Below are 72,089 nucleotides of genomic sequence, written 5' to 3' on the forward strand. Positions count from 1 at the left end.
CGTTGTAACTATACTGAGACCTTAGAACTTATATCTCAAGGTGGGTGGCGCATTTACGTCGTAGATGTCTATGGGCTCCAGTAACCACTTAACACCAGGTGGGCTGTGAGATCATCCACCCATCTAAGCAATAAATAAAAAAAAACTACATACAAATTTGAGTTAACTTTTACGCTATCGAGAACGTTAAAAAACTCGCACTAAGGACAATCGTCACCTTTTCATATTCAGTCGATTGTCACAGCGACTCATGGCTGGGATTTACTGCCCATGTAAACCAGGCTTAAAAAAAATTTACTCACTAACCACCTATTGTATCGTCTGTTTCCCACGACATGTCATGAATACGCCGTGTGATACGAAAGTGTCTCATAAATTCACCTTGAGTACAATACTAGAGATATGGCGTTCGGATTGTAAGTACAAAACATTTTAATTGTATCGAAAAATTATGGTTCAAATTATGGTATTCAAACGATTTGATGCTCCGTAACATGAGAGAGGAATAGCTGGCAATGAGTCGTTCCATTGTCACGTTGTGTATTAATCACATTGTTTAGCTTAACGTTTGTATGAAGCCTAATCCCAAAGTCGTCCGGGGAACTCGTTTCGAGTAATATAAATCTTCATCATCATCATCAGCCTTTATCTGCTCACTGCTGGACATAGGCCTTTCCCAATGCCTTCCACGTAATGCAGTCCTCCGCCTTCCGCATCCTACGACTTCCCGCCGTGCGCACTAAGTCGTCAGTCCACCTGGTTGGAGGACGCCCCACGCTCCTTGTACCCATCCGTGGCCTCCATTCGAGGACTTTCCTCCCCCACCTGGCGTCGCAGGCTCGACAGATGTGACCGGCCCATTACCACTTCAGCCTGCTAGCTTTAAATTATTAAATTTATAAATCTTCATAATTATATTCAAATCCTTTAGCAGCTAAATTTTTTTCCTAGTAAATAAGTACCTAGCTCGAACGAAGTTATGTATTGTTGAGTCATTGCTTATAAGAATTTGGTTAATTATTAGCGATAGGTTGTATTCTGAACTTGCATGTTGGTATTTACCAATATTCTGTCTATTTCTTAAGCAAAGCCTAAGCTTCTCTTCAGCGAGCATGATTGGCTCGTCAATCTACTAGATAATGACTCTAGACTTTTGTACCACGTGGCCCGTTTGATCAACGTCTTTGTTATAATAGTCTAAGGTTGGATGTGCTTACTACAAGCTTAAAAAAATGTTTCCCGCCTCGTTTAGTTTGTGGCAACACTCTAACTGTAGTTCAATGAACTCCGACAACCCATAGACACTAGTGTGAGCTAATGTCTACACATTTACGTTCGACAATCGTCTGTGAGTTACTTGCTCATCTGTAGCTACTAGCTATAATAAGGGATTTATTTATACCAGTTAATCCAAAATTGCAGTAGGCAGCGGCTTGGCTCTGCCCCTGGCATTGCTGAAGTCCATGGGCGACGGTAACCACTCACCATCAGGTGGGCCGTATGCTCGTCTGCCTACAAGTAAAAAAAAAACAAAAAAAAAATTGTGTCAAGTACCTTAATTGCCTTTATAAAAGAGTACACATTAAACTAATTCTCTTAGTAACAAATATACGGCCTAGCTACAGTAGTTTAACGTTTCATTGCTATATAACTTAAAGTCGTCGTGGCCTAAAGGATAAGACGTCCGATGCATTCGTATGAAGCGATGCACCGGTGTTCGAATCCCGCAGGCAGGTACCAATTTTTCTAATGAAATACGTACTCAGCAAAAGTTCACGATTGACTTCCACGGTGAAGGAATAACATCGTGTAATAAAAATGAAACCCGCAAAATTATAATTTGCGTAAACACTGGTGGTAGGACCTCTTGGGAGTCCGCACGGGTAGGTACCACCACCCCGCCTATTTCCGCCGTGAAGCAGTAATGCGTTTCGGTTCGAAGGGCGGGGTAGCCGTTGTAACTATACTGAGAGACCTTAGAACTTATATCTCGAGGTGGTTGGCGCATTTACGTTCTAGATGTCTATAGGCTCCAGTAACCACTTAACATCAGGTGGGCTGTGAGCTCGTCCATCCATCTAAGCAATAAAAAAAAATAAAAAAAATCATTGAACAGGCATCCTCTTAATTCTTAATAACTGGGTAAATGTTTCTAAATTTTTTTTCAGTTTACTAGTAACAGCTATAATAGCTTTCGGAACATATTTTGCGACAAAATATTTTATGAATCGTCCAGAAATTGATATGGAAATCGAAACAGAAGCTGCTACCGAAACGCATACGAATAAATATTATTTTTAACTTCACACTCTCTTCAGGATAATAGGTTTGTTTTTTATGTCTCAAAAATACCTCTATGATGAATTTTAATACAGTACACACAATGTGTGTGTTTTTTACACTGCACACAATGTGTTCAATCGATGTATAGGCAAATATACATAGGCAAAAACCGAAAAAGTCCTTTTCCCCTGTGTTCTACAGATTTTTTGTATTACAGCTATTAACGAGCTATAAGTGTTATCAATAAATATTTGCAACGAATTTTTCCCTATTATAACAAAAATTGAATACCAAAATTTTCACACTGTTCCAAAAAAAGATACCCACTAAAACAAATGAAAAAATAGCACATACAAAAAAAATTCAAAATGTTGAGGTAATTAATGTCAATAATAATTTCGAGCGTTGGCTGAACGTGAAATTCGGTAAATTTTAATAATTCTTCTTACGTCAATGTTACACTATCACGCTGTCATTTCGAGAATATGAAATGAAGCCCTATATTGGAAAACCTATGTACAAGTATGAACCCACAAGGTAAATGGGCTGTTATAAACAGAACTGGTATCGTATGAATTATTATTTTATTGTATCATTTATCTGAAATATTCCGAATTTGTTTAATTACTACATAACTGCAAACAAAAATATTGTGGTTTTTTTTTGTAAACACGTTTCGCTGAATCTCAAATTTAAGAGTAATGCGAGAAAAAATATTGTATTTGCTAAGAGTATCTCGCCGTGTTCGAATGTGGTTGATAAATAGCCTGTTAAATTAATTATTATTGAAAACAATGGCAGTAGCCGGTCTGTAAGTAATTTAAATAAAAATATTTCATTTTGTATGTAAATTCCCTTTACGCGAGGCAGCTCGATTTTCAGCAGTATATCACTGCTAATCGGCATAATTTTTATACTTTTTATTTCGCAATTTTTATTCTGCTTTCTTTGTTAATAATTCAATTAAATAAAATTTTCAAGAATACGTAATGAATTAAAGTTTGTTTAATTTTTATTGTTATTAATAGTCTATGTGATTAAATCTAATAGATTCAATTTCTTTTACTAAACTTTAACAAAATCAAAAGGTTTCTTTTTTAAATATTAGAAATATTTTTCACCTGTATGAGCAGCTGGGTGGTATTATAATAATAGCCCCTCATGTGAAGTTACTCGCGTCTATCAATATTAAGTTTTACTTTTGCAAAAAGTAAGGAGACGAACTCACAGCCTGTCTTTAAATGTACTATTATTAGCTCATAGATATCACAACGTGAAGATTTCTCTTGAGACACAGGTTGAATTATCAATGAATTATCAATGCGACGTGACGAACAAGAATTTCGTTTGTCTTTTGTTCGTTTGCAACGTAATTAGTCTCTTGAATATGCTACCATATATTTTTTAATTTTCAGAGCACTTTTGGTAGGAGCCATCATGGTGTCCATATATCTTGGAGGCAAATATCTATTAGAAATGGACCGTATGAACAATGACGTGCCTATGGCGAATTTAACTGGTCTAGGTTGAGAAACACGTTGTTTTAATGTTACGTTAATTTAAATCTGTTAAATTAGTTAATTTTAATTTATTATTAATTTTAGGCGAAGAAAGGATAGAACGATTGTTGTCTGGAAAATTGTATTGATATGATTTATAAATAAAATGTTTCAGTGAATATGTCATTAATTTCATTTTAATCGCTAAAACGTCCGTATATTGACAGCCATCTTACATGATTAAATTTGTGTATTTTATCTTCATTAATTTTCATATTATCTAAATATAAAATTATGTCATACCATTTATCTTTCTTCGAAAATAATGTGGTAGAGTTCTTGAAGTTTGATATTCCTAACGTATGTATTAAAGCGGTGGTAATCAATAATTATTGAATTGTTTTAGCATTCGTGTAGAAATATTATTATAATAAAAACATTATGAGCTATGAATAACGAAAAATAGACATTAAAATGTCAGTATAAATAACACCAAGACCAAATAGTATCGTGATTCATTTGTTTTTGTTCATATTACAATGAGCCAAACAAGAGTGTTATTTTTTAAACATAGCGATGTTTTCACAATGAAATATCAGCGGCTATGATTTTATTGTTTATATTATACTAAATGATCACTCGTTTGTTCATCAGTCCAGTATAATCTCGGCTGTGATTCAAAGGTGTTATAAATTAATGTTAAACTTAAAAAAACGCTTTGACACATTGTCTTCGTAAAGGTTATGGAAGCTGGATTGTGAGTAACGTTTAGTATTTTTTTATTTGATAATAAGAATTGATTTTATAGCGCGCCTTTGGTTCAGTTGGATCGTGCCTAACCTACAAGGCTCGTACAACTGTTTTGAATTTGGATATTAGTTGGTATTAAAATTGCTAATTACAAATTAAATGATAACAGTAGTAGTGTCTCAAATTATATTTATTCATACATTTTTTTTATTGTCTAGATAGGTGGACGAACTCACAGCCTACCTGGTGTTAAGTGGTTACCGAAGTCCTAGACATCTATAAGGTAAATACCGCCACCCACCTTGAGATATGAGTTCTAAAGTTTCAGTATAGTTGTAACGGCTGCTCCGCCTTTAAAACCGAAACGCATTACTGTTTCACGACAGAAATTGATAGGGTGGTGGCACCTGGGAGGCGCCGGAGTGCGACATAGCCCGGTTCGTTACCCCCCTTGACCGGGAATCCGTAAATGGATTCCACAGTGCTAAAAAAAAGGTGGTGGCATCTACCCGTGCGGACTTATCAGAGGTCTTACCACCAGTAAGATACATACCTAGTCAGGTCATAAATTCTGTCACATGTTTAATGTAAAATAATTGAAACAAGTTTATTCATTATGTAACCATTCATATACCAAAATGAACATAACAAAACATAGATTCTTATGACACTAAAGTTTAGTCAAAATGACCTCAGTGATTTTGAATACAGGCCTTCAATCTGCGCGGCCAGTCGTCTATCGCAGCACGAACGAGGTCCATGTCAATATCGGCGGCTGCCTTAATCAAGGATGTCTTGAGTGACTCCAAATTGGGATGAGGCTTTGAGCACGCCTTTTCCTCCAAGTGTTGCCATATCTTGTAATCTAACGGATTCAAATCTGGACTGGAGGAGGGCCAGTCTTCGTGCCGGATGAAGTCGATTTCACGCGCCGCCAGCCATTCTTGTGTGCTCTTCGCTCTATGAGCTGGCGCCGAATCTTGTTGGAATACCCAGTGCCTGTTATTGAACATGGTATGAGAAACAGGTTCCACATGGTTCGTCAGGACTGTATTTTGATACACAACTGCATTCGTTTTTACACCTTTCTCACAAAAATGTACCTCTGTTAAGCCCCAATAAGAAACTCCCAACCATACCATGAGCGAGGATGGAAAATGACCTCGTTGGACACGCGGAATACGGTTGCTCTCTTCTTCACTACTGTGTGCGTACACCTTATCATTTTGTTTGTTGTAGCTCTCTTCTACGGTAAAAATTTTTTCATCCGAAAAAAGAATTTCCCGATATTTTTTTCCCGCGTACCGCTTCAACAAAGCGCGGCATCTCTTCAGTCTCAGGTCCATTAGACGAGCATTCAAACGATGTCCTGTTTTTCTTCGATATGCCCGAAGCCCTAAGTCTTCATTTAACACCCTTTTCACCGTGGTTCTGCTTAACCCCATCTGAAGGGCCAACAGTTTCTGCTTACGTTTGGGGTTTCTTTGAATTCGCGCCTTCACAGCTTTTATCACTGCTGGAGTCCTAACAGACCGAGGGCGACCACTTCTTGACCTGTCATCTACACTAGAGTCTTCATTGTATCGTTTGATGGACGATAAACGAATCTTTTGGTTATATTCAAATTTTTCAGTATGTTAAAAATTTGAATTGGCGCGTAACCGCAACGATGCAACGCAATAACTGCAACACGGTCTTCTTTAAGCGTCCGCTCCATATTGAAAAATGAGTAAAATTCTAAAAGTATACATTTTTATTTTCATGAACAATTCGAAATTCGAATTCAATAAACTTTTTTGTGGCCAGCATTCTAAAAGAAAAGTTTTTACTGTGTGACAATACTTATGACCTGACTAGTTATATTCTTCCACCCCTGGTTTTTAAATTGAGTACAATTAGTGAGTGTTACAAGTTACGGGTTGATGCTACAGTTCCGCCTACCTTTGGCGGGCAATCATTGTAATTGTTGAGCTACAACGATGAACATCGATCGCAAGCTTTCAACACTAAAAATGTTTGTTTTTTAAGAAAACACAGAAACTTGCTTGGTAAAAAGATATGGCAAGATATTTTGTATAAGTTATGGTATTATTATGTAAAATTACGTAATATTTTGGTTTTTTTTTAGGTTTTTATTGACCGGAGTGCTAATGTTTGGTTTGTTCTTGGTCGGTGAAGATGTACGTAAAATGGTAGATAAATTAATTAAATTAGATGGAAAAACAGGTGACGGATATTCACAGTACGCTGATTTCGCTAACGACTCACAATTTTAAGGACCGAGATTATACTTATACTGCGATTTTTGTAACCAAATACAATGTAAGTATTTTCTAGGGTTCCATGAGCAGTAGGGTTACTTTAAAGCAGGGGCTCCCAAACTTATTTTGTCTACTACCCACTTTGAGAATAAATTATTATTTAGCGCCCCCCTTTTATTAACCTACATAAAAACCACTATAGCGAGAACTCAGCCGGTGTCTAAGAGTCCTCCTAAATGAAATTACAAATCGCTTACCAAGTCTCTACACAACACCCCCATTTTTTTTCTGGGTCTCTTACTGCCCCCCTTTAGGCTTGCAGCGCCCACAAGGGGGCGTTATCGCCCACTTTGAGAAAGGCTGCTTTAAAGGTTTAATTCCGCGTTTATTCTTTGCATTTTAACATATTCATCCTTTCCAATAGTTTGTAATTTAAGTACTTACGTATTTTGTGCTTTAAAAAATTGTTTATTTTATTTATAAAAAAATCATATTATAACGATATATTGTACGATTAATTGCGCTGAAATAGAATAATAAACTGAATAATATTTTACTTCATTGCTACTGAAATACCCCTTATCCGGACTATCTAGTATCACACACATTATACAAATGTCTTTTTAATATATAATCCTTTTTTTTTTGTTAATGTCGATTGCACATGTGTGCTTAACGACTATAACTTAATATGTAATGTTTATGTGCGGTGAAAAGTATTTTAGTAAAATGTTTTATTTCTTTCATATTTGTTTTCAGAGCTGAGTCATTTAGGAGAAAACTATAAATTATTTTGATGCTACAAGCTGGTGATTATTTACTATGGCAGTGGGAATGTAAGTTTAAATTGATATGTACATATTTATTTAATATTATTTGATTGAGACATTCATCTTGTCAGGCCGGTGGACAGGAATTTTGCTGTCTCCTTGAAATTATTCTTTATAAGCGTTACAGTATGATTATAAATTAACAGCACGAACCTATCTCCTCCATTGGGCGTCCATAAGCTGCGGCTGAAGGATTCATCAGAGTAGGACCAGCAGCGTTTTTTTTAGTATTAAGCCAGTAGTACACTGCAACCACAAAACGGAATATACTGGTGGCAAGACGTATTCTGAAGCTACATGGGTGTGTGGTTACCACTATGTTTCCTATTTTAATCGCAAAGCATAAGTTCCGGTTTAAACGACATAGCGGTCATTATATAACAGCCTTTACCAAAGTGGGTGATAGCGCCCCCTTGTGGGCGCTGCAGGCCTAAAGGGGCGGTAACAGACCCAGAAAAAAAATTGGGGCGTTGTGTAGAGGCTTGGGAGGCGATTTGTAATTTCATCTAGAAGGACTCTTAAGCCTGGTTCGGACTAGGCGAGTATTTTAGTCGAGTACCGAGTAATTTAGTAGCTAAATGTGTCTGAACACCAAAAATTTAGTCGAGTAGGTTAGTAAATAATTTAGTCAAGTCAATCCATTTTGTTCTATTTTTATCGGGCGAGTAGCGCCTCCCACCACGCGTCCGTGCTCACTGGCTCACTGACTAAGGTCAGGACTAAGGTGGTTTTAAGTAGGTGAAAAAATGAGGGCGCTAGAAAATAATTTATTCTCGAAGTGGGCAGTAGACACAATAAGTTTTGGAACCTCTATTATAAAATGTAATGGAGACTTCAACCTTATCTCTATGAGAAATCCCTTCAAGGCGAAGTTGGCAAAAAAGGGTGGGCAAAATTCATATCGTGATGTCTAGAAAGTTAAGATTACTTATACAATTACATATTTTCACTTTTCAGTGTCCTCTTGCTCGGTGCCTTTGCTTTTTCAATATTTTGGACGACAAAATTCGTCACAGAAGTTTATGGTACATCTAGTAATGCTACTACGCCCTTCCCGGATGTGACTCCGAATTCACATGCGGCAGAACTTATTGAATATGTTGAATAATTAGTGATTAATTTGACTTGATTTTATATGGTATTTAGCAGCAATTGAAGTTATTGTATTTACTCATAATGCACTATATCTAATTTAACAAATATATATTAAGATTACCATAATAATATGTATATGTCTGGCCGCCATCTTTTATTTGTGAACAGTTTCTATCTCTAAATATTTTATTAACGCTTTAACTGTCTATTTTAAAACATTAAAAAAAGTGAGCATTTTACTTTATAATAATGTATTCCGAAATGTTTCAGATATATTGTTCACTATTCGTTGGATATAACATTAAAATTCAATAAAATTACGTTTCCTTAACGTGACGGTAATAAACGATCTAACGGTAATGGATATCTGGAAAGCGTTCTTGGTGCAGAGGTATTATATATCCCACACTGCAACCTAGGAAATTATTTAAGGCTTTTTATTCAAATTCAATTTCGAATTATTCTCATGTTCCCAGTTTGAATAAAAAAAATACGTTGTACATTTTCTATATATCCATATTTTAAGTTGCACAGTACTACAATTAATAAACGTCGTCCAACCATCAATATAAAAAGGTAAGCCCGTAGTGGTACTAAAAGGATTTTAATCGCTATAGATGTGCAGGTGAGTTCTGCTATTAGAATTGGTATTAAATGTATATTTGAGATCATAGGCGTCTCATAGGAGTGTATGCCGCGGTCCAGTTTGACACATGAGACCGAAGCCTCAACAATATTGCGTAACAGCTGCACCACACCATGACAATGAGTGCATAATGGTAGACTTGAACAGGATTGTGGTAATTGCATATTAAGCGATTGATAGCACGTGTTTCACTTTTATTTAAATATGTTTTTTATTTTCAATCAATAATAAGACATTCAGTGTTTTTATCAATTTTATTAACGATAACAGTATTAACAAAACATGTTTCAAGTCTTTTTAAATTATATTAAAGATTTAAACATTAAAACAATTGCTTATTTATGTACTTGTGGAACACTTACAGTTAGTCATTAGTCATGTATTAAAAATAAAATAAAAGTAACCGAAACATTTTTCGAGTATCTTTAGATGAATCGTGCAATCCAGTACCATTTTCATACATTTAAACTTTAAAATAAAATATTAAAATTAATATATAATATAATAATATCAATAAATATAATGTTTGTTTCTCAAGCAGCCTTAAAACAATGTGAGAATTTGTCATTCTTGTCCATTTTAAAAAGCTTCGAAAAGCTTTAAAAATCTATCAGATTCATTTCTTCCAAATAATTCAATTATAATAATTTATAATATCGAAACAAAATAAATATCATCATAATATCATTCAATTTTGAATTTTTTATGAGGCTAAGTTAACTTAAAGTTATGAGAATAGTTATGATATATGTAATTTTAAATAGCACTTTTTTGCTTAATTAGAAATATTAATAGATAATGTTAATCGCGAATCAAAGCCTTCCATCAATTTTTTTATTTAATTGTACTAAATTGGAGTGATATAATTGAATAATTAACATTGACAAAAAATATTATATTTATTGAAGGTAATAAATAAGTATTTTGTGATGCTAAATATTGTTACTTCCTTAAGCTATTTAGATATTTATAATCAGAATCTACACACAATGAAGATACATACCATAAATATTAGTTATTGTTGCTTAATAACAGTTCACAAAAAATGCCTTGAATGTTACTTAAGTAAGTAAAATATAAGTCCGTTTTGACACAAATCTATAATATCTTATAAGTTTTCAAATATATTTGGTAACTACAATTTTTTTACTCCTAATTTATATAATCCGTACATCGCTCGATCAAAAAAACTCCTTCACCTTTCAAATTAGGTACAAATAACCCATAACATTTTTTTGTGAAAATCATATAAGGTAATTTTATTTGGATCAATAAAAAGCCACGGACGTTCATTAGAGTGTGTGGTGAGGTGGAACAACATTTGTCTTTGATTGAATTGAAAAAAAAAAATAAACTTAGTCACAAAAACAAACACGAAATTCTATAGTCTGTGATGATGTCATGTATTTTTTTATACTGAATAAGTCTTGTTACAATCAAATGTATAAATAAAAAAATGTATATTTGTGTGTTTGTTTAAGCTTTGCGCGTTCTTGTGATGTTCGTATTTTTTGAGCTTCTGTAGAGTGATCAAATGGCCTACTAAAAATATAGACCATATTATATAAAAATCTGTTTACAATAATTATTAAGTTTACAAATGAAACAATCACAATTTCATATTATATTATTGTTATTTTGAAATGCTATTTAAAACTTGCTAGAAGATCATAAGCTTACTATTTAACGACACATCTTTACAATAAAACGCTACATTTAGTTTTTTATTTCCTATTCTAGATGTACACAGTCACTTATGCTTTCTTTGTAGATTCTTTCTTTCTTTTCGGATACAATCCGTCGATTCCTTTCCCGAACGGAGTCTTTCCATTTGTTGTTAAGTAGTAAGATCCTTTCGCACTAAAAAAAATAAAGAAATAAATAATTTATTTCGCTATCAAAGCTTTTACTACCATTTATTGTATTTACTATTTTTTATTATGGTATTAAGTAGATAATCCGAACTATACTTTGTAAAGCGATGGTTTATTTACGTAGATTTTATTAGAGTAGATATTCTTTTAAAAATATAAAAAAATAGAAATAAAAATATTTCTGTTCTGTTGTCTGTTGAATGTTCTAAAGTAGTTCTTGAAGATATACTCTATCGCTGCATAAGGTCGTTGTTTTACGCGTCTCTAATTGAGTACTTGAATAATAGCGGCACTCCACGGCGCAGCGGCAGTCCAAAGTTCACTCACCTGTGATCACAATTAAAACCCATATATACCAATCCTAATTCGGGTGTGGGGTTATCTTTAAATTTGCTAAACGATTCTGCAGGAGATGCAGGGAAGGCCTCGGGATTCCTTACAGATTCGGCGTAGAATCTCCACGATCTCCAATGACTACATAAATCTTAAAGAGAAAAAATATAATAGCATTAAGCTGACTAGAAGGTAACGGTAAAACAGGATACCCACGATAAAGTTAATATTTTTTTTGTGAATGACTTGAACACAGTGATGTATGAACACATGTTTTCAGTGGTGGCAGGGCGTCTTGTGAGCCTACACGGGTAGATACCACCTGCCTATTCCTGCCGTGAAGCGTTAATGCGTTTCGGTTTGAAGGGTGAGGCAGCTGTGTAAATACATGAGATCTTAGAACTCATGTCTCAAGATGGGTGGCATCATTTACTTTGTTGCGGTAACCACTTCACACCAGGCAGATCGTCTAGGCGATAAATGCAAAAACATAACAATTATTGGTTTTCTCAATTTCATTGATAATCAGAAATTCTAGTAACATAATTAGTCTATAATGTGCATCGACAGTCTAAGAAATGTTATGTGTGGCATACCTCTGCTTTACTTTGGTACAGAGGCTTGTGTTTGTCAATATGCTCTATATTCAACTCAATATGCTTATAACAGTGGTACCAGAACTATTCCAGAACTATTCAGATACAGTTAGTTCTTTTTGTAACCAAAGAAACGTAAATTTCGAAAATTATATAATTTAATTCTACTTAGAACATATTATATTGCTTCATATTGCTTTCGTAATTATTTTAAATATCACCGCCATCTAAATTGCAATTCAATGCGTCGCGTCACACTAGACGGTTGACCGCAGAGGTCGTATGTTTAGGAATTGTGTTATATTGCGCGCATTCAACTAATAATAGTATTCGGTAACAGTTACTTTAAGGTAATTATTTATGTATACTAACTAACGATTCGTTAGATTAAAATATAGCGTAATAGTAGTGAGAATATAAAATGTATTTCATAAATGTCTTACAACAATAATTTGGTAGTTGTGGTAGCAAAACAAAATATTATTAAGTTATTGCATAGCTTTTATCGCGGGTTTTAAGCGCGGCGACCGAATCAAGAAATTCCGTAATGAAAAGAAAACCTAACACCCCCCACTCCGCCTACCACTGCATGCGCATCATGAAAAGTCTTCCCATCTCTCTCTCGCGCGGTCTAACTTATGAGTGTGAAGGGGACAGTTAATGTTTTGTTTTTGTTAATGTTTATAAATATAGCGTGGTCTTATTTTATTAATGTTTTAATATTAAATTATTATTGTGTAAATATAATTGCATAAGTAGATAAAAAATGCTATGCAATAGCTTTACCGCGGCAGTCCCCGAGTGCCACACGTGTTTTTTTTAGTAAACGAGTATTCAACTGGTCTTGGCTCTGTCCTTGGCATTGCTGACTTCCTTGAGCAACGGTAACCACTTTTTGGCGGCTCTCCGTCCACTCTCCGTCACGAGGGCCGTATGCCCTACCCTTATGCCCGTGTGACTACAAGGGCAATAAAACAGTAAACAGAAGCCCACGAAATAATGGCTGCAATTATTGGACGGTTTAATGGATTATTCTCAAGTTTCTAGTCACTAGTTATCATAAACAGATACTGTCAATCAAAACCAATACTTATTATTAGATTTGAGTGTAAAATCATTGTTTTATCATGCTTGTTTAATGCGTTATCGAGAAAACGATAAACTATCTTATCTCAAAGCTGGTGATATAACTGTAAATAGACGGAGGCAACTATTTTAAAATGGGGTGACAGTTTTAGAATTCAAAAGATAATCGTTGTGGTTGTGCGTAATATTCGAGATAATGTAGAGCATTTATCTGTTAATCTCAAATATGACAGTCATTGTATATCAGAATATTTACTAGATGTCTCAAAGTGGGAGGCGGTTTTCACATTGTGATGGCCATAGGTTCCAGTAATCAAATGAGAAGTGAACTAGTTCACGTAAATATGCGCAAAAAATCGATAAAATATCCTATATTTCAAACGTTTTCAATTCGTAACAAAAACCAGATGCCGATCAAGAAAATCATCTTTTCTTTACTAACTGGTCGACATGTGGTGCGGACGTCATCCGTCTCTTTATGCTTGTAAAAATATATTTAGAGAAAGCGAGAGACACGAGGTATCCCAAAGTTCATTGAACCGGTGTCAATATTAACACAACAAAACCGGTTTCATTATGCATTGCAACACGGTTGTTTTATAATAAGGCCAGAGTTTTTAAAATACCAACTGACAAATCAGACAATATTCTAGGATTTCATCAACATAGATTTTGATGAATCCAATTAAATCCTTTGTAATACAACAACATATTCTTAGTTCAAATCAAATTTGAACTGAGAATAATTACGATAGAGCAGGAAGATAGCTAGCTGCCTGAGACCTAGTCTTGGATTTTGATTTGATGAGTAAGGCAGCTAGATTGCTGATGGTTTTTTACGAGATAAATATGGTTTTATAATATACAGAACTATATTTTTTATTTGGTAAATGTTATCGTAGCAATAAGCGATTTTTTCGAACAATATATTTACCAATCATTTTGCACGCACACTTTTGGCTCAGTCCCAATAGTTTGTACTGTTTGTTTCTGTACCAAATTTTTGACACAGTTTGTATTTTGAGTTTTAAATATAAGCTCGAAGTCAAACTACCAAGGAAAACTAGGAGCATATAGGATTGAGAGAGACTTTTCGTTTTTTAAATAACAATGAAATATCTTTAAATTAAGTTACTTTTATTTATTAAGACCATAATGTAATAAATATCGGTTTTGATTTGGTAACCATTTCACTCTTTTAAAATAAGTCCAATTGATATTGATTGAAATATTGATATGAAAGTCATGCTTTCATGAAATTAAGGGGCTCATTAATCTTATCAGAAAGAGAGGATTGCATTTTTTACAAATATTTTATTTATAAATAAGGTGCCAAACATCGATTTTTAAGCTGCTTTAATGATTTTATTTTAAGTTTTAATCCTCAATTGACGGCTCTCTGAGTATTGAATATTACTTGAGCATACAGTTGCCCCGTTGTGAATACCACTAGCTACTTTGTAATATCCCAACGCGAAATTCTATTGTAGGTATTGTAAGAAACTGAATGGCCACTGCTTAAAGTGGCCAAATGTTTTATGGCAGAAATAGGTTGGTTTTCAACTCGGATAAAGTACACTTTACGACCCGCCACTGGTAATTTAGTCGAATATAATTTTAATATTATTCTGTTATAGCGGTATATACCGGAATGAATATGAGTGGCACATGTGACAGAGAAGTTGAGAAGTGCGCATTTGGGATGATATGGAGATGTGAATGAGACGAAATGAAAATGAGGCCGGTAAGAGAGTGTTAACTATGAATGTAGAAGGATATAGAGGAGGAGGTAGACCTAAGAAGAAATGGATGGATTGCGTGAAAGACGATTTATGTAAGAGGGGAGTGAGAGACGAAATGTTATATGACAGAGGAGTATGGAAGGAGAAACCCTGTTGCACCGACCCCAAGTGACTGGGAGAAGAACAGAATAATGATGATGATTATTCCGTTATCGCGGAAGTCTTCTTTGAAGGTAGCTATCTTTCAAAAAACTCACTATCATCTGATAAGGGTATAGGAGCGAATCTTGGGCATCCAGGCTGCGTGCTCTTGCCTCCGTTGGGCCAGAAGTCTGCCGTACCGGTCCGGACAGGAGCTCCGTATCCCCCTGCGTCTGTGTGAATAACATCCACAAACTCTGCATCTTTAGCGTTCACGTGTTCCATCATCACACCGTCCGGGTAGAATGCTGGAAAAGCAGGATCGAGGGCAGTTAATCTGAAATATTCGGTGGAGATACTTCAATTTTGACTCAGTAGTAGTAAAGGGTAGATAAGGTAAGCTTACCATGGGCATGACTCAAAAAATTCTTGCAACTTCGCTATTGACGCTACCAAAATTAAAAGCTAAAAGAAAGAAACAAGATTTGATCCGAGACATAATACTTGTAGCATCGTTTGTTATGGTATAGAGTGTCTTCTTACCGACTAAGCCTACCGTCAAAAAATATCTATATTTAGTTTCAATCAGTCGAATATGCGGCCCAAGAAAATTAAAAACATGATCTGAGTGGTATGATTCACATTAGTTCGCAGCAAATTATTCGACTTTATACGAAATATCAGTAGTTTCATGGCAACTTAAAACAGAATAATTAATCATTTATTTACCGATTACGAAAATACATTACAAAGAATACATATAGAATGACAATAAAATTTTTCTCAGCTGTGTGCACAACAATACAAAGAGTACCTTCTAATTTTTATTTCGTTTATACAGTCTGAAGTGTAAATTTCATTAGAAAAATAATTCAAATGCACCAAACTTGACCGTCGATTGAATGTAGGGCACATTCGGCCACACCACGCCCATTTCTCCCTTAAAATGGACTGACCAAGTTAAGATTGCAAAAATTGTTTCCCTGACTTGGAACGCATAGACCCGCAGCCCGAAAGATAGGAGCGGCGCCGGATATCTTATAACGTATCTTATACGGATATAACGAAATAGGCGGGGTGGTGGTACCTACCCGTACGCACCCACAGGACGTCCTACCGCCAGTAATTACCCAAATTATAATCTTGCGGGTTTGATTTTTATCATTCGGTGTTATTCCTTCACCGTGAAAGTAAATCGTCAACATTTGCTAAGGAAGTATTAGAAAATTTGGTACCTGCCTATGGGATTCGAGCACCGTTGCGTCTTATCCTTTAGGCCACGGCTACTTCAAAATAGTAAAGTATATAAAATGGTTAATCTTAATGTAATTATGTGAGGTCACAACACGAATATTACAATAAAAACAGTCCGATGTTGTTTTTGCTGACGTTACGCGTCACGTATGACCTTCAGGAACGATTGTGAGTTTTACAATTAAGCACGAACAATTTTTCTTAATCTTTATGAAAAAAGAGGTATGTACTACTATGTTTAAAATTGGAATGATAAGTTATGTAAGGTTTTCAGAAAGAAAAAAATAATAATTGGTAGAGCTCATTTCAAATTTTTTTGTTTTTTGAAATTGTGTTTTTGAACAACAACCAAATTGTTTGATGTATTTTTAAATGTGCTATTATATTTTAATATACATGTTTAAGTCCTAAATTCAAGTGTAATGATAAAATTTGCTAATAGCCATGAAGACAACAAATAATTATAACTTTTAAAAGATTTTGTTGGTTCATATTTATTATAGAAATTTATGAAATCATTTTGAAGTTAAGATTCTTATAATTTTATAGGCGAGCAACATCGTTAGAGGAAAGTAATCTAAGAAAAAGTAAGCAAGAATATATGAATTCACATAAAAGCGGTTTTCTAAAAAAAGAACAGTAACAAAAAGGAAGTCTGATTTTGTACTCAGCATATTCGAAATTCATATTTATATTACAACTAGCTGATCCGGCAGACTTCGTAGTTCCTCAATCGATAAATAAAAGACCTAAACATTTGTATAAAATAAACTTTAAAAAAAATCAAAAAGAATCCGTCCGACCGGGGACACATCAAAGGAAAAATAAAATTGTTATTTTTATGGAATTCCGAGCATTTTCATATTTATCTACCTTTTAAACCTTCTCTGGACTTGAATTATTCAATTCAAGACCAAAATTAGCCAAATCGGTCCAGCCGTTCGCGAGTTTTAGTGAGACTAACGAACAGCAATTCATTAGTATATATATAGATAGATTAGTTCGAGATTAACTATAGGAAAAATAAGCTTTTTCTTCCCTACTTAATATTTAGTAGCTTAAGATGCTATTCGAACTACGTACAGATTGGTAAATGATTACCCTAAGAGGCTCAAGCTGAGAGGACTTGCAAACATTAGCCATTAGCAAAAACATTGCTTCGCTGAATCTACCGACGAGAAACTCAGTAGGTGTTGTCTATGCGCAGGTTGCACATCGAACTCTTCGTTGCATCCGATGAGCTCGACGAGAACTGAGACCGGTACTTTAAGTACCTACAAGTGCCGAGAATGGGTCCGATAGGACATGTTTCGTGCGAAGGCGGCTTTGCGTTGCCCCGTCACCTTGGTCGAAGATATAATTCGTGGAAGCCTTGTTAAGAGGGTTACTTTACCCTCCTAAGGGTAGGACCCCTTGTGAGTCCGCGCGGGTAGGTACCACCACCCTGCCTACTTCTACCGTAAAGCAGTAATGCGTTTTGGTCTGAAGGGTGGGGCAGCCGTTGTAACTATACTTGAGACCTTAGAACTTATATCTCAAGGTGGGTGGCGCATTTACGTCGTAGATGTCTATGGGCCTAGTAACCAATTAACACCAGGTGGGCTGTGAGCTCGTTCACCCATCTAAGCAATAAAAAAATTAAAAAAAAACCTTGCCATGCTCCTTTCTCCAAGAAGAAGCCATTCCGACAGATCGGGTCTCAGAGAGTCCCCCACTACTCGAGTGTATGCTCCTTACCTAATATGGCAGGGTTGATGAGTTTGATGGATCGTGTCTTATGAGCTGGTGTGGCTTCTTCTTCTTTCCTCTTGTGATCATCCACGGGCGACAGCATATCCCCTCCAATTTTTTTAAACATAGCCTGGCTTACGTTTACCTTACAAGTAACTTATGGACTAAGTGGCAGGGACACGGTGCCACGGCACTAGAAAGCAATTACCTTTTAACGGTTTTATTATATTTGGTTCTCAGTTCTCTTCCTGTGTATCCCGCAACATGGCTGCCAAGCGAATGTCCAATGAGGTGTACTTTTTCAGAAGGTATGCCTGCGTCAATCAGTTTGTTTAATTGCTCGGCCGCTGCTGTTCCTACCTGAAATCAATTAAGTAGTTTGTTAAAGTAACCGTTTACTTGTTTTACGTAGCGACTACTTTAGAGATACAAACATAGACAAGCAGATGGGAAGTGATAAAGGTCAGGTTCGATGGAGCGTTACAGGAAATCCCTTGTCCAGTCTATTTATCCAGTCTACTTAATAAAAATTAAAGTAAATGATCATAATTGAAGAGAGAAGATCTCCATTAACGTTTTAATATTGACAACACCTGAAGTGTGTACTTTTTATTGAGTTTCAATTCAACTGTAATAAGGACAGTTAAGGGCTTACTTCATTATATAAATAATTTTGTAATGGTGAAATATTGCTAGATTTAAGTCACAATTCCTGTTCCAACCTCCACCCACCGACGCCGAAAACTAGGTGGGTGAAATAAACAGTCCACGTGTGTGTTGATGAAGGTTACAAACTATCTGAATATGTATTAATTACTACGTGTAGCGTGGTCATGGTCACGGTAATTGCTCTACATTTTACTAAATTTGAATTCCTTTAAAATACTTAATTTTTTTAGCCTTTTGAGAAGAAAATATAGTATTCATGTTTTAATTTTTATTCGACACATTTCGCATTAAACCTATTTGTAAGTGAACTTTTTTTAATGAGCATTTGAATTTCGAGTAAAAAAACTCAACTCAAACTCGAACAATAAAGGGAATCGATGATTTATTAATTTCGTATTTGTATGGTTTTTTTTTTTTTGCTTAGATGGGTGGACGAGCTCACAGCCCACCTGGTGTTAAGTGGTTACTGGAGCCCATAGACATCCACAACGTAAATGCGCCACCCACCTTGAGATACAAGTTCTAAGGTCTCAAGTATAGTTACAAAGGCTGCCCCACCCTTCAAACCGAAACGCATTACTGCTTCACGGCAGAAATAGGCAGGGTGGTGGTACCTACCCGCGCGGACTCACAAGAGGTCCTACCACCAGTAAAAATGTGTTTTTATTGTTCCACATCGAGTTTCTATAGCGGCCATCAGCAGCCGAAGTGTCTAGCCTACGCAATTATTATACAATTTAAATTCCAACGACATTGTTGGGTTAACGTTCTGATGTCGTAAGTATTTTGAAGGTGAACCGTTTAAACTGGTTTTATGTAATTTTTACCTGTGATTTAAGAAAATTTATTTGTTACGTTATAAAACCGGTATTTGGTCGCCGTGATAAAGGCATAAGTGGCTTGTTATTGTTCATAAGAAAGTGACTACGGGTTACGTGTTAATACAGGTTTCAGAATTGCTTCTATTAAATTTTACGTATTATGAGTAAGTAGAATTACAATGAGGCAGTTCTTCAAGTAAACTTGTTTTGTAATAATGGGCTTTCACGAGTCGTAAATATAATAACTTGTTCTATACTTAATTTTAATGCATTCTTTCTGACGTTTTTGTTTACTTTTATACAGTAACAATAACAGTTGAGATTATAAAATCTGTAGGAAGTTATAATAAGTTATTTTTTATTTTTATATTACTTAGATAGGTGGATGAACTCACAGACCACCTGGTGTTAAGTGGTTACTGGAGCTCATAGACATCTACGACGTAAATGCGCCACCCACCTTGAGATATAAGTTCTAAGGTCTCAGTATAGTTACAATCGTGAATAATGAAAAATACGATCAGTTTAGATTTAATCAAGCGTATAGGATATGCAATATTTATTGAAAAGGATTACGTTTTGAGAATCGCTTTTACGTTTGAGAGAGTCGTCACTAACTAATATTATATTCTTAAAGAAAAAAATATTTATTTTATATACTCCTCACCTCTCTTCTCGCACTTAGAATTTCGGATGTTTTAACTAACAAAAATTATATTTATATACAACTCTACAAGGGTAGACTATTGAGCATCTCGAAACGAAATCTCTCGTTTTACGGCCGTCTGGTGTAGTGTTAAGTGACATGGTCACTACATAAGGGGGTCGCGGGTTCGAGTCCCGCCAAGGGAAGATATTTGTATGATAAATATAAATGTCTTTTCCAGGGTTATGGATGTATATTAAATATATGTATGTGTATAATAAAAATCTTACATTTATTTCCGTTATCTGGTACCTGTAACACAAGTTCTTTACGAACTTATCACGGGGCTAATTAACGTGGCGTGATCGTTAGTAAATATTAAAAAACAAAAAAATAAGGATTCTTTGTAAGACCCAAGTGTTTGAGAAACTTAAAGAGCAGAGTTATGACTGCATTTCCACTTTTCCACACAAAGCGATTAAACTATAAATAAAAATATAAATAATGTTTCTCTCGGTATAAATGAAAATCATATTTTATGAATGTTTAAGAGGCACATTTCCACACAAACGAACGTGATTATCCTTAAGGCATACTTATATTTATGGCATTTATCATGTAAAGTACTGTAACTTATACAGTGTATACAATCTTGTTTATTGTTCATACTTAATATTATGACACTTATACTTGAGTCGACTATTATCAAAGCCGGCAATGTAACTTTTGGATAATTATTGGTAAATCAGAAAAACGAATTATTGACTTTGTATTCCATTGGCAGTCACAAAACTCTTCTTTCTGAACATCTTAGATAAATAACAGGTTAAGTATTAACCTTTATTTAATGCAGGTTTTGAACCGTATTCTTTGAAGGAGACGATTATATTCAAATCAATCTGTATTGACATATCAATAACATTTTTTTGTCCAAATGCACAGATTCCCACCTTTGATAATAGACGACTCACTTAGTAACGAAAATTTCACGATATGTATTCTATATAATTTCTTTTTTTCGTCCGATTCTAGGTATTTTTTTTTTATTGTACTATGTACTAAAGAGTACCAATAAATACACAAATTTAACATCTTCGCTATTTTGATACTTATTACATGATGTTATTCCTTCATAGTGGAAATCAGCGGAAACGTATTGAGCACGTATTTCCATAGAAACTAGTCGCATCACTATACAGGAGTAGACCGCATCTTAGCCTTTAGGCCCCGACGACTTTAGTACCTATATTGAGAAGGCCAAAGATCATTTCATTCACGTCTTTAGCATAATTATGTATCAATGCGAATGCGATAAAATTTAGACGGTGTCATTTATACTAATATTATAAAGAGGAAAGATTTATTTGTTTGTTTGTATTGAATAGGCTCCGAAACTACTGAACCGATTTGAAAAATTCTTTCACTGTTTGGAAGCTACACTATTCCCGAGAGACATAGGCTATAATTTTTTTTGAAAAAAATTAGGCATCCATACTAAAATACCAATAATGTAACCCAAGGTGTAAAAAAAAACCTAAAATATTCTTTACATCGCGTGCCCTGCGTAAACCATTGATGATGGAATAAAATAATGTACTACGACTTTGTAGAACACATTGTTATTTACAAAATGTGTCGCGGCCGCATATGTCTAACTATTATAGTTATACCGCAATAAGTGTTCTTTTATTTAAAAAAATAAAACAACATCAAATATCGTTGAAATTTTTGTTAAAGACCCGAGCAGAGCCGGAGCGGGGCGCTAGTAATAAATAGCGAAAATAATGAAAAGCCTATTTATTTATTTACCATGATATTGGCAAAGGACGAGACAGTCAACAAGAGTTCACAAGAACAAAAAAAATCAACATCTTTAAAATGAAATTTAAAAAGTGCAGTTTCGCATCTGCTGTCTCCAAAAGCCCGAAGCGCTTACCTTTTTTGTATTCCTTGCAGCATTAACTAAATATGACCCATGTGACATATTCGACCAGTCCAGTAGCACTACGTTGGTCTCGGGTTTCGCCTCTAAGTACGCATTCACGACCTCCTAACAAGCACAAACAGAACGAAATTTGTTTATCAGTACAGTATTTATAATTAACGTATATTAATGTAGATTTTTTGGGATTCAAGATTCGTTCGCTTAATTAATACAGCCAGTATCATCCATGCTGACTGAATATATTATTTAGTTTAGGCATGAGCGCGGGATTACCTTGGATTCAAACCATTGTTGTTGATAAAAATACAAAGATGTGAAATTATTAAGCTGTGGGTAAGAAAACGACTTCCAAGCCGGCTGACGGATCTGGTATTTGAACAATTAGAGATGAACTTCAGTATAGTGATCAAGCCAGCTACAGAAATCAATGGAGAGCAATAATCAACAAAATGTTTTATAAGTGTCATTATCCTCAGCAATAAAGGAAGGACAAGACGAAGGCTTTAACCCACAGACACAGCCTACTGAGTTTCACACCGGATCCACTCAGTGGGTCGCGTTTCCGATCCGGTGGTAGATTCTAGGGCCAGTGTTAGCAACACTCCGGCTTGATCCCCATGAGCTGACCTACATGTTAGGGCGAAGCTGAAATAGCCTCTCAAGGCTATCAGGATAGGTAGGGAAAACAAGAAGGCTACGATAATATGCGTACTATTTAATAGTATTTGAAAATAATTATTTGAATTATCCCAATATTATGAGCGTTTCTCATCATATATGTATGTACATATTTTTTGTGTACATTTTACATACCCGTATGCTCTCTTGTTGTGCTATTTCAATGAATCCGTGCACATATAAAACAACCGGTTTATCCTTTCTAAAACCAGTGACATCAAATATTCTTTCCGCTTGGTTGAGAGGGAAATCCACATATTCTTCCACGTTCCGCCTGAAATAAAAAAAAAAATCACACTCAGTGAACATTCTTAATCTTAGGTCCTTAATCTTAGAACCTGAGTCTTTATAGTCCTTAGGTTTTTCTTCTTTTGTATTCTAAATTAAAGAATGTATCTTAATGAATCAAAATACCATTATATAATATTAATTAAACAATAATCTCAAAGCTACATGGCCTGTTTCATGCATAAGAATATCACTAATGGCGGTTAAAACTGTAAATACTAATCGAAATATTAAAATATGGAAATCTCTCTTATGGCTACTAAACAGTTAGTATAAACTTACAAATCGCATAACTAACATTGATCAAGTAATTATCAAGTTTCAGCCAATTAAAAAGCCAAACGAGTACCTGATGATTACTCATCGATCGTTGATGTTGCACGTCGAGATCTTACTGAGATGAATAACAAACAATAAGGAAAAACAAATACACTGGCACGGTGTCAACCCTCCCTACATTGATGTACGTATAATCTACATGATTGACAGCTGTCAATACGTACGCCTCCTATTTGTTTAAATTAATTGTCTTTCAAAAGCGATATTTGTTTGTTCGGCTTAAATTTTTCCGTGTAAATTTTCAGATGAGCATTTATTAGGTTAAACGTATAGGAACTGTAGCCAATTCTCTTTGTTACATCGCGTCAGAAACAGAAAAAACGATCGTATCGACCAGTGCCAACTTATAACGTTCTATATCTAAAAATGACGCACATTTGTATATTTTGTAGGTTTTTTTATTGCTTTTATGGGTGGACGAGCTGACAGCCCACCCTGATGTTAAGTGGTTACTGGAGCCCATAGACATCTAAAAGGTAAATGCGCCACCCACCTTGAGATATGAGTTCTAAGGTTTCAGTATAGTTACATTGGTTCTTATGGCGTGATACGAGTATTATTCCGTCATCACAGTCATTCGTCAACACAGGCCATAATGATTATCCGGTTTGCATACCCGGGCACAAATCGACAGGATAGGTATACAGTGCGATCTAAGAATAACTAGTAACAGTATTTGCTGATGTTATTCAACTACTATTTGATATTTCTGTAACGCAGTTGGTGACTGGTGTGCACATTATGATAATGATTTGCCATTTTGCTCAATGATGTAGAAGACCTTGTCAAAGCTGCTTACGTAGAATCTCCTTTCGATAATCAATTAACAAGTTTTCACACAATACTACGGTACATATTCCAACAGAAACAAAATTTAATTTAAATCAATCAATTCAATATATTTTTTGTAAATTTAAACAACCACTATACTCAATTCACTGTAAATGCTGTCTGGTAAGCCTCGTTAAATTCCAATAAAAGCCACGTAATTATCATTCCGATCGGAATGTTTGCTTTGTTCATAGCAGTGAAATGAAAAGGCTACAATGACACATTGTGGCTACGCTTTGTAGGTTTCGTTTCGATATTATTGTTGGGAACGTGCTTTTTATCGACAACGAATGTATTGCAGAGATAATTACTATATGTTCTTTGTACATGAAACAATTGAGATTGAACATAAAAGAAACTTATAAGGAAAACTGATGCGAATATGATATCCTGAGCGGTTTTTGAGGTATGATATCTATTCGGCTTTGCATTCATCCGGTCTTCGTCGTTTGACGTTGCCTAATGTGCATCCAGTATTTAAGCTATTGCATAGCTTTTATCGCGGGCCTTGAGCGCGGCGACCGAATCATGAAATTCCGTAACGAAAAAAACCTTACACCCCTCACTCCGCCTACCATGTAGCTCGCGCTGAACACATTCACACGTTGCGCTTGTCTAGTGTTTGTGAAGAAGCGCATGGCGTGACGTCACACCGCATGCGCATCATGAAAAGTCTGCCCATCTCTCTCTCGCGCGGTCTAGCTTATGAGTGTGAAGGGGACAGTTAAGGTTTTACTTTTATTAATGTTTAATATAGCGTGGTCTTGTTTTATTATTGTTTTAATATTAAATTATCATTGTCTAATTATATCTATCCCTTCCTTTTCCCCTTCCTTGTTGGGGGTGAGTCTTGGTGACGCCTGGAACTTGCGGAGCAGACGTGCGTGCGAACTCGCGGGGCGTGATTGTTTGACGGGGGTATGGGGAGACCCAGTGAAACGGTACCCGCTGCCGCCCGCCGGTCAGTAGGGGACCTGAACCCGGGTGTCTCTACTAAACTCCGCCCCGGGAAGCTGTCCCGCCAACCGGTGTAAAATCCTGTCGTGCGGTCGTCGTGCCGGAGTCGGAGACCGGAGTGGATCCCGGCGATCGCACGCAGAGTGGACTGGGGGCCCTTCCATGCCCTGCGTCAGTCTCTCACGCAATCCGTGGTCGAGCACGTACTATGTTCCGCGCTTCATTCAGGTGTTGCCTCGATCTCACCTCCAACATCCTACCTCTCCTAATCCTACTCTCCGAAAATTTTACAACTATGAAGTCGACAAAAAAAAAGAAAAGGGTTTCACAGGCGGTTCCCCATTCCACATTTAATGTGGATTTCAGCAATGTCAGGGGCCTACATAGCAACCTTGACGCCGTACACCACCACCTTGAGACGGCGCAGCCTGCCCTGCTTTTTTTAACGGAGACGCAGATATCTGCTCCGGATGATACCTCATACCTTGAGTATCCCGGCTACGTATTGGAGCACAACTTCCTGCGTAAAGCCGGGGTATGCGTATTCGTCCGGGCTGATTTCTGTTGTCGCCGTCTTCGGGGCCTCGAACAACGGGACCTGTCCCTCTTGTGGCTGCGCGTAGATCACGGGGGCCGTAGCCGAATCTACGCGTGCCTGTACAGGTCCCACAGCAGTGATGCAGGTTCAGCTCTGTTTGAGCATGTGCAAGAGGGGACTAACCGCGTGCTTGAGCAGTACCCATCTGCGGAGGTGGTGGTTCTTGGAGACTTTAACGCTCACCACCAAGAGTGGTTGGGGTCCAGAACCACTGACCTCCCGGGTCGGACTGCCTACGATTTCGCCTTGGCCTACGGCTTCTCCCAGCTGGTGACACAGCCCACCCGTGTCCCAGATATCGAGGGGCACGAGCCTTCTTTGTTGGACCTTCTGCTGACCACAGATCCGGCCGGATACAGTGTGGTGGTCGACGCTCCACTTGGATCGTCTGATCACTGCCTTATTCGTGCTGCCGTACCACTCTCTCGTCCTGATCGTCGAACGACGACCGGGTATCGAAGAGTTTGGCGGTATATGTCAGCAGATTGGGATGGATTGCGTGAATTTTACGCATCCTACCCATGGGAGCGGTTCTGCTTTTCCTCTGCTGATCCTGACGTCTGTGCGGACCGACTTAAAGACGTGGTGCTCCAGGGGATGGAATTGTTTATTCCCTCCTCTGAAGTGCCCGTTGGGGGTCGCAGCAGACCCTGGTATAACAATGCCAGCAGGGATGCTGCACACCTCAAGCGGTCCGCATACGTGGCATGGGATAATGCCAGGAGACGTCGGGATCCTAACATCTCAGGGGAAAGGCGGAAATATAACGCCGCTTCCAGGTCCTACAAGAAGGTAATTGCCAAGGCGAAGTCGGAGCACGTTGCTAGAGTTGGCGAGCGATTGAAGAGCTATCCCTCCGGGAGCCGTGCTTTTTGGTCGCTCGCCAAAGCTGCAGAAGGAAACTTTTGCAGGTCTAGTCTCCCACCACTGCGCAAGTCCGATGACAATCTGGCCCACAGCGCGAAAGAGAAGGCTGACCTTCTGGTCAAACTCTTCGCCTCGAACTCGACTATGGACGACGGGGGTGCCACACCACCGAGCATCCCCTGGTGTGATAGCTCCCTGCCGGATATCTGCTTCACACAGTGTGCAGTCAGGCGGGAGCTCCGACTCCTGGACGTTCATAAGTCGAGTGGGCCAGACGGCATCTCCGCAGTGGTTTTGAAAACGTGCGCCCCTGAGCTGACACCTGCGCTAACGCGTTTGTATCGCCTCTCTTATTGCACTAACAAGGTTCCGTCTTCATGGAAGACTGCTCATGTCCACCCTATCCCCAAGAAGGGTGACCGGTCGGACCCATCGAGCTACAGGCCTATCGCGATAACTTCCTTGCTTTCCAAGGTGATGGAGCGAATTATAAATACACAACTCCTGAAGTATCTTGAAGATCGCCAGCTGATCAGTGACCGACAGTACGGTTTCCGTCACGGTCGCTCAGCTGGCGATCTTCTTGTATACCTTACTCACAGGTGGGCTGAAGCCTTGGAGAGCAAGGGCGAGGCTCTCGCTGTGAGCCTTGATATCGCGAAGGCCTTCGACAGGGTCTGGCATAGGGCACTTCTATCGAAGTTACCATCTTACGGAATCCCCGAGGGTCTCTGCAAGTGGATCGCTAGCTTTTTGGATGGGCGGAGCATCACGGTCGTTGTAGACGGTGACTGTTCTGATACCATGACCATTAACGCTGGCGTTCCACAAGGTTCGGTGCTCTCCCCCACGCTTTTCATCCTGTATATCAATGACATGCTGTCTATTGATGGCATGCATTGCTATGCAGATGATAGCACGGGGGATGCGCGATATATCGGCCATCAGAGTCTCTCTCGGAGCGTGGTGCAAGAGAGACGATCAAAACTTGTGTCTGAAGTGGAGAACTCTCTGGGGCGAGTCTCCGAATGGGGTGAATTGAACTTGGTTCAATTCAACCCGATAAAGACACAAGTTTGCGCGTTCACTGCGAAGAAGGACCCCTTTGTCATGGCGCCGCAATTCCAAGGAGTATCCCTGCAACCTTCCGAGAGTATCGGGATACTTGGGGTCGACATTTCGAGCGATGTCCAGTTTCGGAGTCATTTGGAAGGCAAAGCCAAGTTGGCGTCCAAAATGCTGGGAGTCCTCAACAGAGCGAAGCGGTACTTCACGCCTGGACAAAGACTTTTGCTTTATAAAGCACAAGTCCGGCCTCGCGTGGAGTACTGCTCTCATCTCTGAGCCGGGGCTCCCAAATACCAGCTTCTTCCATTTGACTCCATACAGAGGAGGGCCGTTCGGATTGTCGATAATCCCATTCTCTCGGATCGTTTGGAGCCTCTGGGTTTGCGGAGGGACTTCGGTTCCCTCTGTATTTTATACCGTATGTTCCATGGGGAGTGCTCTGAGGAATTGTTCGAGATGATACCAGCATCTCGTTTTTACCATCGCACCGCCCGCCACCGGAGTAGAGTTCATCCATACTACCTGGAGCCGCTGCGGTCATCCACAGTGCGTTTCCAGAGATCTTTTTTGCCACGTACCATCCGGCTATGGAATGAGCTCCCCTCCGCGGTGTTTCCCGAGCGCTATGACATGTCCTTCTTCAAACGAGGCTTGTGGAGAGTATTAAGCGGTAGGCAGCGGCTTGACTCTGCCCCTGGCATTGCTGAAGTCCATGGGCGACGGTAACCACTCACCATCAGGTGGGCCGTATGCCCGTCTGCCTACAAAGGCAATAAAAAAAAAAAAAAAAAAAAAAAAAAAAAAAAAAAAAAAAAAAAAAAAAAAAAAAAAAAAAAAAAAAAAAAAAAATTGCATAACTTGATAAAAAATGCTATGCAATAGCTTTACCGCGGCAGTTCCCGAGTGCCACACGTTTTTATTTTTATTGATGTCTCGTATTTCATTAAGTTAATATTAATAATTTCATCATTATAATAAAATTTAATACTTTGCGGCATTATAGTCCATATATACATGGTATATTAGGTAATAAGTCAAGGAGATTGGTATACTGCATTAAACCAAGGAGGTCGGAATCGTATTCGTGTTATAGCTGTGATAATTATTATGATTAAAATCTCTGAACTAAAAATAATGTTGCTAATAGTTTGAATGTAATATTATAAAAAAAAAAAAAAACTCACCCATTGTAAAATCTTAAATAAATGTCATCGATTTTGTTTGATCTGTCCGGTAGAATACCTGAAATAGAATAGTTGTGGTTTAGTTCAAGCAACGTAAGCTACGTTACAAATGTGATATACATACATACATACATACATATATAGAACTGCACATTCTGAGAGCAACTACAAAGCAACATCGACGCGGAGCACGAATTCCATTAATAGTGAAATATCTATATGCAAATAACGCAATATGCATTGCTGAAATTGAATATATGTTTCGTATAAATATTATAGCGTTGATGCATTTATATTTATTTTACTTTTGTTGTTGTTGACAACAAATAGGATATGAAGGAGATGATGTGTGGACGAGCTCACAGCCCTCCTGGTGTTAAGTGGTTAGTGGAACCCATAGACATCTACAACGTAAATGCGCCACACACCTTGAGATATAAGTTCTAAGGTCTCAGTGTAGTTACAACGGCTGCCCCACCCTTCAAACCGAAACGCATTACTGCTTCACGGCAGAAATGAGCGGGGCGGTGGTACCTACCCGTGCGGACTGACAAGAGGTCCTACCACCAGTAAAACTGTAACTCACTCTTACAAAGTACAATTTAAGTTTTGTTGTTGAACACTTGAGATTCAGCTGTTCAGACTACAACAACATAGAAGGTTATGATTAAGTCAGGTATTTTTTATTGGCAAGCAAGAGCTCCCAGAGAGCCATTGGATGTTAAGCGTTTACGGTGCATTTAGGTACCACAAGCACCGGTCACCGTCCTCGTCGAACCCGTCGCTTACAACGAAGGGCTCGACGAGCGAGTTAACCCATAGACACAGCCCACTGAGTTTCTCGCCGGATCTTCTCAGTGGGTCGCATTTCCGATCCGGTGGTAGATTCTGCGAAGCACGGCTCTTGCTAGGGTCAGTGTTAGCATCACTCCGGTTTGAGCCCCGTGAGCTCACCTACTAGTTAAGGTTACGCGGAAATAGCCTCTAAGGCTATCAGGTTAGGTAGGAAAAAAAAGCGTTTACCGGACGAATCTCATAGAGAATTTTAACACCGTGAACCTACCGCGAGACACGAGAATAACTGCCTTCAACGTAATAAATTCACAAAGTTAAGTTGTAAAATGATATTATTTATGAAAAGGACTATTAACGATCATCTAAGAGATTTATTCCAATCACGCAAGCACTTTCAATTCCACACTGCAGATTGTATTATCATACTTATGTCTCGAACGCCATTCTAAAATGCTACACTGCAATGCAGAATTCATACCACCTCCTTGGAAGAATAAAAATGTTATGTTATTCTTCATTTTACTAAGTTTTAATTTATATTTGATTATTTTGAGCGATTAGATCTATAAAGTTTCTCACTGCCAAGCTTTCTAGTAAATTTTTTACGAACAAAAACTTAGACAATCAGGTTCCTAAAATGAGGACTCATTTTAGTGTAACATCAAATGAATTATATATTATCCTACCTATAAATACAGACACGCCTTTTCGAATCGTGTAATTTCAAATAAATACTTTATGATTTCTCAGTACATACGTGACAGCTCGCCTATCAGCTTTGAGGGTTGACCCGGATTTTTCCATTAAATATTCATTCAACAAGATTCTACTTTGTGTTGACGCGGGTATTGTTAAAGCAAAAAACAATAATTGTTATTCTTAGGTTAGGCTTTAAACGAACTTATTCAGACGATGCATTTTTGAAATCGAAAATCAAATTATTTTTATTCAAGTAATTCTTTACAGGCGCTTTCGATCCGTCATAATTTCATCACTGATTAGGAATGCAGTTTCACTACTGAGAAGAAGCGTCTAGAAACTCAGGGCTTGCTCTTTTCCAATATATGTAGGTATGTAAATACATCGCTACTAACATGATTACAAGCATGACTACAACTAAAAGAGGTCCACTTAACTCAGAACTCAAAGGATCTGCTCAGCACTGTTTTGTGTGGAGTACAATTTCAACCCCACACGCTTTTATCATTCACATAGTCACTGATTGTACAATAAGTCTTCATTAATTTTACTTTAATTTTTAAATAATTCAAAACGTGTGTTGCAATAAAATATCCGAAGGAACCCAAGTTAAGGGACGAGTTATTTTTTTTTCCCTACCTATGCTGATGATAGCCTTGAGAGGCTATTCCAGCTTGTCCTTGACGTGAGCTCACGGGGCTCAAACCGGGAGTGTTGCTAACACTGCCCCTAGTAAGAGCAGTGCTTCGCCGAATCTACCACCGGATCGGAAACGCGACCCACTGAGAAGATCCGTCGAGAAACTCAATGGGCTCGAGTTATAAATCTTTTGTAGGCAATTTATAAGTTTTATTATCAACGTGATATTTTTTTTCGTTTCTAAATGTTCGAGTCGACATGAATCTCTACTAATAATCAGGTTGGCATAGCCTTCCTTGCTAATTAACGTCTGTCATGGACAATGTGAGCGTACAGCCAAGTCCGGCCGCTGTATTTCCTAGCTAGAGCTAAGCCAAGAGCTAGGGAAACCTTGAGGATGGAATATAATTCTAGTTGGATGGAAATGTTTTGTCGGAATTGGTTAACACTTGAAAATAACTAAAAAATATTAAAGAACTCGGTTAACTTTTGTACCGAGACCTATTTTAAATTTATTGTCAATAAAAAGGTAATATTTATGAAAAAAACATACTAAAAGAATACTAAATAGGTAGTTAAAGATGGCGATCATATTGTCATTATTATAATAACTGCATTGACGTCAGTAATAAATGTTTTGATTGTCGTATTAGTGTTGAGGCAAATATGTTGAATACATGTCAAATACATAAACGACATTGGGTTATTACTATAAAATATTATCACATTTGAAAATCAATATTTGTAGGCTGTTCAATTAAATATTGGAAAAAGAGGTTAAGGTTTTAATGTTTTATATTTTATTTCATTAAATAAATCCTTATAATTATAACATAAATCACAAAACTTGCTGTTATATCTTGCTATTATTGTATTTCTGTAGTTTTAGCCACAAATAACGTCACAGGTACTGAAGTTAGGTTCAGTCGAGCTTTATATGGTACATGCGGGCAACTTTTACGAATGAAGGACAGTTCTGTGCTTCTCACAGTTCGTTAATGTCTAAATTATAATAATTATTGATACGAGGTTGAGCTTGAAACTACTATAAAAAAATACACGAATGTAATTGCTTTTATTAGTCGTGAATGCTCTTTAATTAAAGCAATGGGAACGATTGCTATCGATCCGTATAGTATATTTATTCGTTGATTCCTCCGTACTCCGTTTGAAAAATATAGGAGCCAGGACAGTGCTATGTATATGCAATATATGTGTTCGGAAATTTTTCAGTTACATTATGGCGTAATAATGTTCTTTCGCTTCTTTTTTGTGCATAGATTGATAGGCGAGCTCACGGCCCACCTGGTGTTAAGTGGTTACCGGAGCCCATAGATATCTACAACGTAAATGCTGCCACCCACCTTGAGATATGAGGAGATAAGGTCTCAGTATAGTTACAACTGCTGCCCCATCTTTCAAACTGAAACAGATTACTGCAGGCTTGACGGCAGAAATAGGCAGGGTGGCCGGTACCTACCCGTCTGATTCATAAGAGGTCCTACCACCAATAAAAATTCCATTAAAATTTGCAATAAAATCATCAGTCATTCTTCACTCTCGTAAAATTTGTAGCTTCTTATTTTAATGCACTAATTATGATAGTTTTTTTTTTTAAACTGCCGTAAGAGAACCTAAGCCCTCGAAATCAATGAAACCCATACTACCTGAAAATATCATTGAAAAGTAGTTTTCTTTTGCACATGACCATACCATATTACTATGTTTTATGCACCTCAACTTTACTGTGAGGCGTGTCGAGGGCTCCTTTCTATTTTATACTTATGCAATGCAAATTAAAAATCGTCCGCTGTTTTGTTTTGAATTGATTTGATTGTTTGAAAATCAAAACGAAACATGACCTATTTAATCAGGTAATATGTTGGCACAGCTTCTCCTAATATCGTATCAGACATGGACACTCAGTCGACTACCGTATTAAACGCGGTCATTTCCCAAAAAAAAATAATTACAAAAAATATTTACACACACACCCCACAGCTTTAAACTAATCAGAGTTCCCTTAGCACCTAATCACATACACATTTGCAATTTCGTAGCTGAACAAATAAATTGTAACAAGTTTGTGTTATGTCCAATGTTACTTACGTAACGAATTCAGCCCTGTTGAAGTCCCGAAGGATTTCCTACTCGCAACTACGTAATTAGTATCGATTGGTTTTCGGTACGATATGCCAACGGTAATTTTAACTAGGTTAGGTAAATAGTGAAAATTTATTATACTAAAATTATGTTTCATTCGCTGGTTTAATTTCGTTTATTAATTATTATAAAATCTGATTACGTTAGGGAATGTTCTAAGGAGATGTTCGAGATTATTAACTGGCTATGTCCTCTTTAGTAGAGCACATCCTCTCTATCTGGAAACTCTATAAAACACTGGATGGGTAAACAGAGATTCGTATTCCAGACGCAACGCATTCTCTCAGAGAACAGTTTTGTTGCATACCATTAGCTAATGGAATGAATTTCGTTCTAAGGTGTTTTTTGAATGCTATGATTCAAACAAGGCTTAAAAATAGTAAAATTTATCTTCAGCGATGGACATATTATGTATGCGTGGCTTTACCACCTTAGTAAAGGGAAAAAAAGGTCAAAAAGCCAGGTAATTTGTACTAATAAATTACAAATTGAACTTTATAATAAACTATTTATAAACTATCTAATAAATGTTTGTTTTATAATTGCGGCGGAAAATTAGGGTTACGTAGTGAATGATCAAATTTAATTTTAAGTTTTATAAATATAATTCAAGTTTTAAATTAATAATTAAATACGTGCATTGTCCTCTTAATTTAAAACGTCTTCTAAAATTTTAAGATATAAGGTCTTCATTTTTTTGGTTACGATTTATGTGACTCTGTTTCTCGGTATGCGTTTTTTTTTTAAGTTTATGGAAGATGTGAAGTCATAATCACTACATAGTATAAAACAAAGTCGCTTTCTCTGTCCCTATGTATGCTTAAATCTTTAAAACTGCGCAACGGATTTTGATACGGTATGTTTTAATAGATAAAGTGATTGAAGAGGAAGGTTTATATGTATAATAACATCCATTAAATAGTGGAGAAATCAATAATAAATTACAGTTTCCGAAGCGAAGCGAGGGCTGGTCGGTAGTTGAGTATATTGTGCTCCTTGTTATAAAATTAAAATGATAGTACCTTTCTTGCTTGAGAACAGATTTAAATTTTGTTTACGTAGTACGGCTACGTTTTGGGTTAGCTATTTTATGAAGTAATTGATAATTATAATTACCGTTCTTCGGTTATCTGTGGACTTTGGACACAAACTAAAAAAAGAAGGTATAATTCACATTTGAAAGGTAGAAACATTTTACTATTTTATTGCAAAAAAAATATCACCACATAAACTTCACCAGTCAGTTTTCATTAATAAGAGACCTTGTGATACATGCAGCCCTTTCAAATATTATGTAGCAATGAAACCTGCAAAATGATGTCAGCGATATAACTACATAGTGCTTAGTACACATTATTATATATATATTTTTACAAATTATTATTCATAACTTCATCATCGTGGCCTAAAGGATAAGACGGTACATTCGTATCCCCCAATTAACCGCTTTAGCCAACCCGTACCCTGAGCCAGGAAGGTCAAGTACTTGGGAGTCACCCAGGATGCATCCATGACATTCCGCCCGCATATAAAATCAGTCCGCGACCGTGCCGCGTTTATTCTTGGGAGACTCTACCCCATGATCTGTAAGCGGAGTAAAATGTCCCTTCGGAACAAGGTGACTCTTTCCAAAACTCGCATACGGCCCGTCATGACTTATACGAGTGTGGTGTTCTCTCACGCGGCCCGCACACTCATAGACACCCTTCAACACCGCTTTTGCAGGTTAGCAGTCGGAGCTCCGTGGTTCGTGAGGAACGTTGACCTACACGACGACCTGGGCCTCGAATCAATCCGAAAATACATGAAGTCAGCGTAGGAACGGTACTTCGTTAAGGCTATGCATCGTGATAATCGCCTTATCGTTGCCGCCGCTGACTACTCCCCGAATCCTGATCACGCAGGAGCCAGTTACCGTCGACTTCCTAAACACGTCCTTACGGATCCATCAGATCCAATAACTTTTGCACTAGACGCCTTCAGATCTAGCACTAGGAGCAGGCTTAGGGCCCCCGTAATTGTACTCGCCGAATTCGACAAAGAGTTCGACGTGCAACCTAACCCATGCATCAGCTCGCTGAGTTTCTTGCCGGATCTTCTCAGCGGGTCGCGATTCCGATCCGGTAGTAGATTCATTCGCGAAGCAGCTGCTCTTGAGTTGTTAGGTCTCCTTCGTATGCGCTCGGGCAGCTGTTAGCAGCAAATCCCATCCCCCTGTCTAAGCCTTTGCTCGTCCACCTGTTCTAGTGAAACTGGAAAGGCGTCCTAGTCACCAATAATCCTTCATTCCTAAAAAAAAACATTCGTATCGAGTGATACGACTATGCTGGTCTTCAAATGTCGCAGGCAGGTACCTACCCATTTTTCTAATGAAATACGTACTTATCAAGAGTTCACGAATGACTTCCACGGTAAACGAATAACTTTGTGTAATAAAAGTCAAATCCGCAAAAATTATACTTGCGTAGTTTTTGGTGGTAAGATCTCTTGTGAGTCCACACGAGTAGGTACCACCACCCTGACTATTTCTGCCGTGAAATAATATTATTAAGACAAAATTAGTGCTATTTGTCTCTTGCGTTTGTACGTCAAAACGACCAATTTTGGAGAGAATATTTAAACATCTATACTAATATTATAAAGAGGAAAGATTTGTTTGTTTGTTTGTTTCGAATAGGCTCCGAAACTACTGGACCGATTTGAAAAATTATTTTTCCATTAGAAGCCGACATTGTCCCTGATGAACATAGGCTACTTTTTTTAAAAAAAAAAATATTTTATTTTTTTGGTTTCATGTATGTTTTAATGTTTCCGAAGCGAAGCGAGGGCGGGTCGCTAGTAATATATAAAGATAGTTTAAACTTTCTTCCCAACACTATAGTCGGATTTTTTATTAGACGAAGTCAACTGACGTTTACTGTGTTGTCAGTTTTTGATGAAATAAAAATAGTGTTGTGACAAAGTGAACGTATGAAAAAACTCCTGAATTAATGAAATTGCCTTGATTGCGTAGTGAATAGTTGGTGTGCCGAATTGCCGATATCGGGTACGGGGTTCGTATTTTAGGCGTGCTTTGTACATACCAACGAGTTTTTGACGAAATATTATGTTCCTATAGTATCTACCTGTACTGAATACCGAGTGTTTTAAACATTAAGAAAAACATTGCGAGGAAGCTTGTAAGACTGTCCTATTTCCAATACATCATATAGTTGAAATTATAGACGTATAAAATATAACAATTATGGGTAGGTAATGAAAATAAAAAAACTGATACTACTAGTAACATATATTGGAGCACTTTAATACAATTTTGTTGTAAAATATAAATAATATTCTTTTATAGTTTGAAATTAATGATTAACTCTTCACACTCATTGTTCATTCATGTGATTGAACGAGAACTGAACGCATCACTATTACTTTAAATATAGCAACATTATTTCACAAAGTGACATTAGCTACTGTCAGCTGGCTTCGTCTAATTAAAAATCCGACTATAAGCACAGGGTTCCGCCCATGCGATATGAAGCTTGCTCACTTTCGACATTCCAAGTATTATCGAATAAGTAAATAGCCTATTTATTACCCTTACGCAAATAGTAAAAATATGATACTGTTAATGAATACTTCTCTTAGTTTCATAATAAAACTTTTTAATACGAAAAACTTACTTTCCCCTCTAGAAACATGACCAATTAGATAAGAGCAAGAAACTATTTATGATAGATTTAACTTATTAATGAATATTTTTGTCACAGAAACATAATGCAGATTTTTTCCCAAACACAATTATGAACTTCTGAACTGTTCCTTGCCAAATGCCATGTAAAGATGATTTCTTCTTTGGAGCAATCTTTTCACAATGGATCGAGAAAAGACATACAACCTTTATTAAATGAGGCAGTTATTCAAAAAACTAATAGAAATGGTATTCACACAATAAGTTATAAAATATGTATATTTTTCCTTTATCCTTAATTTTTTTGTGCAATTGAATGAAAAATGAATTTGTTTGTAAAAATTGGTTACTTGTAAATGATTTAATATAAAAAACAGATTACGTAAAACTTAACTGCACATTGTAAGTTTAGTTCCATTACTATGCATAACTATAATATTTATTATATCTTATCCATAATTATTATTTATAACTCTTTTTTTTATTAAATAATTATGTGGTAGCAACAAATTATGTCTGAATTTATTCCGTCTTAAAAATGATTAACACGAAAAACATCTGAGAAAACGATGTTTATTTTCGCTCGGTTACAACATTAAATGATTCGATTCCTATTTCGAAACGAGATAAGGTTCATAACAAAGAGATCTTTTCACGTTTTATCAACAAAACAGCTCGCTTCGCTTTGAACATCACCTGTCAAACGGACCCTTTTTCCACGTGCTACGAAAATTGCCGAACAAACCCGAACACGCGCCATTCGAGACACAAATAGTTTTGAACTCGAGTAACGTGTACTTCGAACCTTCCTTAAGAAGAAATGCACTAGATTTTACTTTTGGAAAATTCAGTAAAGTTTTAAATTCTATTAATCATATCCAACTAAGAAACCTACGAGCATTGTTGACGATAGGCACAGAAAATTACCGATACTTATGTAAATAATTATATGCGATTCTTGGGTTTCCGTTGCTAGTTTTTTTTTAAGCGATGTTTTAGTGCCAAAAATTAGGTAATCAGTTTGGTATATGTGAAAAATATTATTCAGTACAGGTAGTTCTCGATTGTAAGTTCCGTACCTGTTCCCCACCAATATCGCTTCCAAACATCAGAAACCGCTCGAAACATGACGCTACGTGCGTTACCGAGAACGCGCCACGGCCGACTGCGGACTTGCGGAGTGCGGACGAACTGACACGACACGCGGACACGATCACAAGTTTTAAACGCGGCACGCGAAATGCAATAAATTTAAATTACGAATTCCATACAAATTTTAAATTCGACACAACAAACAAGCATCATAGATGCTACGATACAAGAAATTCCAAATTCAACATTTAAAAAATCATCCAGTTTTCAAACTTGAGACAACGAATAGTAATCATAAAAATCAGTGTACTTAATATCTTTGTTTATAAACGAAACAAATTACAGTAAAAAGTCGTTAGTATGTTGAGTGAGTTCATCATTATGTGCCTAACAAAGGGCTCTTCTTCGTTTCGTAATTGAATTAATCCGTAATTAGAGGCGAGAGAGCTCTTTATGTTGAGTAGAGACGGATTTGACATTGCAGCCTGCCGTTGAAGTAAATGGAAATCTGTCAGTGTGACGACGGGATTGAGGTGTGAGGGCAGGTACCTACAAGCCTACAACGCGAAATTCAGGTCAACTAGGAAGTAAGTGTATGTCAACAGGGGTTCTTTTGCTATGGAAATAAATAATGTTCTTGTTTATATGCTGATTTGCCTTCGTTATATGTTTTTTGAAATTTATAGAGATCTTCTAATGGACTTAACGATAAATGCTTTAGTTTTAAATACGTTCATATTATGAATGAAGTTAAGTACGTGTTAGCTAATTTATATTCTATTACTATTTTATTTTCTGGTATAGCTTGCAATGGATTTCAGTATTTCAGAAACTATACATGCTGCCTTTTTACTTAAACGTGTATGGTATACTTACATAAGTTGCGAGAAAATATGTTTCATAAATATTTTTAAAACACACATTTTTATATCAATGAAATATTGTTGGTGTTTGAAGTATCTTACTACTACTTACTGAAGGCTATTTTAAGAAAATAACAGTTTTCATTGAAAATTTATTTGAGCAAGAGTTGTATTTTGAATGTTGTTTTATATTGAAGGGGCATAAATTGATTATATTTTTTTTGTTGTTTTATTTTGAAGCTTTAACCATTTTCCCTGATTGCAAGCCCTTACCTGTACCTAGAGCAGGTCATTGCCCGGCTTTAGTATGGTTAATTGCGTATCTTAGAAAGTCTTGTAGTAAATGGGTAAATGAGTCTACGTTTTACCTGATAGGCCATACTAATGAATGACGTCACCGATCTGGAAACGCGAAGTCAGAGTCTCAAACGCAATACAATAAAGGGTTTCCCGCCTTTCAGTGAACACGAAGACTTCACTGCAGATGCAAACGCAATTATACTCCTTGTTCTTTGCGATCTTACATCCAAATGTCGGTACTTTTAATGGTGACTAGAGTTGCGTGTTTGTTCGAACTAATCATGCATCACTTAGAATTAGGTCGCGGCTAGACTAACCTACTTGTAAAAGTCATAGTTGCTATAAATTCGCGAGAAAATATGTAATTTTACGATTAAAGGCATGTTAAGACTAAAAATTTTATCGATAACAATGTAATTAATTCGCAAGCGTGTTTGTTACTTTGAAATTCATTCACGTATGCAGCGATGCAGTAATCTTCTTCATTTATGAACAACACATGTATGTAAGGCGAAATCGGGAAGGTATTTTTGGAGAAAACTATAAGTGATTCGCCTAATACTTACCATGTCACTACATAGTATAAAACAAAGTCGCTTTCTCTGTCCCTATGTATGCTTAAATCTTTAAAACTACGCAACGGATTTTGATGCAGTTTTTTTTTTGATAGATAGAGTGATAGAAGGGGAAGGTTTATATGTATAAAAACATCCATTAAATAGTGGAGAAATCAATGATAGATTACAGTTTCCGAAGCGAAGTGAGGGTGGATCGCTGGTTATAAAATAAATCCCAAAATGTAACGCGCGTGTATTTCTGTGGTTTCGATTTTGATCTCTAAAAAAATACTTTTTACTCGTGGAAAATGCCTTTATGATGCATTCTCCGACGGCCAGGGGAGGGGGTGACCGGATTGTATTGGGTACCACTCCCTACTTATAAACCTGTCGAATAATAATTTAGATTTCGTGTGCTAGTAATATTTGGCAGCTGTTGGAATACACATAATTGCGATTTACAATGAGTTTCGTAGTTGCTCATTTCATAGTAAAAAATTATATTTTTTGGCGATTTTCTAATTCTATAAATAACTAAAAGACATAAATATTATATTATGTTTTAAATACCAAATCATTATTATTTTTATTAATTATCCGTTAATTTAATAATCGTTATAATTGAAAATTTAGCGTTCACATGAGCATAGCATCACATAGCGTAAATTGTATCTTATTAATTTTATAAATTCTTTTTTTTTTTAATGATGGCCCATAGGCCTTTTCTGTTTCACCAGGACAGGTGGGCGAGCAAAGGCTGAGCCAGGAGGGGTGGAATTTGCTAAGAGCTGCCCAGGCGCCTCCAATAGATACCTAACAACTCAAGAGCAGCTGGTTCGCGAATGAATCTACTACGAAGGCTCGTGCCCATCAATATCTGGGACACGGGTAGGCTGTGTCACCAGGGGAGAAGCCGTAGGCCAAGACGTAATCGTGTGCAGCCCGACCCAGGAGGTCAGAGAACCCTGGACCCCACCCACTCTTGGTGGTGATCGTTAAAATCTCCAAGGTCCACCGCCTCCGTAAATGGTTCAAGCACGCGGTCAGTCCCCTTTTGTACATACTCAAACACAGCTGACCCCGCATCGCTGCTGTGGGATCGGAGCGGGCACCTTTTCACTGGGTCTCCCTATATCCCCGTCAAACCATCATATCCCGCGAGCTCACACGCAATTCTGCCTGGCATGTTCCAAATATCACCAAGATTCATCCCTATCAAGGAAGAGGAAAGGGAAGGAATAGAACTGACTCTCCAACCCACACGCCGGAACACAGACAGCTACGCTATTTGGCGGCGGACTCTAGTTGGAGGATGGTCGCCAGTTAGTCGGACAAGGTCTTACCACCGTGCCGAAATTGGCACGACATTTGTTTTAAATATTTTAGTTATTGATCTGATATCTTCAAGTGATATTTGAAATGCTTAAGGTATCATTAAAAATAAATTATATTTGCTATAACTAAATTAAATTTAAGGTAATATCCCAGATTTATGACCGTGTTTGAAGTACAATCATTTTAATTATTGTACACCGACAGCTCAGTTACTAAGATAGAGTATTTTTATGATTATCATCTATCTAGATTATTTGAAGTCATTAGGAAACTTCATGTCCTATTTTCCTCAGCTATGTGTGTAGGTGCACCTCTCTTTTGATTTCCACAGTGAAGTGATCAATAAGAAATGCAATAACAATATTATTATGAATGTGATTAAAAATAATTTTAAAATTGCATGGCTTTTATCGCGGGTTTTGAGCACGGCGACCGAATCAAGAAATTCCGTAACGAAAATAAAACCTAACACCCCACTCCGCTTACCATGTAGCTTGCGTTCAACACATTCACACGTTACGCTTGTGTAGTGTTTGTAAATAAGCGCGCGGCGTGACGTCGCACTGCATGCGCATCATGAAAAGTCTGCCCATCTCTCACTCGCCCGGTCTAGCTTATGAGTGTGAGGGGACTAATGTTTTGCTTTTGTTAATGTTTATAAATAAAGCGTGGTCTTATTTTATTATGGTTTTAATATTAAATTATTATTGTCTAATTATAATTGCATAAGTTGATAAAAAATGCTATGCAATAGCTTTACCGCGGCAGTCCCCGAGTGCCACACATGGTTTTTTCCCCCTACATATTCTCTGGTACCCTAAGAGGCTATTACAGCTACACCCCGACGGGTAGGTGAGCTCACGGGCTAAGCTTGAGAGAATTTACTAATATTAGCCCTAGCAAGGGCAGCAGCAGTGATTAGCAGACTCTACCACCAGATCGGAAACGCGATCCACTGAGATGATTTGATTTTTTCTGTTTTGACTGTTTTTCCTGATTTCATAGTTTTTTTTTTTATTGCTTAGATGTGTGGACGAGCTCCTAGCCCACCTGGTGTTAAGTGGTTACTGGAGCCCATAGACATCTACAACGTAAATGCGCCACACACCTTGAGATATAGTTCTAAGGTCTCAGTATGGTCACAACGGCTGCCCCACTCTTCAAACCGAAACGCATTACTGCTTCCCGGCAGAAATAGGCGGGGCGGTGGTACCTACCCGTGCGGACTCACAAGAGGTCCTACCACCAGTAATTACGCAAATTATAATTTTGCGGGTTTGATTTTTATTGCACGATGTTATTCCTTCACCGTGGAAGTCAATCGTGAACATTTGCTGAGTACGTATTTCATTAGAAAAATTGGTACCCGCCAGCGGGATTCGAACACCGGTCTTATGCTTTAGGCCACGACGACTTCGAGAGTCCATAATAATTGAATAATATTCATATAACGCTATTCAACACTAGTCAACAATAGCGTTATATAGATATATATAAAAGCGTAATATTTTTAAATAATAAATCTTGATGTTTATTACACATAGGATAAATAAAACAATTGATCATTTTCCTACAAATAAGAAGGCCAATAAAATGAATATTCTAATGCATAAACTATTATTACAACGCAACAAAAAAAAACTAAGATAGAAATTCCTGTGCGAATGTGAAATCCTATTTATTTTAGTTACGTTCGTTTGTAGAATAGGAGAAGAACCTTTATTCCAACGCAAATAAGAATGACAGGTATCGTTTATTATTGCGTCTCACGAACTACAGTCAAACCTGGATAAGCGAGAGTTCAAGGGAGCACAATCTCATTCTCGCTTATAGAGGTTTCTCACTAACCCGAGTTTCTCGCTAATGCTCCCTCTGAATTTCGATTCGCGATTTTCTGCATTCAAATGCATTCACTATTTTAAGTTTATGACTTTAATGACAGTACTTTAATTTTTCGTTTTTACATGATGCAGAACAGAACTTTCCTTCGCAATTGATTAACAGAACTTTCCTTCGCAATTGATTAACGATAAACTGAGTAAGTTCGACAAACAGGACGGTATACAGACACACGTGTCGATTCGAAAATAATGCGATAAAAGAATACGATAAAATAACAACGTTATTTAGTTCCACGAAATAGAATAGGTTCAATATTCACGGGAAAACCAAAAAAAAACAATGATAAGAAGTTCCACGAAAGTTAAAAATGAGTCATAAAATAGCAGATGTTAAATTTGTAATTTGTTTTGTCATTTGTTCCTCCTAAATAATATAAATAAATAAATAAAGCTCGGCTGTCGCTTATAGAGGTATATATATGTAGCAGTCTCACTTACGGAGGTCCATGAGAAAAAAACGACTCTCTCTTACAGAGGTTTCTGTTTCTCGCTAATAGAGGTTTTGGGAGCTTAAAATGACGGGTCCTTGCTATTACTCTCACTTATAGAGTTTTCTTACTTATCCAGTTCTCACTTACCCAGGTTTGACTGTATATAGGTATTATATTTTGCTACTTTCAAGACTTATTCCAAATGTAAAATTTAGATTACAGCGCTACCTACTATCATCAGTGAGAACTAGATCTTAAGCGATGAATTGTTTAGAAGCCGGTACCTTGACTAGTTAAATGTTTCACCGCTAGATGTCGGAATCCACTTTTTGCGTTTTGTTTATTGGTCTTACGACTACTTAACACGTAACTAAAATAAATAGTGCGCTGTGAAGATGAGTATTTATTTAATAGGTGCCACCGTGCTATAAATCAATATAATACATTACAAGTAACACATATTATCTCAGAGAAAACAACACAGTTACAGATACCAACCGCACGTGGTGTTGAAACAAAAATTATTGTTTAATTAACTTCATTGAATTTGAGAGACTACTATAGATATTTCGTCATAATTTTTTTTTTAGGATAGAAGGATAACTTGTGGTCCGGAGGTCTTTCCAGTTTCACTGGGACAGATGGGCGAGCAAAGCCTCAGCCTGGAGGCGTCGGATTTGCTAACAGATTTGGTTAGGGACCTCGGTAACCGTAGTCGTCAAGCTCGGTAAAGAGTTCGACGTGCAACCTAACCCATACAGCAGCCCGCTGAGTTTCTCACCTTATCTTCTCAGCAGGTCGCGATTCCGATCCGGTGGTAGATGCATTCGCGAAGCAGTTGTCCTAGACTTGTTAGGTCTCCTTTGGAGGTGCTCGGGCCGCTGTTATCAAATATCATTCCTCCTGGCTGAGCATTGGCTTGCCCACCTGTCCTGGTGAAACTGGAAAGGCATTTGGGCCACCAGTAATCTTCCCTTCAAAAAAAAACTATAAGGTTTGCCAAGGGCTCTCAACAGTAAGAGCGACCTGGTTGTGCCCCTGCCATTGCTGATATTAATGAACGATGATGACTAATATCAGGGTCGCTTTTTTTTTCTACCTATGCTGATAGCCTTGAGAGGCTATTTCAGCGTGACCTTAACTAGTAAATGAGCTCACGGGGCTCAAATCTGACGACGTTGCTAACACGAACCCTAGCAAGAGCCGTGCTTCGCAGAATCTACCGCGGGATCGGAAACGCGACCCACTGAGAAGATCCGGCGAGAAACTCGCTGGGCTGTGTCTGTGGGTTAATTTACTCGTCGAGCCCTTTCTTCGCAAGCGACGGGTTCGACGAGAACGATGACCGGTGCTTGAGGTACCTAAAACCACCGTTAGTGGATCATTAGGATCCGAAATGAAGTGCTTTGGGCGACGTCGACTGCTTTCCATTCTGTCCGCAGGATCGGGAACAAGGTCGCGCGCTCGTGTGTCTGCAAAGGAAATAAAAAAGCCAACCATGAAGAAATCACGCTATGGAATTGTGTTGTATCATAAGTATTATGCAGTGTTTTGTTACATTTGCATTCATACTTGGAGGTTCTATGTTTATGTGAGCTTCGAATTCAATTACGAAGTTCAGAGATCGAGAAAAATACAAAAAAAAACGTTTAATTGAATTAAATCTCACCATTCATTATTTGTACTCATGATGCTAGATTAACAATGCTTTACGAATAAATAATTCTTATAAAGTAAGTTGGGGTGGAGGAAGTCGTAACCGATCTACATATAATTATCTAACATAGACTATAATAATAGACTGAGATAGAACTTTGACGTGTAATTTTATATTTTCATAAAATAGCACCAAAAACAATTTACAGTGAAGAGGATAAAGCCGCAGAATGTAAATTAGTCGGGACAGAGTTTATTTACCAGCCTGCAATTTTTTCACCTAGAATAATTGGATTACATCTTGCTTTTCATTAGCATTTTATACTGTACGACTCCTTTTAAAGAAATGAAAATATACATTCGAAAAATAAAACACAACATATATACTCAATTACTGGTTTACTCCCACTCGTTTACTGGTGGTAGGACCTTTTGTGAGTCCGCGCGGGCAGGTACCACCCTGCCTGCCCGGCCCGTCGGCTGTCGGTCCGTGGAGGCGTGCATTTTTTTTTTTTTTTTTTTTTTTTTTATGATTGAGAGATTACTGGTGGCCCGAAGGCCTTTCCAGTTTCACCAGGACAGGTGGGCGAGCAAAGGCTCAGCCAGGAGGGGTGGGATTTGCTAACAGCTGCCCGAGCGCCTCCGAAGGAGACCTAACAACTCAAGAGCAATTGCTTCGTGAATGAATCTACTACCGGATCGGAATCGCAACCCGCTGAGAAGATCCGGCGAGAAACTCAGCGGGCTGATGCATGGGCTAGGTTGCACGTCGACCTCTTTGTCGAGTTCGACGAGTACGGTTACTGGGGTCCCTAAGCCTGCTCCTAGTATTAGAGCTGAAGGCATCTAATGCAAAGGTTATTGGATCTGATGGATCCGTAAGGACGTGTCTAGGGCGTCGACGGTGACTGGCTCCTGCATGATCAGGATTCGGTGAGTAGTCAGCGGCGGCAACGATAAGGCGATTATCATGACGCATAGCCTTATCGAAGTACCGTTCCGACGCTGATTTCATGTATTTCTGGATTGATTCAAGGCCCAGGTTGTCGTGTAGGTCAACGTTCCTCACGAACCACGGAGCCCCGACGGCTAACCTGCAAAAGCGGGATTGTAGGGATTGGAGGGTGTCTATGTGTGTGCGGGCCGCGTGAGCGAACACCACACTCGCGTAAGTCATGATGGGCCTTATGCAAGTTTTGTAAAGTGTCACCTTGTTCCGAAGGGACATTTTACTCCGCTTACAGATCATGGGATAGAGTCTGCCGAGAATGAATGCGGCACGGTCGCGGACTGTTTTTATGTGTGAGCGGAATGTCATGGATGCATCCAAGGTGACTCCCAGGTACTTAACCTTCCTGACCCAGGGTATAGGTTGGCCGAAGAGGGTGATCGGGGGAGTGATATTTCTCCTCCTAATGCGGGAGGAAATAAGCGGTGAGTTTCCCCTTTGAAATAACACTGCTGTGCTTTTCGCCGGGTTGATGTCTATGCGCCATTTTCGGAACCACTGTCCGAGGGCTAACGCTGCGCTCTGGAGTTTACTCGCGATTAGGGACTTGTTTCTACTTGAGTAGTAAACGGTTGTGTCGTCAGCGAATAAGGCTAGCTGGGTCGGCGGCGACCGTGGAATATCATTAATAAATAAACTAAATAGGAGCGGTGAGAGAACGGAGCCTTGCGGTACTCCAGCCGTGAGTGGTCGCGGGGAGGAGCGGGTTCCCTCTACTCGATATCGAAAAGAGCGGTTCGACAAGAAGTCCCGTATGATGAGCACGAGACTATCCGGCACGCCCATGTTGAATAGTTTGAAAATCAAACCGTTGTGCCAGACTTTGTCGAACGCTTTTGCGACGTCGAAGAAGAGAGCTCCCGTGTATAACGGTTTTGGTCGATTAAGTCCCACAAGAATGTGCTCCGTGAGGCGGTGCACCTGTTGTACGCATGAGTGATTTGCACGGAATCCGAATTGTTCATCGATGAGAATGCCCTTGGATGACACGAAGTCTCTGAGGCGTTTGTAGAGCAGACGCTCATACAGTTTGCCTAGAGACATGAGGAGGCTAATCGGGCGATAACTCGTCGGATTATTTTTTGGTTTACCGGGTTTGTGTATGCCGATAACGTCCGCTTCTTTCCACACCGTGGGAAAGATACAGTTAGCCATAGCGGCATTGAAAATAGATGCCAACATCACGATGAGTTGGACGGGTAAAAGTTTAATAACGCGGTTAGATATACCGTCGGAACCGGGAGCCTTGCGAGGACGTAGGTCTTTGATCAGGTCTTTAACTTCCATTGAGGTGACGGGCGGTAACACGTCCAAGGGTGGCAAGGAGGCTCTGCGTTCTACCTCACTGTCTACTAATTCTACATGAACAGGGTCCGCGGATTGAATGCTGGGCATGCACTGGGCTTGCAATGTATCGGCCAGCAGCTCTGCTTTTTCGTCATCATCGAACGCCGCGAGTGGGCCTGAGGGGCCTACGAGGGGGGGCATAGTTACTACCGTATCCGATTTGAGAGTACGAGCTAAGCGGTAGTAAGACCTTTGAGAGGGCGCGAGTCCTTCTAAGAAATCAGACCATCTGGCATCTCGGACTTCGGTGATGCGAGACTTTACGTCGCGTTGTAGGGCACGCATTCGAATACGATTTTCCGCGGTAGGATACCTATCGTACGCACGGATCGAGGCGTTCTTAGCTCTAAGGAGTTCCGTAATATCGTCGGACAATTTGAAGCGGTGAAGGAAGTCCTCCGCTACAACTTGTTTCGATGATCTATCTAATGTCGAGGTGATGTATGACGTTAAGATGTATATGGCTTCAGCGGTATCCTGAGGAGACGGGGTAGAGTCCGGGTTAAACGGGAGCGATGGTGGATCAGATTCAGCCAGGCTGATGCCCAGCGTGTGCCAATCCACCACAGTCCTCGTGACGGGAACGGAATCGGGAGCGCGACCGAGCTTCATAATGACGGGATGATGGTCTGAATCTAACTCTGAAACTACTTCAATCGAATGTAAGCGCAGAGTTACGTTTTTTAATAAAGCTATGTCGAGTATATCCGGGCGATGCGCGATATTTAGCGGGTAGTGAGTCGGGGTCAGCGGAGCGACGATATCGAAGGCGAGATCATCGACTAACGCGTCGAGGCGCCTGCCATTAGGGGTTGAGGTGTGAGAGTTCCACCTGACGTGTTTACAATTTAGGTCGCCCGCCAGAATGACAGAGCTCCCCATACCGAGCAGCGCCTCGATATCACTACTTAGAACAATTTTATCCGGTGGAAGATAAACGGACGCGATAACGATCGGCACGTGTCCAGTCAGTGAGATTCGGCATACTGATGCTTCGATGTTAGAAAGCGCGGGGGGGTCGAGTGGGACGCAATGCAGGGCTCTTCTATAGTAAATGACGGTACCACCACCACGAGCAGTGAGCCTGTCGTTCCTAACCATGTTGTAGTTCGCGATTTTAGGGTCGCGGCGCGCGGGCTTAAGCAGGGTCTCCTGCACCAAAAAGATGTCAATTTGATGGTCACGCAAAAAATCACAAACCTGATCACGTTGATTTGCGAGACCGTAAGCGTTAAAAAATCCTATCGTTACGGATAGGGGCTTTATTCTACTTATGTACGCCATTGATTACCGGCGGAGTGAGGGGAGGACGTACGTATTTAATGACGCGTATACGTCAGCGTATTCTTGCACAACGGCGATGAAGTGTTGTGCAGTGGAGGCAGCGCGAATGGCGTCGCCCAAAGCGTTACCGCACTCAAAGTTGATCGACTGAAAGAAGTCGATCGCTAAAGCGAGATTTTCGGACGCGGTCGGAGGGCAAGTCGCGGGAGAAGGACGAGTCGCGGGGGCGGGACGAGTCGAGGGGGTGGGACGAGTCGCGGGGGCGGGACGAATCGCGGAGGAGGGAATTGTAGCCGTGTTCATATACGGCAGCGGTTTCGCCCAGGCCGAGACACTGGGCACCGGCGCCGGAACGAACGCTGGCTTAGCCTGCGACACAGAGGGTGCCGAGGCTTTGATGTCTGGGCCGGAAGTTCGGAGGCGGTTTTGGCGGGCGACGCGGCGATTTATTTTCGGGGCTCGGGGGCATCCGCGGTAATTTGCGGGGTGACCCTGTGTTTGACACAGGACGCAGCTAGGCGGTTCCGTCGCGGTTTTTTGGTCGCGAGCGCAGAGGGCCGTGGCGTGATCGCCCAAACACTTAACACATCGGGGGCGCGCGTGACAGTTACGGGAAGAGTGCCCGTACAGTTGACAGTTATGGCACTGGCTAGGAGTGCCTTTTTTATGGGGGGCTTCGACGGCGATACCGGAGAGCCTACAGACGGCCTGTGTGTTGAAGATTTTCTTACCCTCGGGGGTAGGCTGGAGGGTGACTAGAACCATATTATATGGCTCCCTACCGCGACCGGTGTGCATACGGTGCACAGAATTCACTGGAAAGCCCTGTTCTAACAGATCGGCCTTGACGAGCTCTACATCTAACTCTTTAGGGATTCCGCGTATTACAATGCGGAGTTCGCGTTCCTCCTGGAGCGTATAAGTATGGAAACTTATACGTTCCTTACGGAGGTAAGAAGAGAGGGCCCTATGGTCGTCGGGTGTTTGAACCTTAATTTGAATGCCGTTCGCGAGGTTACGGGCATTCGTGAAATTTATATTTTTGGCCTTAAGGGCCAGGCAAACTCGATCCCAAGCTGCCTTCTCCTGAAGGATAACCGGGGGAGGGGTCTGGGTTTTATTTTGTGCCACCGGTCGCGGCGACGGAGTGGCACGGGCTGGGGGCGCAACGGGAGTCTGAGGGCGGGGGCGCGACGCGTTTGCGGCTTTGCTAATTTTAGCGGCCGCGGGAGCTCGGGACTCCGCGGCACGCTTCTTACCCTTCTGTACCAGGGTGAATCCATCCGTCGATGAGGCGGGGGCGAGGTCAACCTACATGTCCGAGTCAGAGTCGGAGCACGAGGAGGCGGGTGCAGGCGACCTACGAGCAAGTGTAGGTGTTTTAGAGGGCGCGACGGAGGCCGCGGATGATCGCTCAGCTGAAACGATGGTCACAGCGGACGACGCAGCAGCTTTACTCGCCAGTATAGGCGACACGGGAGCGGCAGGCACGACGGAGGCTGCGTTGCTCAATGCAAAAGCTTTGCACGTAGGTACAGGCGACGCAGGAGCAGCGAGCGCGGCGGAGTCCTCGAGAGGGCTCGCAGTGTGATTGGCCTTGAAGGCCAGAAACTCTGAGGCGAGCTGTGGGTGGTGAAGTCGGAGGAATTCCGCGAATACAGCGTCCATGATCGCTGAGTACCCAGGTGGGGCGGCCCCGGGTCTTGAAAACACTCGCCTTGCGGCGAGGCCCCAACTTCTCGGACCTGAGCGGTTCTATTGAACACAGGTGGCAATGCGGCGCGATTACTACAGGACAAAGAAGCAAAACAAATCAGAAATAACAAAAAGAAACAAAACAAATAAATACTTGCAGGAAACCACTTTGTCGGCAAATGTACCACGAACACAAAAATAACTAAAACGAAACAAATAAAAGCTTCCAGGAAAAACACTTGGTCGGCAGATGTATCACGAACACAGGCCGCGCGAACAATGGCCGGGCTAACAAAAGCCGGGCGAACAAAGACCGGGCGAACGAGTGGTCGATGAGCACGTCCGCACGTGACGGGTGCCTCTATCGGAATGGGAGGCGTGCTGCGCGTCATCTGGCGTACGCCAAGTGGAAGGAGCGGTTGCTGGAGGAGCTTGGCCAAGCTTCAGTCACTCGCCGGCGCACCCTCGAGGCCCTGGTGCCCGTGCTGGAGACATGGTCAGATCGACGACACGGCGTGCTCTCCTTCCACCTAACGCAGGTCCTCTCGGGGCATGGCTGCTTCGGAAGGTACCTGTGGAAGGTCTGCAGGAGAGAGCCACATCCGGGTTGCCACCAGTGCGGACATCCGGACGATGACGCTCAGTACGCACTCGAAGCGTGCCCGCGTTGGGAGCGCTCGCGGCGGGACCTCATCGCGGTGCTGGGGAGAGACCTCTCCTTGCGGGCTGTCATCGCCCGCATGCTAGAGGACCAGAATTCTTGGGGGGCCATGACCAGGTTTTGCGACCTGGTCATGGCGTTCCGTGAGGCTGAGGAGCGCGAAAGGGAGTGGGATCCCTCTTCGGCTTCTCAGCGAAGAAGGCGGAGTGGGCGGCACGGGCGCGAAGCTTCCGTTCATCTCCCGTAGGGGCTGTCGGGTGCGGGGGTGCCCGATACTCGGCTGTCGGTCCGGTGGTGAGGCGGCGCAAGGTGGCTCCTGTGCACCGCTCACGGTGTGTCTCCGAGACGACGTCGCTGCGGGATTTTCCCGGGGATGGAGTCCCGTCCTATTATCAGGATGGGTACCGGTGACGGCGAGCCTTCGGCGCGCACTGTGCGGTAACGTGGGTTTCATGGAGTCGGAGTGATGGGGCTCGATGGGGTTTAGTCGGTAGTCGGTTTTGCGGGGTAGCTCTTGCGTGGCTGACGCCGTGCAGTGCCTCGCGCGCCTTTCTCAAGGCGTAGTCTCCCGGCAGGAATTGGAAGAAGAGGAGGACCCTGTCTTCTTCTTCTCCCTGTTCTTCTCTGGAGGCGCCGGAGTCCGACATAACCCGGTCTCTTACCCCCCTCGACCGGGTATCCGTAAATGGATACCCCAGGGTTAACAAAAAAAAAAAAATGGTACCACCCTGCCTATTTCTGCCGAGAAGCAGTAATGCGTTTCGGTTTGAAGGGTGGGGCAGCCGTTGTAACTATATTTGAGACCTTAGAACTTATATTGTTATTGCGTTTCTTTTGTAAAAATTTTACCCCCATGCGCGCAAATAAGTTTCACTTCAAAAGCCTTTACATGTTTTCTTCCATATATTTCATCTCTAGTCACTGTCTTCTTTATTTTTTTTTCTCATTACCTCTTCTCCTGCTTCCTCCTTATAAATTGAAATTGTTTTACCTAGACGTGGTAGATAATATTGTAGCCGTTACAGTATTGCGGAAAACCTTTTGTTATGTACATGACATATGTAAAAAGCATTATATAAGTATATATTCATTTTTGGGTCTACTGCACATTTGTGGGTCATAAATTATCTTTATTATCTGATAGCTCATTAATATTTTAGAAAAAAAAAGACTGAAAAGCCAGTGGACGATTCTATTGAAAATAAAATAAATACATATACACTCAATAAATTCTCAACACATTAAACGTGAAGAGAGTTTGCGAAAGAATATTAAAAACGCCTTCGAACTTGTTAAATGGGACTTTAATTCTATCTATATATATACTAGCGACCCGCCCTCGCTTCGCTTCGGAAACATTAAAACCCACATGAAACCAAAAAAAAAAGAAAAAAAAAAAAAGAAAGTAGCCTATGTTCATCAGGGACAATGTCGGCTTCTAATGGAAAAATAATTTTTCAAATCGGTCCAGTAGTTTCGGAGCCTATTCGAAACAAACAAACAAACAAATCTTTCCTCTTTATAATATTAGTATAGAAAAATGAATTACTGTTCGTTAGTCTCGCCAAAACTCGAGAACGGCTGGACCGATTTGGGTAATTTTGGTCTTGAATTATTTGTGGAAGTCCAGAGAAGGTTTAAAATGTAGATAAATATGAAAATGCTCGGAATTAAATAAAAATAACAATTTTGTTTTCTTTTGATGTGTCCCCCGTCGGACGGATTCCTTTTGTTTGTTTTAAGTTTATTTTATTCAAAAGTTTAGGTCTTTTATTTATCGATTGAGGCACTATGAAGTCTGCCGGGCCAGCTAGTAAACAATAGTAATTTGTGCAACAAGAGAGCAAATTTGCTTTTTGTTCCAAGTGCTGATTTTGAGTCCCGAGCAAGCGAAGGAGTCTATGATTGATTCACGAGCGTAGCGAGTGATTCATAGTTAGAATTCTGAGCGTAGTGAAGGACTCAACAGAGGCTACCTTCAAACCGAAACGAGCGTTTTATCTCTTCGTGGCAGAAATAAGTACGAGGGTAAGAAGACGGGCCGTGTTGGTTCATAAGATGCTCATTTTTTATCCACACATAGAAAATTGTTTCATACATGATAGGGTAATACCGATGTCGGAATGGGTTTTTTCGCTCTAAATTGGTGTGGACCTCATTGAGCGCTGTTTTTTAAATGGCATGATAAATGTGGTTGATCGCAATTACCCTTCCTTGAAGTTGGGACAGTATTAAAAGCAAAAGCTTAATTTAAACTAAAACCCTAAACAAAATTTGTAAAAAAAAAGTAATTAGAGGTGTCACAGCGCCTTGTGAGTCCGCACGGCGTACCGCCACTCTGTCTATATCTACCGTGAAACAGTAAGGCGTTTCGGTTTGAAGAGTGGGGCAGCCGTTTTTCTGTAAAAACTGAAACCTTAGAACTCATATATCAAGGTGGGTCGCAGCATTTAGGTTGTAAACATCTACAAACTATGGGCTCCATTAACCACTTAACACCAGGAAAGCGGTGAGCTCGTCCATCCATACCGTCCTAAACAATAACAAAAAACTAGACTTACGCTTAAGGCTCTTTGCAAAACTCCCCTGAAGAAAACTTTTTATTGCACTCTGGAAACACCATCAATTGAAGTTCAAGTAGAGTAGAAAGTGGTATGCTGCGTGGCAACATTAATGTTTGGAAAAGCACTTTAGATGAATGCAACGGTAGGCAGCGGCTTGGCTCTGCCCCTGGCGTTGCTGAAGTCCATGGGCGACGGTAGCCACTCACCATCGGGTGGGCCGTGTGCCCGTCTGCCTAAAAAGGGCAATAAAAAAAAAGCAGTAGTGCAAGGAAATGGAACGAACAACACACGAAAACATAAATGCGGAAACCCAACTCAGACATAATAATACCTATAGCTTTACGACTACTTACGAAACCTACAACAGTAATGTACTAATTTTTTTTTTATTGCTCTTATAGTCAGAGGAGCATACGGCCCACCTGATGGTGAGTGGTTGTCGTCGCCCATGGACTTCATCAATACCAACTTATCTACTAGGTACATTTTTTTCAGTTATTTTTTGACATTTATCAACAGTAATATTGTAACATAAATTTATAAAAGCAGTGTAATAATCGTTATCTATTAAATATTTATGGTTGATGTTACAGTTGTTCCGCTTCGCCCGGTTGTGGTAAGATAATAGTTTGGTTTTGTACCAAAAATAAAATGTAGTACATACCTACCTACAAATTATATTATTTAATGTATTTTCCTTATGTCTATCAGCAAGAAGGTATTATGTTATGTTTTAGCAATAACACGTAGATATATTTAACAATTATCCTGCCAATAAATGCTCCGTAATGTACTTAACGACTAAGCAAAACAAGAAATTAGTGACAAAATACAAACTAGTAGGTATTTATAATATAAAAATAAATGTGCAGCATCAAGACAGCTTATTAATGAAAATTCATGAAAGCACAAACGATTATTCTACCTCAATGCCGTATAGCAGTTGTTTATCTAAGCTAATCTCTCTATAGCTATCTAGCAATCTCAGGTTTTAGAATAAAAACAAGCAACGCCAATTTGCTAAATTATACAAATCAACACTCTTGACTGAGTCAGTCAGTTAAGGTGGCGGTGATGGCATTCACATTACATTGCTTTTAAGTTCTAAAATCCCTTTAAAAACTGGAATGAACTAGTTTGACTCTCCCCCCCCCCCCCATTCAGCGCAATACAACCTGTGGACTCTCGTAATGGCAACGGTGCGGTCTACATCAGTTGAACTGAGATCTTCGTTTTCTCATCCATCACAATGAAAATAAAAAATAATCCGCTACCAATCGCTAAACAGGAAAATATCATGGAACGCTGGAAACACCGTGAAAAAGAATTTATTTGAACAACGAATGGTACCTGGCAGAAATTTGAGAGCAGAAAGGATAAAATTTCCCTTATTTCATAGAAAAGTTCAAAAGAAATTACATTTCTAACAAATCTTCAGAAGGTGCTCTCCGTGGAACACGCATTACCATGAAAACCAGTCTCTCCGTAGACCCAAACATTGCAAATCCTTTATAAGCTAATATACCTATCTCCAAGTAAAGACCGAGTCCGGGCAGGACCGACATAGTGCCAAAGTAATACTCGTATTACAGTTATCCCCCTTAAAAGATGATACTCTTACAAAGCATTTTCATATTACGCGATTTCAGTCCCTCGTTTAACTCGAAGTCGTCGTGGCCTAAAGGATAAGACATTCGGTGAATTCATATTTAGCGATGCACCGATGTTCGAAACCCGCAGGCGGGTACCAATTTTTCTAGTGAAATACGTACTTAACAAATGTTCACGATTGACTTCCACGGTGAAGGAATAACATCGTATAATAAAAATCTCAACCCCGAAAAATTATAATTTGCGTAATTACTGGTGGTAGGGCATCTTGTGAGTCCGCACGGGTATGTACCACCGCCCCGCCTATTTCTGCCGTGAAGCAGTAATGCGTTTCGGTTTGAAGGATGGGGCAGCCGTTGTGACTATACTGAGACCTTAGAACTTATATCTCAAGGTGTGTGGCGCATTTACGTTGTAGATGTCTATGGGCTCCTGTAACCACTTAACACCAGGTGGGCTGTGAGCTCGTCCACACATCTAAGCAATAAAAAAAAAAAGATGCAAAAAACTTTACTCTCGTGTAGCCCACATAGCTTTTCACCTCAGCAGTGAGAACACATTTACTTAGGAGACACAGAAATGAACATTTGAATTTGAATTTGAATAACTATTTAAAAAACAAAAAAAATCTTTATTACAAATATCTTTAAATTTTAGGGTATTACGCGTTTCCGAACGTGTTTTCTTTGAGGTCGAATTCTAAAATCGAATTTCGAAGGGGTTTGTTTTTTCACTCCCTTTTTTATATGCATGTGAAAGAGACAGAGTACAATAAATGTTAGAACAAGGCCTACCAGTGAATTCTGTGCACCGTATGCACACCGGTCGCGGTAGGGAGCCATATAATATGGTTCTAGTCGCTCTCCAGCCTACCCCCGAGGGTAAGAAAATCTTTAACACACAGACCGTCTGTAGGCTCTCTGGTATCGCTGTCGAAGCCCCCCATAAAAAAGGCACTCCTAGCCAGTGCCATAACTGTCAATTGTACGGGCACTCTTCCCGTAACTGTCACGCGCGCCCCCGATGTGTTAAGTGTTTGGGCGATCACGCCACGGCCCTCTGCGCTCGCGACCAAAAAACCGCGACGGAACCGCCTAGCTGCGTCCTGTGTCGAACACAGGGTCACCCCGCGAATTACCGTGGTTGCCCCCGAGCCCCTAAAATAAATCGCCGCGTCGCCCGCCAAAACCGCCTCCGAGCTTCCGGCCCAGACATCAAAGCCTCGGCACCCTCTGCGTCGCAGGCTAAGCCAGCGTTCGTTCCGGCGGCGGTGCCCAGTGTCTCGGCCTGGGCAAAACCGCTGCCGTACACGAACACGGCTACAACTCCCTCCTCCGCGATTCGTCCCGCCCCCGCGACTCGTCCCGCCCCCGCGACTCGTCCCTCTCCCGCGACTTGCCCTCCGACCGCGTCCGACAATCTCGCTTTAGCGATCGACTTCTTTCAGTCGATCAACTTTGAGCGCGTTAACGCTTTGGGCGACGCCATTCGCGCTGCCTCCACTGCACAACACTTTATCGCCGTTGTGCAGGAATACGCCGACGTATACGCGTCATTAAATACGTACGTCCTCCCCTCACTCCGCCGGTAATCAATGGCGTATATAAGTAGAATAAAGCCCCTATCCGTAACGATAGGATTTTTTAACGCTTACGGTCTCGCAAATCAACGTGATCAGGTTTCTGACTTTTTGCGTGACCACCAAATTGATATCTTTTTAGTGCAGGAGACCCTACTTAAGCCCGCGCGCCGTGACCCTAAAATCGCGAACTATAACATGGTCAGGAACGACAGGCTCTCTGCCCGTGGTGGTGGTACCGTCATTTACTATAGAAGAGCCCTGCATTGCGTCCCGCTCGATCCTCCCGCGCTCGCTAATATCGAAGCATCAGTGTGCCGAATCTCACTGACGGGACACGCGCCGATCGTTATCGCGTCCGTTTATCTTCCACCGGATAAGATCGTTCTAAGCAGTGATATCGAGGCGCTGCTCGGTATGGGGAGCTCTGTCATTCTGGCGGGCGACCTAAATTGTAAACACATCAGGTGGAACTCACACACCACAACCCCGAATGGCAGGCGGCTTGACGCGTTAGTCGATGATCTCGCCTTCGATATCGTCGCTCCGCTAACCCCGACTCACTACCCGCTAAATATCGCGCATCGCCCGGATATACTCGACATAGCGTTATTAAAAAACGTAACTCTGCGCTTACACTCGATCGAAGTAGTTTCAGAGTTAGATTCAGACCACCGTCCCGTCGTTATGAAGCTCGGTCGCGCTCCCGATTCCGTTCCCGTCACGAGGACTGTGGTGGATTGGCACACGCTGGGCATCAGCCTGGCTGAATCTGATCCACCATCGCTTCCGTTTAGTCCGGACTCTATCCCGTCTCCTCAGGATACCGCTGAAGCCATAGACATCGTAACGTCACACATCACCTCGACATTAGATAGGTCATCGAAGCAAGTTGTAGCGGAGGACTTCCTTCACCGCTTCAAATTGCCCGACGATATTAGGGAACTCCTTAGAGCTAAGAACGCCTCGATCCGTGCGTACGATAGGTATCCTACCGCGGAAAATCGTATTCGAATGCGTGCCCTACAACGCGACGTAAAGTCTCGCATCACCGAAGTCCGAGATGCCAGATGGTCTGATTTCTTAGAAGGACTCGCGCCCTCTCAAAGGTCTTACTACCGCTTAGCTCGTACTCTCAAATCGGATACGGTAGTAACTATGCCCCCCCTCGTAGGCCCCTCAGGCCGACTCGCGGCGTTCGATGATGACGAAAAAGCAGAGCTGCTGGCCGATACACTGCAAACCCAGTGCACGCCCAGCACTCAATCCGTGGACCCTGTTCATGTAGAATTAGTAGACAGTGAGGTAGAACGCAGAGCCTCCTTGCCACCCTCTGATGCGTTACCACCCGTCACCCCGATGGAAGTTAAAGACTTGATCAAAGACCTACGTCCTCGCAAGGCTCCCGGTTCCGACGGTATATCCAACCGCGTTATTAAACTTCTACCCGTCCAACTCATCGTGATGTTGGCATCTATTTTCAATGCCGCTATGGCGAACTGTATCTTTCCCGCGGTGTGGAAAGAAGCGGACGTTATCGGCATACATAAACCCGGTAAACCAAAAAATCATCCGACGAGCTACCGCCCGATTAGCCTCCTCATGTCTCTAGGCAAACTGTATGAGCGTCTGCTCTACAAACGCCTCAGAGACTTCGTCTCATCCAAGGGCATTCTTATCGATGAACAATTCGGATTCCGTACAAATCACTCATGCGTTCAACAGGTGCACCGCCTCACGGAGCACATTCTTGTGGGGCTTAATCGACCAAAACCGTTATACACGGGAGCTCTCTTCTTCGACGTCGCAAAAGCGTTCGACAAAGTCTGGCACAATGGTTTGATTTTCAAACTATTCAACATGGGCGTGCCGGATAGTCTCGTGCTCATCATACGGGACTTCTTGTCGAACCGCTCTTTTCGATATCGAGTCGAGGGAACCCGCTCCTCCCCACGACCTCTCACAGCTGGAGTCCCGCAAGGCTCTGTCCTCTCACCCCTCCTATTTAGCTTATTCGTCAACGATATTCCCCGGTCGCCGCCGACCCATTTAGCTTTATTCGCCGACGACACGACTGTTTACTATTCTAGTAGAAATAAGTCCCTAATCGCGAAGAAGCTTCAGAGCGCAGCCCTAGCCCTAGGACAGTGGTTCCGAAAATGGCGCATAGACATCAACCCAGCGAAAAGTACTGCGGTGCTATTTCAGAGGGGAAGCTCCACACGGATTTCCTCCCGGATTAGGAGGAGGAATCTCACACCCCCGATTACTCTCTTTAGACAACCCATACCCTGGGCCAGGAAGGTCAAGTACCTGGGCGTTACCCTGGATGCATCGATGACATTCCGCCCGCATATAAAATCAGTCCGTGACCGTGCCGCGTTTATTCTCGGTAGACTCTACCCCATGATCTGTAAGCGGAGTAAAATGTCCCTTCGGAACAAGGTGACACTTTACAAAACTTGCATAAGGCCCGTCATGACTTACGCGAGTGTGGTGTTCGCTCACGCGGCCCGCACACACATAGACACCCTCCAATCCCTACAATCCCGCTTTTGCAGGTTAGCTGTCGGGGCTCCGTGGTTCGTGAGGAACGTTGACCTACACGACGACCTGGGCCTCGAATCAATTCGGAAATACATGAAGTCAGCGTCGGAACGATACTTCGATAAGGCTATGCGTCATGATAATCGCCTTATCGTTGCCGCCGCTGACTACTCCCCGAATCCTGATCATGCAGGAGCCAGTCACCGTCGACGCCCTAGACACGTCCTTACGGATCCATCAGATCCAATAACCTTTGCATTAGATGCCTTCAGCTCTAATACTAGGGGCAGGCTTAGGGACCCCGGTAACCGTACTCGTCGAACTCGACAAAGAGGTCGACGTGCAACCTAACCCATGCATCAGCCCGCTGAGTTTCTCGCCGGATCTTCTCAGCGGGTCGCGATTCCGATCCGGTAGTAGATTCATTCGCGAAACAATTGCTCTTGAGTTGTTAGGTCTCCTTCGGAGGCGCTCGGGCAGTTGTTAGCAAATCCCACCCCTCTTGGCTGAGCCTTTGCTCGCCCACCTGTCCTGGTGAAACTGGAAAGGCCTTCGGGCCACCAGTAAACTTTCAATCATAAAAAAAAAAAAAAAAAAAAAAAAAAAAAAAGTACAATAAAATTCGAATGGTGGTATCGAATCGAAGGTAACTATTAATTATAAAAGTTCTGCTAAATATCTATTTATAAATTATTTAGATACTGTACTTTTCCAACTGTTAGACGTAAATGTGCTACTTCCTTTGTTTTTTTTATGATTGAAGGATTACTGGTGGTCCGGGGGCCTTTCCGGTACACATTTTTACAGATTTTATCCGGTTCAGATTTTGGTATAGTTTCCAAAAAAATATTTCCAACATATACATATTATTATGTATGTATATAATCCATTCACAATTTTAGTATAGGATTTTTACTAGGAAGCAAATATATCTATAACAAATTTATTGTAAATTTAAAATGTAATTTTAAAATATTTTGCAGGGGCTAATAGAAAAGTTATTATACAGTTGTGTTGGTATTGAAAATATTTATGTTTTGATTCGCGAAAAGGAAGAGGAATCCGCTGATCAAAGATTAAAGAAAATAATCGATTCTTCAGTAAGTTTTATCTATGTTTTTCGTAAAAATAAAGTAAGCGAAATTAATTAGCAAATAGAAAGAAAGTGAAATTTTGTTAATTTTAGTTTGTTGTTAAATTGTTTTTTTGGGCCGAGAGTCGAATCTCTTACGAGACGCCCGCGTCAAAGGGACGCGCTTTATAAATGGAACTGCGGAAGTTATTCTCTAAGACACCTCCCAGCACTCTCGCCCAAACATGTGAGCCCTATCTAAGAAAGAAACCAAGAGATATAAGAAAGGTGACGTTGGTCAATGCTACAACTAGACACGGGGCGACCCTAAGAATGCCTGATAATTAGTGAAAGCGACTCTACGTCGACCACCACGATTGGAATAGTGGTGGTACCTACCCGTGCGGACTCACAAGAGGTCCTACCACGAGTAAAAAGTATCTACAATTATAACAGAATAATAAGATATATAGAATAATAAGAGATTTATTTTCAGGCGTTCGATAGGGTGAAAAAACAAGATATTAATGTTTTAAACAAAATTGTGACGGTACCAGGAAACATTTCGGAGAAAAATCTTGGACTGACAACTGAACATCTGAAAATTATCCAAGAAAAGGTAGATCTTATACTTTAATTATTTTGTGTTACAACAATACAACTAACGATACAATTATAATACAACGTATTCAATTTTCCATTTTCTTAAACATTATCTTTGAAAGATTTTTTTCTTAAATGATGAAAATTCTTAAATGATAAATGTTAATCTTCCGAATCGCTCTCTAGTTAGCTCCACTCAACTAACTGAAAGTAGAGATACTTTATCAATAAGAATAAAATTCTTATAACAGAAGGCATTACAGCAAACGAACGGCAGGCGTTTGTTTGTTAAATTGATTAAAATTATTCAAATTGATTTGACATTCGATATCTTTAATTTCAGGTCTCAGTAGTATTTCATGTAGCGGCTACTGTAAAATTTAACGAAGAACTAAGTAAGGCAATGGCAGTCAATGTGAACGGAACGTTGGAGATTATATCTTTGTGCCGTCGAATTAATAAGTTAGAGGTAAACTTTTAATAATCTAACGATATTAGATATATTTTATTTTTTTTATTTCTCGCGACCTGTCCTAACTTCGTTTCAAGGTTGTTGTAAATTATTATTGATCTTGGTGAATTTTCTATCTTAGTCTTTCATATGCATAATTTATAGTCGTGATTGTTCAAATATTTGTCCAATTGGATATTAATTTAGTGTAAAAGACAGTTTATCTACTTTAAATACATACCAGATGCGTTAAAAGTATTTATTTTGATACAAAGATCAATTTGGCTAGACCAAATGTTCATCAGAAATAAATTATACATTTTTATTGTATATGTGGTTCACTATTTTGGCGATAATGGCTTACGTATAAAAGATAGATATATACTGTCGCGGGTTTATCTGTAAAACTATTTAAAATAAACATGTCCATTTTACATTATATACTTATAACTCCAATGATTTTTGCGGCGCAGGCCAGAATAGCTCGCAGATGCAGATTATTTTCCTACTTACTTGACACTTATCGTTATATTTTGAGTAATTTACAGAAACAAACACACATCCCTAAATGCTTACAAGCTTTCACTTTTTTATTGACCTATTAGTCAGACGAGCATACGGCCTACCTGATGGTGAGTAGTTACCGTCGCACATGAACTTCAGCAATGCCAGGGGCAGAGCCAAGCCGCTGTGTACCGCTTAATACTCTCCGCAAGCCTCGTTTGAGGAAGGACATCACATCGCGTTTGGGAAATACCGCAGAGGGGAGCTCATTTCAAAGCCAAATGGTACGTGGCAAAACACACCTCTGGAAACGCACTGTGGATGAAACAGTGTCCCCAGGAAGTATAGATGAACTCTACTCCGGTGGCGGGCGGTGTGATGGTAAAAACGAGATGATGGAATCTTCTCAAACAATTCCTCAGAGAACTCCCCATGGAACATACGGTACAAAATACAAAGAGAAGTGAAGTCCCTCCGCAGACCCACAGGTTCCAAAAGATCCGTGAGAATGGGATTATCGATAATCGGAGCGGCCCTCCTCTGTATAGAGTCAAATGAAAGTAGCTGGTATTTGGGAGCCCCGGCCTTGAGGTGGGGGGAGCATTACTCCACGCGAGGCCTGACTTGTGCTTTATAAAGCAAAAGTCACTGTGCAGGCGTGAAGTACCGTTTCGCTCTCTTGAGGACTCCTAGCATTTTGGACGCCAACTTGGCTTTCCCCTCCAAGTGACTCCGAAATTGGACATCGCTCGAAATGTCGACCCCAAGTATCCCGACACTCGTCGAAGATTGCAGGCATACTTCTTGAAACTGCGGCACCATGACAAAGGGGGGCTTCTTCGCAGTGAACACGCAAACTTGTGTCTTCAACGGGTTGAATTGAACCAAGTTCAATTCACGACTCCAGAGAGTTCTCCACTTCATACACCAGTTTTGATCGTCTCTCTTGTACCACGCTCCGAGAAAGACTCTAATGGCCGATATATCGCGCATCTCCCGTGCTGTCATCCGTATAGCAATGCATGCCATCAATAGACAGCATGTCATTGATAAACAGGATGAAAAGCGTGGAGGAGAGCATCGAACCTTATAGAACGCCAGCGTTAACGGTCATGGTATTAGAGCAGTCACTTTTTAGAGCGGCCGTGATGCTCAGCTCATCCAAAAAGCTAGCAATCCACTTGCAGAGTCCCTCGGGGATTTCGTAAGATGGTAGCTTCGACAGTAGTCCTCTATGCCCTGTCGAAGGCCTTCGTGATATCAAAGCTCACAGCGATAGCCTCGCCTTGCTCTCCAAGGCCCACGTGTGAGTAAGGTATACAAGAAGATCGTAAGCTGAGCGACAGTGGCGGAAACCGTACTGTCGGTCACTGATCAGCTAGCGATCCTCAAAATATTTCAGGAGTGGAGTATTTATTATTCGCTCCATCACCTTGGAAAGCAAGGAAGTTATCGTGATAAATAATTTATAATATTATTAGGTTTTTTTTTTATTAAAGACAATCTAAACAGAATTTATAACGGATCTTTTTGTTAAATTACTTTATTACTTTAATCGCTAGGAGTTAAGTGTGTGCGTCACCTGTAATCAAATTTCATTCACCTGTGTTTGCGAGGATAGAAAGAAAAAAGAAGAAAGATAGAAAAAAATAATAATAGGCAGAGCCGTATCATGGTTGTTTATTACATAAGCTGTCACGCTCATTTGTAGTTGAAGGGGCATCAGCATCGCTAATACATATCAGTACATAAATAGTGTAGCTACTATGTTATTTTTACGCTACACCAGTGGTCGGCAAACTTATTAGCCAAAGAGCCAAACATGCAAATTAAATCGATTTAAAAAAATTGAGAGCCAAATCTGTTTGTAAATGTAGTAAACGTTTATCATAATTTTAGAGATTCATTAAATTATGGGTACATTGAATAAAACTGTCTCACTGAATAGAAAAACTTCTATTCTCGCTAAATTAATATCAGTGGGCCGGGCAACTAAAATTATCCGGCCGTGGACGAAAAAGCCGTGTAATAGCCACCGGGTGTCGTTGTTTTCCTTTTCTTGTTAAAATTTTAATACAAAATTTACAGCCATTTTTAAATAAACTCATATAACAACATCAACAATATACATATTGTTTGTGTTAACATTTCATTTATAATAATGCATAAGAATTATTTTATATTAAAAATATATATTTTTGTTGAAACAATAATTTTTTTTGTAATAAATTATTATTGCAAATCATAAAGTAAATGCTATATTGTATACTGCTTCGATTAATATATAAATATATAATAATACACATCAGTCAGGGGTGCTGATATTAAATGACTGGCATTACATACTATTAACCGGCTTTTTCGTCCACAGCCGGATAATATTAGAGGCCGAGCAAGCCCGTAGGATATTTGTGCCTTAGCCACTCTCAAGAGTTCAAAGAGCCGCACTTTGCCGACCTCTAAGCCAACCGAGCTGATGATAAATTAGCTTGTACAATTCACATTATTTTTTTATTATAGTGACGGGGTCATATTTTGATAGTTGTCGTGAAGATAGATGAACTGCTTAATAGCGAAACGTTGTTTGGGCAGGGCATGTAAATACAGCTTCCAATTTGGTTAAATTTAAATTAAATAAAATTAAATTTGAGTACATAATTTATTTATATTTATTTATTTCTATCATTTACTTCACATTTTGCATCCATATTACAATCATACAACAATAACCCTAATAAATTTCAACAAAGGAACTAAAAATTTTATTAATTTTATTTATAATTTACAGGCTCTCATTCAAGTATCGACCGCATTCAGCAATTCGGACAGAAAACACATTGAGGAGATTGTTTATTGCAATAATGTCGACTTCGAAGGCCTCAAAAGCCTTACTGATTTCTGGTCCGGTGACGAGGATGACGTCAAACGTCTATTAGGTTTGTGTTTCGTTGAAAACTAAAGGAATGGCCTGAAACAAAGTTTTTTGCGTTGTGAATCCAACCGTAAGGAACGTAAATACGTCAAAACAATGAACAATCTAACTATACTAGAGGTCCCGCAGTAGTCGAAATTCGACTATAATTAATTGGAATTGTAAGCTTGTACACTATTATGATTGTATTTTATACTTCTATAATCACAAATTTCGCCAAGGCTACACTATAAAAAATATTAACAAAGACAAACAATATTTAATCTCAATTTGACAACAGACGTCAAGAACAAAAGTTTGACAATAAATAGTATGCATGCGTGTGTGCGTCAAATACATGGTATGTAGTGTGTGTAATGCTTTCTTTATTGATTTAATGTATCTTTTATGCATTATTTTGAAAAAATATTAACATTGTGCACTTCTTCTCTATATTCTCTATAAGTGTGCAAAATTTCATCATACTCCTCCGTCCGCGCAATTATCGTAAAAAGGGATACAAAGTTTTTGCTTCACGTATTAATATATAGATGTAAATTCCGAATGCTAAATATATTTAGTATATAATAATTATGTTTAATATAATGATTTCATTATATTTAATGTAATAATTTAACAAAACATTGACTCAAATAGTAAATCGAACCTCATCCTTGTGGTATAATACTCAACATAGATCACTAGTTGAACGACGAGATGATCAATACTTTGTAGTACTTTTTACCCGTCCTGGCCTTTGCTCTCCTCTCTTCTCCATCGCTCCCTCATTGCTGAGGATCGCGACTCCGTTTCAGCCTGTCTACTGTCAGCCTCCATCGGTTCCGGTCAGTTGCCTGGTGTAGTGCAGTGCTAAGTGGTCCGCTGGTTTGCTCTCCTACCTGTCCTGGTGAAGCTGAAAAGGCCTCCAGGTCAACAGTAATCCCTCATTTATAAAAAAATATATTTTCTGCAGGTCCACGAATTGTAGACGTAATTAAAATTACTTTCACGCTTTAATTTCGCTTATATTATAATAATAATAATAAAGCTTGTTTATTTTCAATCCATAGTGATAATATATTACATGCGATTTAATATCTAAATATACTAGGGTAGAATTTCTTTAATTTTCTTTTATTCGCTAACGTTGCTTTCTTCTGTACCAATGATCGGAACCCCTTCTCGGGTAAAGGCCTCCTCCAGCTTCTTCCAAATCACTTTGTCCATGGCTTTCCTTATCCAATCGCTTCCTGCTTTTGCTTATATTATTCTCGCTTTATTATTTGAGACGCTAAGTACCTACTGTAGACGAACTATACAAAATTAGGTACAAATTACTATAATATTCATGCACCTCCTAATAACACTGTAGTCGTCCGTCACAACGAAAGCTGTGAAGCATTAGAAACATCGGATGTAATAATACTATAAAAATATTTACTAATATTACTATGAATTTACTATGAAAATATTTTTACTGGTGGTAGGACCTCTTGTGAGTCCGCGCGGGTGGGTACCACTACCCCGCCTATTTCTGCCGTGAAGCAGTAATGCGTTTCAGTTTGAAGGGTGGGGCAGCCGTTGTAACTATACTGAGACATTAGAACTCATATCTCAAGATGGGTGCCGGCATTTACGTTGTTGATGTCTATGGGCTCCAGGAACCACTTAATATCAGGTGGGCTGTGAACTCGTCTACCCATCTAAGCATAAAAAAAAACAGTATTAAACCACAAAAGCGGTTTATATATTTTGTAGTCAAATAAATGATCCGTAAGTTATACATTGGTGTTTTAAGTGTTCGGCGTGCATGTTTGAGACCGATCACATACAAGTTTTTGGTTTTTATCTAAAAGCTATACCTATCGTAAGGTCTGCTTTGTTAGCAATCTGTTGACTATTGTCTTAACGTTGCTGATGACACGGGTTACAGATTGAGCGATTTGCCCGACCTATTTGAATCAATAAAAGAAATAAAAAAATCTATATTCAATTTACGGTTACACGAGAAACGGATATCTGAGTAATTATTATTAAAAGACATCATGAAGTATTTTAGTATTGTACTACAACGACGACTAATCAAACTGGGATGCATGTCTGCTTTGTGGCAGAAATAAGTAAGGTGCTTACCCGTGTATGCTCTGATTACACCCAACAAACGGTCAAGTGATCAAAACTTAAGTTATAATATTATAGAGCTTTAAGTGTATGCGCCTGTCAATCAGCAGCTAGCCAAGCTTATATTTGTAGAAAAATGTATTATTTCACAAGGGATCAACAATTAAATATCTTTTAGCGAAACAGAAAATCTTAGCTATTACTGTCGAGTTCCAACAGTAGAGAGTCGAGTCCAAGAGTCGAGTAATGGATTCCATGAATTTCTCAAAAAAAGATTATCCGTGCGCTCATCTTTTCATATAACGATGAACTAAGAACAAACATCACATATTATGTGCTATGTACCCTAAAAAAGAGTTTTTGAGCTCATACTACCGTAAAATTTAACTTCATCATTTAATTTTTACAATCTCTTTTCAGGAAAAAAGCCCAATACATACACGTATACTAAGGCATTGGCGGAGGAGTACGTTATGAAATATGGGAAAGACCTGCCTATTGCGATAATAAGACCATCTATAAGTAATGCACCTTTTGATTTTATTATTAAAAAAAAGGGGTAGTGAGTACTTTGTCAATTTAAACTCAGGATCAATGGGTATTTCCTCTAACCTATATTGTATAGCTTCTCTTTTCTTATTTTAAGCTAAGAAGAGAATACGACCCACCTAATGGTGAGTGGTTATCTTCGCTCATGGACGTCCGCAATAATACCATTTGCAGTGCCAAGCCGCTGCTTACTGCTATTGATATATTTACGTTTAAAGATTAAATAGAGATTCATAACTATCACGGCAACTTACACTGGAGATCAACGGGGAAGGCTCCAATTTAGCACAAGGGAATTTAGCAATTTTTTAGGTTCGAAGGGTGGGGTAGCCGTTGTAACTATACTGAGATCTTAGAACTTATATCTCGAGGTGGGTGGCGCATTTACGTTGTAGATGTCTATGGGCTCCAGTAACCACTTAACACCAGGTGGGCTGTGAGCTCGTCCATCCATCTAAGCAATAAAAAATAAAAAAATAAAAAACATGATTTCTTGTATTGAAATTATAAATAAGTTTTGAAACTAAAGAATAAAGTAGCTCTTAGGTACTATTTTTACAATGCGAAATTTTCACCTAATATAATAAATATCAATCATGAACAATCCTTGCTTTTTTTGGAAATATCTAAGTTTTAAATTGTATAGTAAGTTTGTAAGTTTTAAATATCAAAAATTAGAATATTAAGAGTAATGTAATCCAAAAGCTTGCTGGTATAATAATTAACTTTAGCATTTTAATCGTGTGTGTAAATCTTTTTTACGTTTACATAAAAAAAAATAGCATTTTCTAACAGAAAAAATCCGTAAAAACACCATTACGCTATTGAAAAAAAAAGACATGAATATCTATCCAAACCTGAAGCTCTTAAATACTATAATTCAACAATTACATTAGCATGCTGTAAATGAATGAATGAATGAATGAATGGTATATTTTATTTCAGACAACAACAACAAGTCCATATGTGTACATAGTATCATTGAAACATACTTAAAATTACCAAAACTAATTAAAGTAGTGTAAAGGATTGGGACTTAATTATATTTTGTACTACTTATTAATCTTAATAATTTATATTAATAGTTATATCTGCAATAAAAGAACCTAGCCAGGGATGGATTGATAGCTGGAATGGATCCACGGGGACGTTTGGTGGCATGAGTTCTGGTGTTATGAAGGTCATGTTTGGAAGTGGAAGCAATGTTGCTGATTTAGTGCCATTGGATATTGTAGTTAATCTCATAATAGTGGCTGCCACCAAATGTAAAAGGTGACTATTGTAGTTTTTAGTTTAGTTTTATTACCGGCCTCCCTGAGAATGCTATAATGGGCCTATAATGATAAGCCCATTATAACATATATTTTTTTTTTTACTTTTGGTAGGACCTCTTGTGAGTCCGCGTGGGTAGGTACCACCACCCTGTCTATTTCTGCCGTGAAGCACTAATGCGTTTCGGTTTGAAGGGTGGGGCAGCCGTTGTAACTATACTTGAGATTTTAGAACTTATATCTCAAGGTGGGTGGCGCATTTACGTCGTAGATGTCTATGGGCTCCAGTAACCACTTAACACCAGGTGGGCTGTGAGCTCGTCCACCCATCTAAGCTATAAAAAAAAAAAGTCTCTGAGTCGCCTTCTACGTCACCTATGGGAAAATATGGGTCTGTCCAATTCTGCGCATTCGGTGTTATAGCAACTCGGGACCTGACCTGTGCGGGTACTGGTCTTGGCTTCCTAAGTCCTTGAGAAACCTTCAACTACCCAGCTTAGATGTTTATCCACATCCACCACAAAAGCTCTGAGGAACTGTTTGAGATTATCTCATTATCTCTATTTTCCAATCGCGTCACTGGCCGCCGAAGCAGATTTCATACATACTACCTGAAAACACTCGTCCACAGTTTTATTGGAAATTTATTGGAATAATCTTATCTCCACAGTGTCTTTTTTTTTTTTTTATTGCCTTTGTAGGCAGACGGGCATACGGCCCACCTGATGGTGAGTGGTTACCGTCGCCCATGGACTTCAGCAATGCCAGGGCAGAGCCAAGCCGCTGCCTACCGCTTCATACTCTCCACAAGCCTCGTTTGAAGAAGGACATGTCATAGCGCTCGGGAAACACCGTGGAGGGGAGCTCATTCCATAGCCGGATGGTACGTGGCAAAAAAGATCTCTGGAATCGGTGTTTCCCGAGTGCTATGAGATGCTCTTCTTCAAATAATGTTTGACAAGAGTGTTGAACGATAGGCATTAGCTCTAATATAATACCTGTAGCATTGTCAGTGTCTATGAGCATCTGTAATGAAATACCACCACGTGAGCCGCATGCTCATCTGCGTTCTAAGCCGAAAAAATCTATATTTAATTTAAGTGAATTTATTTTTTCTATTTTATTTTAGATCCTCGTTAAAAGTTTACAACTGTTGCACAGGGACATCTAATCCAATCACATATAGCCGTGCCGAAGTCATAATCAGAAGAGCGACGTACAAATATTCACTGAGTAAGTTACGACTACTAAAAGTGATGAAAATTGATATAAATTGCAAATTGATATAAATATAGCAGTAGAGTGCATTAATTAATTAATTTTAAATAATATTATGATTTGATCGTTGTATTATTATAAATTTAATAAAATTGAAAAGAAAGTAATTATCAAAATGTTAATCTGAAGCTGAATAAATTAATTAAATAACAAGAAACTTTTTGCTGTGAAGTAATCATACGTTTGGCAGTTTAATTTGAAGTTACTGCCTGATTTTAATAGTCAAAGTTTAAATGATTTTCGTGATGTTTGGTTTTCTAAATACATTAATTATTCAATTATTTAGTATAGACGGGCGAACATGGGCACACACAAATACAGTAATATAAATGGGCTTTGCCAGAAAGCTCAAGGTCATCCAAAGAGCATTGGAGAGAGCTAGGCTTGAAGTAACCCTGCGAGATCAAATCAGTTATGAGATTCGCAGTAAAACCGTGGTAACCGACATAGCGCAAAGCATTGCGATGTTGAATTGGCAGTGGGCAGGGCACTTGTCAGATCTAGTAAGAGAAACACTTGGTGGTAGTTTTTAGCAAGACAAGATAGGCAAGACTGAAAAGATCTCGAGTGGCGACCGCATACTTACTGGTGGTAGAACCTCTTGTGAGTCCGCACGGGTAGGTATCACCACCCAGCCTATTTCTGCCGTGAAGCAGTAATGCGTTTCGGTGTCAAGGATGGGGCAGCCGTTGTAACTATACTGAGACCTTAGAACTTATATCTCAAGGTGAATGGCGCATTTACCTTGTAGATGTCTATCGGCTCCGGTAACCACTTACACCAGGTGGGCTGCGAGCTCGTCCACCCATCTCAACAATAATAATAAAAAAAAACTAACGTGATGTACACCTAGCGTGGGTAACCGTAGGTCTCCCACAAGATGGATTGACGATGTATTGAGGGTCATGGGAACACGCTGGATGCAGGCAGCGTAGGGCCAATCGTCATACGTAAACATCTGTAGGTTGAAAGATAGAAGATAGATAGAACGACGGGTGAACGAGCTTAGCTCCCACCTGACATTAAGTTCTTAGGATAATAGATATCACGATGTGAATGCCGTCCCCACCTTTAGACCCACCCGTAGACGTGAGGTTAAAATTTCAATTGTATAATTCAAAAAGAGTCTCACATCCTGTAGGTAGAATATTCGTACCACGTTGCAGGCTGATTTGCGCCATTCCTCAAGTAATTACACAAATTAGATTTGTTGCGGGTATTGATATTTATTTCACAAATTTTCAAAATTTCAAAATTCCCTTATCGTGGAAGTCGTTCGTGAACAGTATAAATACAAAGTATGTATTTCTTTGGTACAAAATTAATACCTAGCTGCGATATTCGAGCACTGAGTATAGTCGCAGTCCTTGCTACGACTACACCGGGCCTTTTAACTTTTAGATCACAACGACCTTAGAAATCATAAATAATAATAAAATCTATTAGTATCTCAACCTAAATTCAAGATCTCCTTCAAACTGGTAACTTGAAGTACAATACTCTACAAGCGCTGTCTAACTCTAAGTTCTTAATCTTGCATTATTGTATGAAGAATTTAATATACTAATTGTAATGGAATTTAATCTGCGGCCGACATTAGCGTGTCGTTGTTTTCCTGATTTGGTAACCGCTTGATATTAGATCGGTCAAATCATCTAATCATCCATACAATGAAATTAACGAAACGACTTTAATAGCTTTTTCATTTACAGATCAGCTGCCCTTTCCTTTCATGGTTTTTACAAACAGTAGATTGGTTTATACATTACTGCGGTTCATCCTACAAATAGTACCCGCTTTTTTGATTGATCTATGGTCACTGTTTAATGGAAAGAAAGCAATGTAAGTGCTAATTTTTTTATCAATTACAAAATAGTTATATATTTTGTGTATGTACATATTATTGA

General features: G+C 39.5%; 2 protein-coding genes and 2 long non-coding RNA genes across 4 annotated transcripts in view; 3 read left to right on the top strand and 1 right to left on the bottom strand.

Moving 5' to 3' along the window:
- Nucleotides 1-309: 309 nt before the first annotated feature.
- Nucleotides 310-10,831, top strand: LOC105842127 (uncharacterized). The gene is made up of 6 exons (XR_001139892.3): nt 310-416; nt 2,169-2,326; nt 3,699-4,539; nt 6,661-6,854; nt 7,553-7,629; nt 8,581-10,831. It is a non-coding gene; the product is annotated as an uncharacterized LOC105842127 (long non-coding RNA).
- On the bottom strand, nt 9,604-38,723 carry LOC101740553 (inactive pancreatic lipase-related protein 1). Its single transcript, XM_004929415.5, has 8 exons — nt 38,070-38,723; nt 29,013-29,070; nt 23,016-23,154; nt 22,194-22,307; nt 18,330-18,481; nt 15,253-15,473; nt 11,566-11,722; nt 9,604-11,224 (listed from the first exon to the last, which is right to left on the bottom strand). Exons 1-8 carry the CDS (start codon nt 38,116-38,118, stop codon nt 11,119-11,121), a joined length of 996 nt encoding a protein of 331 aa, XP_004929472.2. The 5' UTR covers nt 38,119-38,723; the 3' UTR covers nt 9,604-11,118.
- On the top strand, nt 38,124-41,267 carry LOC134199827 (uncharacterized). The gene is made up of 2 exons (XR_009974469.1): nt 38,124-38,669; nt 40,540-41,267. It is a non-coding gene; the product is annotated as an uncharacterized LOC134199827 (long non-coding RNA).
- A 19,129-nt stretch (nt 41,268-60,396) lies between these two features.
- Nucleotides 60,397-72,089, top strand: part of LOC101744378 (putative fatty acyl-CoA reductase CG5065) — a gene marked incomplete at its 5' end in the record, with an annotated part of 13,041 nt that continues 1,348 nt past the window's right edge. The window contains 8 exons of the mRNA XM_004929522.4: nt 60,397-60,522; nt 60,991-61,113; nt 61,441-61,566; nt 64,841-64,988; nt 67,505-67,606; nt 68,719-68,905; nt 70,034-70,137; nt 71,895-72,024. Coding sequence (XP_004929579.3) covers nt 60,397-60,522; nt 60,991-61,113; nt 61,441-61,566; nt 64,841-64,988; nt 67,505-67,606; nt 68,719-68,905; nt 70,034-70,137; nt 71,895-72,024 — 1,046 coding nt within the window. The remainder of the gene's footprint in view (nt 60,523-60,990; nt 61,114-61,440; nt 61,567-64,840; nt 64,989-67,504; nt 67,607-68,718; nt 68,906-70,033; nt 70,138-71,894; nt 72,025-72,089) is intronic.

The sequence above is a fragment of the Bombyx mori genome, chromosome 12 (assembly GCF_030269925.1).
Source record: "Bombyx mori chromosome 12, ASM3026992v2".
Lineage (NCBI taxonomy): Eukaryota > Metazoa > Arthropoda > Insecta > Lepidoptera > Bombycidae > Bombyx > Bombyx mori.

Bases quoted from the DNA above. Each gene is read 5' to 3' on its own strand.
- LOC101740553 (XM_004929415.5), bottom strand. From the start codon at position 38,118: ATGTTTCGAGCGGTTTCTGATGTTTGGAAGCGATATTGGTGGGGAACA. The intron at 23,155-29,012 runs GTGAGTTTTTTT...TTTTTATTTCAG, and splicing joins TATTTAAGATTTTACAATGG to GCGGAACGTGGAAGAATATG. The intron at 22,308-23,015 runs GTATGTAAAATG...TGTGCTTGTTAG, and splicing joins CACAACAAGAGAGCATACGG to GAGGTCGTGAATGCGTACTT.